At 45.6% G+C, this 57,780-nt stretch overlaps 1 protein-coding gene and 1 long non-coding RNA gene across 22 annotated transcripts; both read left to right on the forward strand.

Annotated features, from left to right (window-relative positions):
* Window positions 1–5,430: 5,430 nt before the first annotated feature.
* LOC147007370 (uncharacterized) lies at window positions 5,431–19,793 on the forward strand. Of its 21 annotated transcripts, none has more exons than XM_085867238.1 (14): window positions 6,850–8,210; window positions 9,540–9,631; window positions 10,087–10,177; window positions 10,273–10,325; window positions 10,593–10,637; window positions 12,768–12,893; window positions 13,041–13,133; window positions 13,534–13,629; window positions 14,321–14,739; window positions 15,528–15,636; window positions 15,841–15,973; window positions 16,377–16,443; window positions 16,768–16,836; window positions 19,509–19,793. In XM_085867238.1, the coding sequence occupies exons 1-8, from the start codon at window positions 7,949–7,951 to the stop codon at window positions 13,543–13,545; spliced, it is 774 nt and encodes a 257-aa protein (XP_085723364.1). In that variant the 5' UTR covers window positions 6,850–7,948; the 3' UTR covers window positions 13,546–13,629; window positions 14,321–14,739; window positions 15,528–15,636; window positions 15,841–15,973; window positions 16,377–16,443; window positions 16,768–16,836; window positions 19,509–19,793. The 21 variants fall into 21 exon arrangements, with proteins under 21 accessions (XP_085723377.1, XP_085723371.1, XP_085723366.1 ...); XM_085867235.1 differs by having other exon boundaries at window positions 14,321–14,426; window positions 15,040–15,636; XM_085867237.1 differs by having other exon boundaries at window positions 14,321–14,426; window positions 15,094–15,636.
* A 6,726-nt stretch (window positions 19,794–26,519) lies between these two features.
* On the forward strand, window positions 26,520–56,014 carry LOC147007371 (uncharacterized). Its single transcript, XR_015054226.1, has 3 exons — window positions 26,520–27,033; window positions 55,144–55,336; window positions 55,895–56,014. It is a non-coding gene; the product is annotated as an uncharacterized LOC147007371 (long non-coding RNA).
* The last annotated feature ends 1,766 nt before the right edge of the window (window positions 56,015–57,780 follow it).

The following is a 57,780-nucleotide window of genomic DNA, read 5'->3' on the forward strand; positions in this document are numbered from 1 at the left end:
TTTCATGATGCCATCCACTTTGACGAGATTGCCGGGCCCACTGGCTGAGAAACATCCCCAAAGCATTATGCTCCCGCCTCCATGCTTGACGGTCGGGACTGTGTTCTTAGGGTTGTATGCTTCACCTTTCTTTCGCCAAACGAAAGCAACATCTCTGTGCCCGAAAATCTCCATTTTCGTCTCATCCTACCGCAGAACTGAGGACCAAAAGCTTGGATTTTTGTCCAGGTGAGCTTTTGCAAAGGTGAGACGAGCCTTTCTGTGCCTGAGGTGGAGGAGTGAAGTCTTTCTTGGTCGGCGTCCATGGAGAACCCCCTTGTGCAATGTCCGCTGGAGTGTCTGCCTTGATATCTTGGTCCCAAACTCGCCAAGGTTGTTCAGGAGATCCTTAATAGTGATCCGTGGATTGTTGTTGGCCTCTCGCCACACTTTTCTTGCGAGACGAGGCGACACCTTTGGCTTCCGATCACATCCTTCAATGTATTTTATAGTGTGGAACTCCTTGTACTTCCTAATTATGCTTTGTATGGTGGCAAATGGCACTCGAACTGCTTCGAAATAGCATTGTTGCCTTTCCCCTCCTTGTGAGCATTCACAATGCACAACCGAAGGTCCTCACTGACTTTTTTCTTCTTCGCCATGCTGACAATGACCTGAGAATGATTGCATCAGCTCCCCTTAATTTGTAGTCTCAAAGGAGAGTGTTGTTCCTTAACATTCCTCACTGAACATTCAATCGACCACATTTTTATTGCATTCAGATTGTATGCACACATCTTGGAATAATTGCATAACATTATAAAGAATCTTAGGAATATCAAAAGCATATGCATTATCACAAACATTGGCCTCAATTCTGAGACTTGGTGAGGGTATGAATAATTTTGGACAGGCATAAAAACAGAAATCTAAACATTTCCATTGTTATGCTAATCATGTTGAGCCAAAATAGATGTGGATTTGTACATGCCAACTAAATGTCCTTGGGTGAAGTCAAAGTTCCACCACTCCAGCTTGTAGGTACGAGATAAATACAAAACTCTCAGATTTTTCAGAGGGTATGAATAATTTTGGCCTTAACTGTATGTGATTGTTGAGATCTTCCACAATCAACTGGGATTTCATGTCTATCTCCTCCTTTGACTAATTGCTTGACAAACATGATAATGTCCTTTGACAAGCATGACAATGATAATGTATAATCACAATGATAGACAACAAAATACAAGAAATACCTTGTATCCACGAACATGACACAGAGGACGAAAAAGTGTTGTTTCTTCATCAATGAAGAATTTAACAAACTTGTATTCAACAATTAATTATTAATGAACAAAATAGGGGATAACAAGTATTCAAGTAACAACGATGAAATAACAAGTAAATCAGTAATCAAGCAAATACTAAATTAGTTAATGAAATATTTTTGTGTTCAATGACATGCTTGATAACTTGAATTAAACAGCAGTTAACACTGTCGAGAGACGTTCACCAGCAACACTGTACGTCCATACTCATCGTATCCCCAAGGAATTTAAGGCAAATTTCACATCACTGGCAAAGACCCCATTTGAACGAACGGGTTAATTCCCCCTTGTGTACGATGTCTATGGGTACTGGTTTGCACCCGGTGACACGAGACAACACACTTGTTATCAACAGTATCGAAGGAGCTGTTACACTCAAACAAATACACGAGAAACAATGCAGGGCTGTGAGATGAGAGAAACACAGCAACTGAGCTTGGACGAGGTGTCGTCACTTCCCAGGGTACTCTGGCAACGTCATAACGAGGGCAACGCCTTCATCACTCAAGGTGGTTTTTCCTGAGGAGGAATTTCATGCCAACCGATGGGGATTGTCTGTGCTCTTGTCCTTTTCAATGCTGAATGTCAAGCAAGGAAGCAGCACAAACCATTTTTAAAGTCTTTGCGATGACTCCTCATGTTCAAGAGACTTGCAAAATGGCGAATGCAATTCCCTGCTTTGAAGGAGCGTCAACGTCGGGACTCACCAGTCTGTTCGTGAAAGACTTGGGCCAAATATTACCCCCGGCCAACCCAGGATATCTGTGAGAATAAATTTGGCCGTTAAAGAAAAAGAATGAGGACGACAGGTAAAAATTTGTTGGAAAGGAAGACAACAGTGAAAAGGTGAAACGAGAAGAATAAAGGAAAGATAAAATAAAAATATCCACCAATCATCCAAAAAATATGAATTCTGAATCCCAATCAATTAACAACCAAATGTGTGATGTAAACAATCTGAAATCACAGAAAGCAGATGATTCGGGATGTTTCATCATTCAATGATTCCTCTCATCTGTGAGATTATGAACGAAGTGGAAAACTCACCTCACATGACAGAACGTCTCGCTCCTCAAACCCATCTTAGCTGTCCAGTTCACCTTACGCACACCCCTCCTTCACCCTCATCACCTTGATCTCACGTGTGTCTGAAGAGATTAGACAGAGGTTAGGAAAGAGAAAAATCAGGAATAACAGTGAGATCGACGGAGGTTTGTGGTTGCACAACTCGATGAAGTGAAATCTTGTTTGAAAACCCAATAATATCCTCTCAGTCATAAAAAAACAAACAAACTGAACACGTGATTATTGTTGATGTGATTTATTTATGTGAAGTTATGGGACACAGATGAGGTGCAAACTTTTGACAGAGATAAGTTCTGATTAATTATGTCCATTTCATTGTGACCTAATCACACCACGCCACGTTTTGGCGAATGCTTTCCTCTGAGGATCCAACGTGGAAGTGACAATTTCAATAACGGGTCCATCCACTTCTGGCAGCAATCGCTGCATTGAGATCCAGTGAGTGTGTTTACAGTGTGTACTGTACTCTGGGTAGTTTGAAACCGATTGGACCGATGGGTCAAGTGAATGCATCAGTGCTGAGCGGTAGCCATTGTCCAGGGACATCAATTTCTTTACACATCTCTTCTTCATTTAATGGTTTGATAACATCTCCTGACCAGACGTCATAAACATTTCCTCTTCTCATGTTGAAGAGCCATGTGAAATAAATCATGGAACACTCTGTTTTGAAGGTGTTAATGATGTGATTCTTCTCGTTTTCTGACAGATGTGGCATTGGAATGAATTGTTAAAGAATGTAATGAGTGTGTTTTTTGGATGATCCACACGCTGGTGTCTTGGAAATACTTTCAAATTTGCTCAGAATGTGTCATCTCACCTCCAAAAACTTGAGGGTGCATGAGATGCACGTGCTGAATGATCATTGCCTGAGGCAATTACGTCACGTAGAAATTTCACAAAGGTGTTCTGCACATCCCTCGTGTCAAAAAGGCCCTTGGAATGAATGCTGGAACAATCCTTCAACAAGTACGTCATCAGTTCTACACGTGCGGGTTTTTTTTATTGTGGAGAAGAAATCGACAAAATGTCATCATAATCACTCTCTCTCCCTCGGAGCAAACAGGTAAACATAAAATCCTCAAATAACTCTCTTCCCGGCTCTGTGGGCAGAGTTCATGTTATACTTTCTTCATCTTTTCAATAAAGTCCAAAACGGGAGACACGTCCCATCACCACCATGAGTTTTGTGAATGTTCTCCATCGAGTCTTCACTTCTCAACTCAAGGACCATTATTGGAATAATTTGATGATCGGTGGACATTGTAGTTTCTGGCTGGCAAACTGGAAGAGAAGAGACTTCATCTCCAGTCACCAAAATAAATTTTCCTGGCTTTGCTTTTTGATGAAACAAGGTGCATCGCCCACGTGCAGCGTGAGGTTCCCTCCGCCGACCGTGAGCTCTTCCAATTGACGGCGGCCGGCCCGACAGCCGACCCGAGATCGCCCCACCCCGCTACAAGGGTGGATGGAGAATAGGGTGCTCCCCTGTTGTTCCATCTGGGTTCTCAGACATGGGAAATGTATGAAAAAATGTCACACTCATGGATCCGAAGGTAAAATGGACTCGGTGAAAACTTACACATGCTGGTCACATGAAAATTTGACGACTCGGGACGAGTCTGCAAAAAGGGAGGGGGTGGTGTTACGAATATGGAAGCCTTGTGCACACAGACAGACAGCAGTCCCTTCGCTGAGTTATTTTGATAAGTGTGTGTTTATCGTTAGAGCTCCCTGCCTGTCTCTCATGGGAATTAGATGTGTGCTGCAAATTACTTTTTTAGTCAGGGTTTTCTTTTATTTTTACATCGACGATAAATACACGCCTTTACCTCGCTTCCTCGACCCAGCGCCATTGCGCACGTGGCCAGAGATGAGGAGGTGGGCGGAGCCACGAACGCCTCTGCTCGGGACTCCACCCAGAAGAGTGGGAGTTGCCCCGCCTACCGTGGGCCTGTCCAATGGAGGACGGCCAGGGAATCGCGCGATGAGTCCGACCAATGAGGAGGCGAGTATCCAGAGAGAAGAGGCCACTCCCTCCTGCGAAGAAAGTGTGGTGGTCTGGACCAGCGAGAAGAGATAGACGGGACGGCGCGTCGTCCGCAGCTGCTGGTCTCCTGTCGCTGCTTCTGATCGCAGCTCTCGCGCGCGGTGTGGACCTCTGATCGCTGCTCGAGTGCGTGGTCTGTTTCTCTGGTCTGCTCGATGCTGGTCTGGTCTCATCTCGTCGCTGGTCTGCGCCTGGCTGCCCTGGTCCGTTCTTTGCCGGCTGGTGCTCTGGGAAGGTGTGGACGTCCAGTCACGCGCTCGCGGCCAGGTAGCCAGCCGTCCTGACTCCCAGCCGAACTATCCTCCGTGGCTGGAGAGCCGAATAAAGACCATTGAGGTCCATTTATTTTGGTGTGCGTGCGTGTGTCCCATGGGCCCGTCTTTAAGTTGAAACTGGTTAAGTGCTTTCGCTGTATATTATTTGCATCCTTTGGAGTCAGTTTCACTCTGCCCTGAATGTGTTCCTTCCCCACCTCTTGTAAATAAATACCCCTATTGTTGAATGTTTCAGTTCGTCTTTGTCCTTTCCTTCATTGGTTTTGCACGGTGCATGTTGGGTGATTAAAAGGCCGTTGCTGCTGCAGTTGTACATTTGGACCAAAGGACCTTGGTAACCATCCCCTCGGGTTTCGCACGGTTCGAGCACGCTCACGGCTCGTTCCACTCGAGCTCCGTCGAGGGTGTGGATTCCTCGGAAGCTCGCCACGTGGGTTTGTCGGTATTTTGAAGATTGGCAAATAACCCTGTCCCATGTGGCTGAATTATTGACGATTCACGGTCCTGCAAGGGAACCGTACCTTCGGAGTTATCCAAGGGTAACGATCTGAATTCCGATTGTTCGTTGGAGTCCACTCTGCTGCTCCATCTCGTGGCCGTACTCGCAGCCAAGACCCGGCCCACAACAATATCACTTGATGTCTTTTTACGTCTTCACACACTATCCCAAGCAACTGTGGATTGGATTTTATTTTTATTTTTCTGCTTCCAGGTGCACTTACCTGCACAGCACGAGAAACACCCGCTCACTTCGGGAGCATTGGAAATTTTAAGGAAGGTGGTGGGAGTTCGATGTGGTATGGCCTGAAGCAGGGTACCACCAGTACAGGTGTGAAACACACACACACACACACACACACACACACACACACACACACATACAAACACAAACATACACAGATATATATATATATATATATACATATATATATATATATATATATATATATATATATACACACACACACACACACATACATACATACATACATACATACATACATACATACATACATACAAACACATATACACACACATACATACACACACACACACACACACACACACACACATATACATATTCATACACACACGTCATTCATACACACATACACACACATACGTCATACACACACACACACACAAATATATCTACACACCCACACACATACGTACACAAACACACACACACACACACAATTTCTATTTCAGAATAAATTTACATTCTCCCTTAACACAACAATTTCCGTTTTCCAACGAAATACCCAATGAACGAATGAATGACAGAAAGATTATCTTCAGATATTATAACTCAGATGAAGCTCCATGATCCACCGAAATGAAGTTACACGGCCGACACCTTACCTCGGGTTACAATTAACTGTTAACATAAAGTTGAACATCCCATTACCTGTGAAATCCCCCCCACACAAAACCTGTTTGTTGTTGATTCCATTCACACGTCGGGATCACGTGTCCCGCCTTGTGGGTGATGGGGAGTACCAAGATGGCGGCCGGCGACCAGGTTTTTTCATCAGATCAGTGATCCAGTTATTTTTTGATCAGTGGTTGTAATTATTCCTCCGATTATACGATCACATGGCGATATTGAAACGTCCATTTCATTATTTCAACATTTCGTCCGAATTCTTCACAATCTTCAAACATGTAAAACCCCTTCCCAAAATGTACAGTGGAAGTATCATGTGTAAGCTTGGCCGGGGTTCCTCCTCCTGACTCCCAATTCGTTTATCTTTCATTATTCAATTATTCATACACAACTCGTTCTCTCTCTCTCTCTCTCTCTCTCTCTCTCTCTCTCTCTCTCTCTCTCTCTCTCTCTCTCTCTCTCTCTCTCTCTCTCTCTCTCTCTCTCTCTCTCTCTCTCTCTCTCTCTCTCTCTCTCTCTCTCTCTCTCTCTCTCTCTCTCTCTCTCTCTCTCTCTCTCTCTCTCTCTCTCTCTCTCTCTCTCTCTCTCTCTCTCTCTCTCTCTCTCTCTCTCTCTCCCTCTCCCTCTCCCTCTCCCTCTCCCTCTCCCTCTCCCTCTCCCTCTCCCTCTCCCTCTCCCTCTCCCTCTCCCTCTCCCTCTCCCTCTCTCTCCCTCTCTCTCCCCAATCCGTATGGGGAAGTTCTTGTCACAAGATGTTGGAATAAAACTCAAAATGAAGGCCCAGAGACCATTTGTTCGAGTCCCACACTGTCAACACCGAGATCGCCATGTTGTTAAGCGGCGACGATCACTCCGTTCCGTTGGAGTGGTTGCTTGAGTGCTTTGTATGAATCAAGCCGCTTGGTAAGCGGTTATCAAGCTGCTCGCTTACGGAACATACCCGAGGAATCGATTTCCTTCACAACAATTCGTGAATTTGATCCTTTGGAACTGAACTTTGATCCTGACGTTCTGATCACAGGCTCAACAAACGGATCGAACCTTCCAGAACACGTGGGGTTTGTTTGGGTCTGGGAGACACGAAATTAAGACCCTATAGGACTGGGAGACACGAAATGAAGACCCTGAAGGTCTGGGAGACACGAAATGAAGACCCTGAAGGTCTGGGAGACACGAAATGAAGACCCTGTAGGACTGGGAGACACGAAATAAAGACCCTATAGGACTGGGAGACACGAAATGAAGACCCTGTAGGACTGGGAGACACGAAATGAAGACCCTGAAGGACTGGAAGACACGAAATGAAGACCCTGTAGGACTGGGAGACACAAAATGAAGACCCTGTAGATCTGGGAGACACAAAATGAAGACCCTGTAGGACTGGGAGACACGAAATCAAGACCCTGTAGATCTGGGAGACACAAAGTAAAACACCGAGATGACTGAAACAAGTTCTGCCGTTGTTCGGTCACTTTCTCCTCAACTCAGCCAAGTTCCACCAACTTATTGACAAATTAACAAATCCCGACCAACGGATTTTCATTGTACGAAATCACATTCGTCAGATTATCAAAAACCTGGAGAATTCTCCTCATTTTCCTGTTTCCACCCGTCCGTGTGGGCGTGGCCATCTTGTCTGTATCTGATCACGTGCAGCGAATCACGACCTCTGATTGGTCGAAATTCAAATGAAAATTCGTTTATTTTTGTTGTTCTGCTTCCTTTCAGTTATTTATGACGTCATAAAGCTAAAACCGTTAACCCCATTTTTCCTGACCGCCGGACCCGAGCAGACGCGCTGTGAGTGTCTCCGTGTGTCCCTGAGGGAAAAATACCCACAATGCCTTTGTTTCGGTCGAGACGCGATCGTGAGGAGAGGAGGAGGAACCGAAGGACCAATGGGACCGTGATGTCCCGGTTTGGGGGGTTTTTCAGGTCCATGTTCTCCTGTACATCGTCCTCCGGTTCTCGGGACAATGTTTCCTCTGAGGTCGAATGGAGTCCTCAGGTTCAGGAGGAACACGACGGACGAAGCCCGCAGTCCTGCGATGGTGGGAAGACCACTGAAGGTGTTCCGTGGAGTTCAAGGTTCCCAGGTGAAGGTAAGTTTTGAACTCGAACTTGTACACCTGTTGTTACCTGCGTCCACTCGACCTTGTGTTTTCATCCCTGTTCGTGTGTGATCTCGATCTCTCAAATCGTTGTGGACGAGTTATGAGGAAACGTGGTGGATGGTTGTGTGTGTGACGAGGAAGGATTGGTTCGGTTCGGGTTTCGGTTGGGATCCAGATCCACCCTGTCGGTGGATACATCAGGTGAACTGTTCAGCCAGGTGGAGGTGTGTTCTCTCCCGAGTTCCGTTCTCCTTCTCGATGTTGAATCGTCGATCGAGTCGAAAATTTTTTTCGAAAAAAGTTTTTTCGATTAAAAAAAATTTGATTCTATTATAATAATTTTCCCCTTATTTGTTGGTCGTGGTGTCGGTCTGTCCGTGTGTGTGTTTGTCGGGGTTTTGACCCCCTTGCAGTTGTTCGATTTTGATGAAATTTGGGTGGTGGGACCAGTTTATGACCTCGTTGTGGCGCGTCGGTTCTGGTTGCTGACGCCCCTTTGGTTGCCTAGCAACGGGACTTTGAAATATCTGAAAAATCATAAAAAATTTATTTTTTCGAAAATCAAGAATCGGGCCACGACCGACTGTGGGCAGAACATTCAGTCATATTGTCAAACATTCCCAGCCGGATCCTATGAAAACTGTCGGAGAAGATCGACTTTGAATGAACCCTGGTCGAAAACAATAAAAAAACGAAGTTCGTGATATCTCAGAGACGATGAGTCAGATATACATGAAACTGGAATGGAAGGTGTTTTCAAAATGATTTTCATTTGTGAAAAGTCAGATATACAAGTCAGATCTGCAAAAAATCTCCATAGAAATGATGACTCCAGGTGGTTTGCCTTTGTCTTCCCCATGATGTCAGAATATTAATTAATAACTTGTTTCGGATGTCGGTGAAAACGTTACAACAGATGCTGTGGGCTCTTTAGTAACCACAAACTAATACTAGCAGATAGGACACCCAGCTTAACATCCATCCGAGGGACGACACACATTGAAGCCTCGCCCTGCCTGCGATACACCAAGATGACTGTTTATATCTGGGTCAAGATTCAAACCCAGGTGAGATGTCCAACAGGTGAGTGTGCGTACTTCTCACCCATCCTGCCAGCCCCATCAGAGGCTTCATTTCTGACAAAGGAAACCATTTGTTTTGATATTTTTATAAACACCGTCTGGTAAAGCAAACATTGGTTCCAGAAATTGATGTTGAAATTACTAACTTATTGATGGTGAACTAACAGTGGTTACATCTTGAATTGTTACTCGATAACTTTAAGGATATTTGATGATCCCTGTTTGTACATTGCAGGTTCCTCTGTGCCGAACGCTGTCACAAAGATGGTCCCAAATCAAGAACAAGTTTGTGAGGAGGGGACATCATGTAAAAGCTGTTCCAAACTGGTGAGGGAAAACAACTCTTCCTTGAGGCCTTGTTCATACATGGTGGTTGGAGGAGGGTGGAGGTGGAGGAGGTTAATTTAATGTAATGTCTGTTTTATCAATTCTGTTCTTCATAATTGGAGATGACCTGTGGAAGATGGAGATGTCCGTTTTGTGTTGTGTCGTGTTGTGTAAACCGGCAATGTGGAGTCTTCAACACCAGGAAGAACACGTGATAAAAACCTCCTCTGTGTCAGTTTGAAGAGAACACACAACTCTTTACTGGACTCCACTACTCTCTCGTGGTGATGTTGAACACTGAGGTTCAAGGGAACCATCCGTGCTCTGTTTGACCTCCTGAGAACTTATTGACCCAAAGCTGCCTTGGGCTCAGAAATACAGGCTTGACCTTGATCTCTGCACCTTTTGTTTCTGTTTGAATCTTGTTACATTTGTGACGTGTTGACCTCCTGCAGGAAGAATACATTTTACAAAATGTCAAACTCCAAGGGGAAATCGATTCACTGAAGTCCTCAATGGAAGCATGGAGAAGGTGTGCACGAGAAGGTAATTTGTTTTGAGAATTATTTATTTTATTTCTTTGATTTCTGTCACAGAAAGTTTCATCATCAACTTGTCTTGTAATTACTTTATCTCTTTAGAACTGAGGGCTGAGCTGCAACACGATGCAGAGTTGCGAAAGCTTCCTTTTCAGGTACGAGTTTCACTCACATCAAAGAAGATAAAAACACTCTCAGCAAACAAGAGTGTGCTCGTTTTTTATGGATGTATATTTTAGCTCTTTATATGAGCCTCGACAAAGTTACTAAAAAAGGAATCTTTTTAACACCATTCTGCTGATTTTGTTTGTGATTACGATTGATATTCGATGCAAAATGGACCTGGTGACCTGTTTTTATGTTAATTTTACATGAGAACACCTGTACCTGCCTTTTGATCTCAGACAGTTCATGTTTTTTAGTTTTCTACTTTCAAGAACCTTCTCCAGCCTGGCTCCCCTGATGAGGTTTCCTTCTTTCTTTCTTTCTTTCATCCCATTCACCTGGTTTCCCCCTTTTCTCATGATTACCTCATCTCTGTTTCCACCTTGTGATGTGCTAATTCACCTTTTCTCTGATCCTTCTCTTGCTTTCTGTTCTCCTCACTCTCCATCAGTGTAGATTACAATGTACTAACTTACAGCCATTTCTGAGTTCTCTTTATTTGAATGTTTGTTTCATTGAATGAAACCATTACTATGAACAAAACTATGACTACTACTACTACTACTACTACTACTACTACTACTACTACTACTACTACTACTACTACTACTACTACTACTACTACTACTACTATGACGACGTTGTTGCGGTCTGTTGGATCTATGCGGTCTAAAATGGACGAAAAAGAATGTCATCCCCCCCCTCCTCCTTTATTGAATGTTCTTCAAAGCAAGAGGGTATTCCTGACATTGAGGTTAAAATTTAATCAACAGATGAAATTAAATTTTGATTAAGATCAAATTTCATTATTAGGTTAAATTGAATGATGAAAAATCCTTTTTGATGCCAGACGAAGTCGTTTCGGATTTATCCCAAAGTGTTTTCGGTTTATTTTCATGTTTTCAGGTTGTCCGTCCGTCAGTGATAAGTTTTTATTTCCACAATAACTTCTGAACAGCTGAAGGGATCAAAGTCAAACTTGGTACAAGTATTATAATGATGTAATAATGTGGGTGGAGGCATTTCGGTGGAAGAGTGTCGTTCTAGTTTGTTGATTATTATCTCACCTGGAACGTAGTCCTGGGAGCTTGTGGGATGGCACGTCGTCCATCTGTCCGTCTCAAGTAAACACTTGCAATGTCTTCTCTGTAACTGCAAACACAATTTCGGTGAAACTTCACCACAAACTTCATCACCCGAGGTGTACCAAAGTTTGTCCACAACATTTTAAAAAGGGGGCTGATGGGGGTGGGGGGGTTACCCCCAAAATAGTTATTTGCTTTTTATTAGAAACTACACACAATTCCAAAGAAACTTGACCGGAACTTTCATCACCCATGATGAACGAAAGCTTGTTGATGACATCAAAAAAATCTGAGTCTGAGGGTGTTCACGGAGGGGAGGGAGGGGGGCGTGAACGCCCAGGGGTATCTTCCCAATTTCGTTTTTGCCTTATCTGGAATTTACGTTCCATATAAGGTGTTATAATCATGCTCCGTTTGTCCGACCTCCTTTTTGACTTCTCCAGCCAATCCGCAAGTCCGATCCGGCTTCAATTTGGCAGCAACGTTCCTCTCGTAACTGGCAATGGGAATTGCAAAGCTTGTTCTGGTCACATGTCACATTCTGGTCACAAAATGTCCGACTTCGTAAATTTCTTCAAAAATCTTCTTCTCCAGATGCACCAATCAGAATGTTACCAGATTTGGGTTGAAACATTCGGCCAAGGTGGGGATGTTGCATTGCAGAAGTCATGCTGATCACGTGACCGGAAGTGTGTTAAAAATGGCTGGCTTAGTCAACTTTGTGAAAATCACGTGAAATCCTTCAAAAATCTTCTCCAGATGCACCATTCAGAATGCTACCAGATTTTGGTTGCAACATTAGGCCAGGGACCAGATTAGTAACAGGTCCAGTGGTCCTATTTTTCATTCACAATCCGTGAGATGAAGGAATCTGGGTCACGTGATAGTCATGTGATGGACATTCAAACATAGACTATATTTTGAGTTAATTAATTATCTCACCTCCTTGATGGAAAATCAGGGCTGTGTTATTTTTCCTTATCGGTGTCATTAACCATCATGCCGAGTTTCAAAATGATCTGTTGAGCCACCTCAGAGTATCTGGTGGAGGGAGGGGGGGGGATGAATGAAGAATTGTTTATGGACCCTTCACCTGACTGCCTGAAGGACATCATGATTGCCTTAACAGCTCATCTTCACTCTGTTGTCGATGAGCTAAATACACAAATATCAAATAAGAGTTTTTTCATTCAAGGATAGAAATACACCAATTTCAGGAATTGAGAGGTGTATGAACGAAGGTTGCTGTGATACCCATTTAACGAGGACATAATGCTTATAATTGGTCCAATCTTGATCACTGCCTCAACTTATTTTGTTTTCCACCGACTTCATCCTCTTTTACAGACAAATTCCCCTTCATCTCACATGAAATATCTAGAAAATGAAGTGAACAGCCTTCAGGTGGTCGTAGAAATGCGAACCGCTCAAATGCGTAATGCTGAGAAGATGGTGCAGGACCTGCAGAAAGAGGTAAATGATGTGATCATCATCCTTTTTCCTTTATGGAGGAGAATCATGTAATTTGGGAGGACGTGTGATTGAGGTTTAATGTGTGTATTATTGAGGTTTCACTCAATATATTTTTATAATTTGTAATAAACTGCGTGCTGTTTGCAGCTGGAAAACAAACATCTTATTGAAGTAAAAATGCAGGTGTTGCAGCAGAACTATGAGGATGCTCGGGCTCGCTTGGTCAGGAGCGAGACGAAGGTACAAAGAACTTTCCTGTCAATTTCTTTCACGAATATTTCTGAACAACAATCATATTTTCAATCATCACATTGATATTTATGTTCCTGATAAAGCGTCATACTTGAGTTGAAGAATGCTATCACAACCAATATTGTTGAAATGTTGCATTTTATGTTTTGTCAACCATTTAAAATTACTTTTCTGGGAAACTAAAATGTTATGAAAGTTTTATTTTGCCATGGGACTGGTACACAATGGACATCTCTTTTAAGAAGGGAAACAGGAATCTCTCACATCTACCAGCAACTTCAAGCAAATGGAACACCCTGCTTAATGCCCTCCAAAGGATGACACACTCTTTGGTGCAAAGCCTCAGGATGAAAGTTTATTGGTCGTGTTTGTTTTTTCTTGTTTGCAGCCATTCTCATAAGTATTTTAAGGAGGAACAGGGCATGCACAAGTCATGCACCTGTTCCAAGGTTCACCACCATCGCAGGACAAAACATTCATCAGTGTAAGTATTCATTAATTTTTTATTTTTCTATAATGCTTGGCATACGACTTAACTTATCATCTCCCTGCCCCACATTAAAGTGCAGGGGTGGGGGTGAGGAGCGGGTGTGCGGGGAGGTGGGAAGATTGACTCTGAGTCACTCCAAATGATACCTGTGCCCTTATTCTTCCCTTTTCAAAATTAATCTTGTCTCTTTGGATAACTTTGTTCGTGATTCCCAATCTCTTTAAAGCACCCCTGAACTCCACCACCTTTCGATGGGAACATGCAAATGGAAATAAAGATTCGATGTGAAACAAATTAACATTTTATTGGAAGACGAGCAAATACAACCCGTCGCTTCACTGATGGGTTTATTATGAGGGGTGTGAGAGAGCGAAGAGGTGTAGGGGAGAGTGAACTAGTTTGACGTCCATCCGAGAGACGGCACACACATTTATGAATCACCCTGCCTGTGAAACGTTGGGATGACAGTTTATCGCCAAGTCGGAATTTGAACCCAGGCCAAACAGCTTCAAGAGAGTGTGTGTACCTCTCGGACCATCCTGCCGTGGTGTGGAGATTCATTGCTTTGTCACCACTAAAAACATTTTTCAATTCTCTCTTACTCGCAGTTCACTTGTCCTATTGCTTGACTCACTCGAATTCTCTGATTTGTTTTGCCTTCTGAACCCTGGGGATGTTCCGACAGAGAACCGAGCCACGGTATCGCCATGGAGAGAATGAAGCTTGTGGAGCATTCTCCAAGTGGCTCAAGCACTCAAGCAAGCACTCCAACAAAAGGGATGGTTGAAAAGGTACAGCTGGATTGGCAAGCGACAGCAAAGTGATCGATGATGGAACAAACCCACAAAAACCCCAAACATCACTTCTGTTGTTACATTTTGAGATTTCACTCCAAATTTAGACAGTTATTTAGTCCACGTGATCCAATCCTCAAACCTAAAATCATATCATTTCATTCATCATGAAAATCACGTTTCGATTATCCACTCCAATTAGTCCGTGAGAGTAGATCATGGATAATATCATTTTATGCATAACATCGATCCAAGATCCAAACTTTCAAACCACGGCATTTACAAAAGTGGTGAAGACAGCGATTCGAAGGTGTGATGATCAGATATTTGATGATATGAATGAGGAAACTGAAAAACAATTGAGCGCTTTATCGTTGAGAAACCAGCAGTTATAAAGTGCCAGTTCTCAATCTGTCTCCAATTAATTAAATAACACACCAGTACACAAACACCACATTATACTTCTGGTAACGGTCTACAATCTCTGATTGCTCTTTCCAGTCTATAATGGCATCACAAAGGAGATATTTGTGTGTTTTTTATATCTTCAATTGTTTGTCTTCCATCATTATACATTTGCCTTTGATTTAGCTGTTGTTGGTGTGATCAGGTTGCGTGGTTCAGGCAAAAGTCCACAGAGGAGAAATTGTTCTCTCATTTGTAGTTCCTTTCCAAGGTCATACATTGTGCTACCAACGCTGTCATTCAAGCGTCACTTCTGCATCAGCACCCTGCAGCAGCCAACAACACTTCTCAAGTGGTTAAGGTTCTGTCAAGTAGGTTATGAATGTTCACCACCAAGGGGAGTTTCTCATCTCCTTCGATGTTTACTCGGTGATATATTGCGTGTAAGTCGGCTTTCCACTTCGCAACTCTGTTCTCGCGTATAAGTGTAGCAACTCGTGTGTAAGTCGGCTTGATGTTGGGGTCAAGGGGTGAGGTGGAGTGCAAGAAGCTGTGAGATGGTTTCCGTCGATGATGTCCAGGTGGATGCTGGAACATTGGATGACGATTACGTGTGACGTGCTTATTTATTTATTTATTTATGTTCAACTCTGCTCATGAGTGCTCTTCCTCTATCTTGAAGTGCTTTTCCAGCAGGTAGAAACACAACCCCTTGAGGAAGGAGTGAATAGTGAACATCAACAAGTCAGATTCACTCGTTATTTGGATTGGTCTACCTTCAAAAAGGAGCGCACAGGTGGAGGTGATTATTCCAGTGATGTATTTTCACCACTCCCTGGAGAGCATTTGTCATCAGACACCATCTGGTGAAATTGACATCCTTACTTCATTTAATTCATGGACCAGTGTTTGTTTATCTGCAGTGCAACTGCAGTGGGTACATCTTGAATTATTTATTATTCAGTTACATTAAGGATGTTTCATTAACCCTGTTGATATGTTGCAGGTTCCTGTGTGGCGCAGCCTATGATTTCAACACTAAATGGACAAAATACAGGAATAGTTTCTGATGAAGACCCATCATATGACACTTGTTCCAAACTGAAAAGGGAAAACAACTCTTCCTCGAGGAATTATTGGTACGTGGATGTGGTAAGAGGGGAGAGGTGGAACAAGTTAATTGTCTGTCATGTCAAGTTGTTGACTTTTTTCAATTCTGTTGTTTATCGTTGGAGATGAGCTGTGGAAAATGGAGATGTCCATTTTGTATTTGTATCGTGCAACTGGGAATGTGTAGTTATTCATCACCAGTAACCAGATGTGAGGAGAACTGCTCATCACCCACAGCTCTCCACTCCACTCCACTCACTCCGAAGGCGATGTTGAGTGCTGAGGTCTGAGGAAACTTGGTGGAAACTTTTGTCGTGCCAAAAATGTTCATAGATAGTCAATGGTTCCAGTGCTCCAAAGAGAAATGCCAAATTGTTTATAGAGTTCCACAACCTTGATTCTGTGATTCGACGTTATCCTGGTTTTTCACAGAATGGCCGAGGACATCAACAGGGAGACAAAGACATGTTGCATGAACCTGCGAGACTGGAGAGCAGAGGTGCTTTGGGACACAACATGAACACACGAATTGATGTGATTTTGGTGAAGATCTGGATCTGAGGACTTTTTTTAACTTTTAAAAATTGATTCTTCATCAATGAGAGATTGGGACAAAAACGATACATTGTGCAATGTTTCATAACATTGTGGATGGTTGTCGGAGTTTTTCTTGTGTAATCAATGACACGACCAATTACAGAAGATAAACTTTCCCATCTGGAAGATTGGATCTGGAATTTTATTGGACATTTATGCCATTTACTTAATGTATTTTAATTGAATATATTTTAACCTTTTGTGATAAACTGTATGCTGCTTGTAGATGGAGAGAAATCAAGACGCTGGTTTTTCAGTCGAAGTATGAGAATGCGTTAACTTGCTTGGACAAGAGGTGAGAGTCAGAGGTGAAAAACAAATTAAGCTTAAACATCTTCCACATTTATTTGAAGCAACAATCGTAATATTTTGAATTGTTTATTATCGGTCGCTTGGCTCTGACTCGAACACACCGATTCCAACTCATAGCTTTGCCGATTGGAGGGAAACCAGCCAATCAGTGGTCTGGAACTAAAGCCGGAAACCATCCTGATTTTATCATCCTGGACAGGGCAGGTCAGGTCAGGTGTGGGAGCATGCGCCAGAGCAGCGCGTCGCTGCGTCCACTTTCTGCCGGTACTCCAGGGGCCTCCGTCTGGCCATCCCCCAGGCAGATGCCTGACCAATCCCCATCTCCTTGATATGCCGATCAACCTGCTGCAACCACGAGGCACGTGGTCGGCCCGTTGGCCTCCTCCACTCATGAGACTCCCTCGCTGAGAGAATCTGGTGAGCAGGATCAGTGTCAGCAAAACAAGCCACATGTCCATACAGCCGCAGCTGATGCTCACAGACGATGCAGGAAACAAATCTCATTTGAGTCTCTCTCAGTAACCGCTCGTTGGACACAAAGTCCGGCCAGCAATAGCCAAGGATTCTCCGAAGATACCTGGTACCAATGGAATTAAGTCTCAGTCCGTCCGTCCGTCTCAGATATTCTTGGCAGTGATATTCATGTCCCTGCTGGCTGTAAGTCAGAGGTCAATAGACCAAATAGGTCAAACTCATGGATTCACTGGATAATGGGGTGTGGCGCTGCCGGTACCCTCACGGGAGGACAAAATTCCGATCCTGGACCATTGTATTTAATCTGCACTTTAATTCGTTTTATTTTTAAGAAGTGGACATTAATTGATGGATTATATTGCAGCCTTTTAATCAGAACCAAACCTGTGTGAATGTGGTATTAGACACCAGACAAGTTCACATGGGCCCATGAATACACAAATATATTGTTGAGCAAACACCCAAGTCGGGTGAAACATTCCTTACCAGAACTCCAGGTTTTTCCTTGTATATGTGAGCATCAGCATCATGCACCGTGCTTGGATTGATATGCGTGACGGAGGTAATAGATGGATGCGTCTCCCAACCCACTTCATTTGTCCTCCCACTATTCTGGTGTGATCTTCGGTCAATGTTCTTTTCCACAAATCCGTCCACTGTTTTTTCTGGGGATCCAAACAGCGTTTGAAGATGGTTTCTGTTTCGTATAAACCAAAGGGTATCATGTCATTTGTGGTTCGAAATAAATGAAAAACCAAAGTTGTCTGGGTCATTTTGGAACACCCTGTGTGTCCATGACTGTTGAATGTCTGAGGGAACAACGTTAGATATTTGAGGACTTTCCGTTTGTTCGCTTGGTCTGTTTCGGGTTTTGCAGGGGTAAGGTGAGATTATTGTTGATTTCTGTCCTTTTTAAATACACAACTTCAAAACAAATGTCCTCACCTGGTCACTTTTAGTTGTTTAGTTGTGTCCATGGTTCCTCATGGTCGTGTGCCGGTGAGAGGAACAATCGGCAAAGGCGGGTCACGCTTTTCAAATTGCAAAGTACCACACGCCAGATGTCGCTCGGCATGAACCAATCAGATTGGGAGGTTGTCACAAAGCACGACTCTTGATTGGCTTTGGCTTCCCACTGCAAAGGTAACATGGTACGTTGGACAGAGACCCTTTCTTGGAACATCAAACTCGGTTGGCAGTCGTGTCCGTTGTTTAGCGGCTCACGAGACTCAGTCATCAATTGTCCGGTCGTGTGGCCTCAACCCTGTCAACCAGAATGGGACTTGAACTTCGGTTCAGGACCAAGGCCGATGACAACCACAACAATATTAAATGACATAGACTTTGGGATGTAATGTGGGGACTTTTATTGTCATGAAAATTAGAATGGCACTCGGTGGAGTGCATCCCTCTGTCAGGTAAAATAGTTTACATTTTGTATTCCACCGATTTTGAATCCTTCATCTGGATCCGGTCCTCCAAAATGTAATAGTCTTCTTCTTTCACCGATCCCACTCATCCCCCAAAGTTCGTCCAAGTCCGTCCGGAAATTTTTGAGATATCATGCGATATATCGGTTTAGATCGATCAGTCAACGATGAAAAATCACTGAGAATTCAAAAATTGTCGGATTCGGATCTTCACCGAAAATGTAATCGCTTCATTCAAATTCGTCCACAACCTTCTGGGACATCCTGTTCACAGGCAAACAAACAGCCAAACAGACAGATCGGGGTGAACACATCACCTCGCCTACCTTTGGTGGCAGAGGTAACAATTATATTTGGAAACCTTCCTGATGGTTTATCAGCGAATCAAATGGTTGGTAAGCGATGAAAGCATGGAAAATGTGGGCAGAACATTGCAGAAACTTGCTCCTGATATCCTTCGCTGATTGGAAGGCCAACTTCGGGTCCAAGTATCATTGTGGTTCAAACGCCATCTTGGTATCAAGGTATACTGGTGAGTCAGCATGAACTCATTTCCACAATTGGCGATTAAAGCCAAATGGATCAATCGGGAAAGTGTTTTGATTGTGAAGTTTTGTCAAACTTGATTTCAATGGATGTGGTATGAAATGAGGTTTTGAAATGAAAATGTATCAAGTTATTATTTTTCATTTACATTCTTTGATTGAAACAGTAATAGACTTGCACTCATTCGACATTGTTAATCCTGCAGGAAACCGTCTTCTTCGAGAGATTGTTCTCAGTCCCTTTCAAGAGACAAAATGGAACAAAGACTGTTCAGGAGATTCTCCAGCATACACCTTTCCACCAAAGGTCCTGAATGAAGACAAAGCTTGAGTTCATGTTTTACTTTTCCCTGAAAGCTCGTTACAATAATTTCCTTTCTGCTTGGTTGATGGACATTCAATATTCTGCATTTGTTTTTAATAAAACTTTTGATGTCAGGTCAACCCCTGTAAAAAATAAAATAAATAAAATCTCTTATCATAAATGTCAATGTCTGTATGTGTCCGTCTGTGCGTCTCCTCCATCACTCCAAAATCATGAAACTGAGCAGCCACAAACTTCGCATGCATACTGAAGGCGCTCCAAGGTGGTGTATGAATGAAAACTGGGTGTTTGGGTTCATTTAAACACTCCTTGTGAAGATAATTTAGGGGGTGCTGATCAGGAAAAACCAAAATGAGTCTTACCAAGATGGCGGCATGCCATCTTGTTCAGCCCTCTGTCAGCTCACCAGAGCTCAGTCTGAAGCCACTATTTTTGTTTGGCCTCCTCAACAATTCCTTGACTTAAAACAGGCCACAACGGTTTCTCAACGATAAAGTTTATTTTTTTATTTATTTATGTTTTTATTTATTTGTTTCCACTTTCCCAACTTCTCTCATTGATTGCCTGATCATCACACCTACGAATCACTGGAGACATTGCAATGCTTGTGGACGCCAGCATTCATGGCATTATTTAATTTCTACACATTCCATAACCTCGAGAATCTCTTCATCTCAGCCGAATTTCAAAATTTAAACTTCTTTGTTGACGTTCGGAGTAGTTCAGACTGATAAAAAGTGTTAACATGTCCAATTTGGACATCACTTGACATTCCGGTCATCAACGGTTGCATGGTGTTTATATAACCGATCGGCAATCCCTTGCCAAGCCATTCCTTATCAACCACACTCATGGAGTCCTTCCTTGAGTGCTTAAGCCATTTGGTGAGTGCTCTTCAAGACTCGCACTGTCACTGAATATATCGATCGACTTAAACAAAATTCAGCATCATGCGATATATCGTGCGGTGAGTGGTGTGGTGGTTCGCTCAATGAAAATGTGCAATCTTATTTTACACCACGATTCCCCTTTTTTGTGATCTTCTTTCATTGCACGAGAAGTCACTTTGGCAAAGACATTTACTTGTCGAAAATTTCATGTTTTGTTTTTAAAAGTTTCTTCAACCGTTTTGTTGGAATGCTTGCTTGAGTGGAGTGCTCTGAACATCTTCGAAGTTAGGAAGGTAAAATATATGAGACGATTACAATGAGTAAAAAATGTTTTCTGTTGTTGCAATAACAAAGCAATGAATTGGCACATCAGGGCAGGATAGCCGAGACGTATGCAGGCTCGCTCTCACTCTGGCAAGCTGTTTAGCCTGGGTTTGAATCCTGACCCAGCTATAAACCGTCATCCAGGAGTTTCACAGGCAGGGTGATTCATCAACGTGTGTGCCTCTTTCAGATGGACATTCAATTGGATGTCACATCTGCCAGAATACGTCCTCTCCCATCCCCCTCCTCTCTCATTTCTCTCTCTCTCGCCCCCCTGCTGCCCAATAATATGTTGTGTGCATTGTCACGGTGGCTCCTTGCTTCGAGTCGTGAGTACCTGTCCTCTGCCGTGCTGGTTTGTGTTTCCACATTCCCTATTTCGTCCCCCTGTGTTTGTGTTTGTGCTTGTGAACTTCTCCCCATCTTTCCCTTTTGTGTGTGTGCGTGTATGTGTGTGTTTGTGAGGCGGGGGTGGGTGAAAGAACGAGCCAGAGAGAGAGCCCATGGCCTAAAATCGTAAGCCGATGACCTGGTATGGCCGCCGGGGGAGGTTTTTTTCTCTCTCACTGCGACCATGTCCTTTACCTTTTTCGACTTTTAATCGATTGATATCTTGGTGTTTGTGAAACGCGTTACTCTCTCGGTCAAGTTTACTGACTTGTTTTCCTGAGTTAGCATGGAGGGTGAATGTTTCCACATTGAGACGTTTGAGTCATTAACTCGTAAACACGATGTAAAGTGCGTCCCTCCCAGCTTGGTGGAACTGAACGATGTATTTTCCACCATTGGTAACATCGTTGGATCACATAACATTTTTGCTGCTTCTCGCGTGAATACGAAGTTCGAAGTTCGTCATGTTTATGTCGGAGGAACACATGGTGGCAACGGTAGTTGCGCATGACCTGTTCATCGAACCGAACACTTACCTTTCTGTGTTCACTTTGTCGGCCCCAATAATTTAAATGTATATTAGTAATATTCCACCATTCATGAAGAACCAGGACTTGTGTAACCAGTTAATCTAGTTCTGTAATGTTGTGTCGAGGATCTCAAGGCACTGATGGGATTGACCTTGACGTTATAAATCCCCCCTCCCCCACCCCCAACAAAGGAGGAAGGGAAAGTGGTTGAATCCTTCTTGTAAATTATTATTTTTGTATACCTTGTCGATGCTCGTATGAGAGCTAACACACAACGCACAGCAAGGGGGGCATGAGACAAGAGGGGCGGGAGTGCGAAGGACAAAACAGTGGGGGACAGAGACACAAGGGGATCTGTGGAAGGGAGAGGGATGGGGTGAGGAACATGGGGTATACAAGATGGACATCACAGGGACTGTCAGGAAGGATAGCAGGAATTTGAAGGAGGTGGGTTTGGGGTGGATTAACGGGGGTAGAAAAGATTGAGGATTTGGATTGGGGACGATAAAAGGTGCTGGGGAACAGCTGTTTTGAAGGCCTGGAGGGAAGAATGGGATTGAACAGAGTGAGGGAGTTTATTCCAAAGGTGTGGAAAAAGAGGAATGAAAGAGTGAAGGTGAGCAGTGATTCGCGAGTTTGGTAGTTTTAGCAGAAGGGGGTTGTTGGCAGACCTTGAGCGCCCTGCTGAAATATTTTTGGGACAGATCGCAGACAGAGCATGGGGGGGGGGGCGAGACCAGAGAGGAAACGGTAGAAGACAGAAAGACCAACAACCTGCCTGCAGTGAGAGATTGAGAGGCCTTAAGACTTAGCCTCATCGCGGGCGATGCCAATTATCTGAAATGCCTTGGTTTCTGCAGCGTGAAGCCGAGAAAGGTGGAAGTCAGGAGCACCAGCGGAGAGCAGGACTGCATCAGGCTGGTGACAAAAGCTTTGTATGTGGTCAGGAGCTCAGGTGGGCCGAGGAAGGACTTTGCACGACGAAGGATTCCGTTTGGAGGCCAGCTTGGAAATGTGGCTTTCTCAGGAAAGATCGTGGCAGATAGTGAGACTCAGAACCTTGAAAGAAATGACTTCTTCTGGAGGATTATTGATAAAATGGATGGGGGTGTTTTCCAAATGGTCCTTTCGGAAAGGCATCGTGAGAGTGTGAGATTTGTCCGGATTGAAAGACATGTTCCACGTGTTGGACCAGTTTGTGATTTTACCCAGATCTGCCGTGAGCTGAGAAGCTGCTCCTTGCCATTCTGAGGGATAACAGATTGTACGGCAGAGGGTGGAGTCACCAGCAAAGGCAGAAAGAGGATTTTCCAGAGAGTCGGAAAGATCAATGATGAAAACCAGAGAAGGAACAGAGCCCAGAACGCTGCCTTGAGGAACTCCAGCCGAGAGAGGGAGAGGGGATGAAAGAACTCCATTTAGGGCCACACGTTGACTGTGACAGGAGAGGAAGTCTGCAAGCCATGAGTGGAGATGGTCTTGGATACCATAGGAAGAGAGTTTGGTGAGCAGGGCACGGTGCCACTCCATGTCAAAAGCACGTGATATGTCTTGGGATGTGACTGATTTCATGTCCAGCATTGAGGACCTCCATCCATTGTTGGGAGAGCAGAAGCAGCATATCCAGGGTTGAGTGACCTGGTCTGAATCCAAATTTATGATCGGAAATCAAGCCATTGGAGAAGAGGAAGCATTTAATGCCTGTAGTGATGATTGATTCCATAACCTTGCTGATCATTGGGAGAAGGCCGATTGGTCTGTCGTTGCAGGGATCTGTTTTTGCACCTTTTATGCAGGGCAGTAATGTTTGCTGATTTCCAAGCAGATGGCAGTTGCCCTTGAGCAAATGAGAGGGTGAATAGAACAGAGAGAGGGTGAGCAAGAGCAGAGGAGTAGGTTTTAAGGACACGTGGGCTGAATCCGTCTGGACCGGTTGCAGAATCTGAGTCGAGGTTTGACAGCAAGTTCTCCACCTTGTCAGGAGCAAACGACACAGAGTCCAGGGACAGTTGGGTGCGACTGGGTCAGGTGGGTACAGAATGAGATGGGTTTGGACACAAGATTTCGATGCAAACACCGAGTTTTGGCATTTCGCCTTTTCACGTGCGGTATCAGCAGTGTGGCCATTTGACGTCAGGGAGGGGGACCATACACCAGAAACAGATTTGATTAGACGCCAGGAGGAGTTGGAGAAGGGAGAGAGGTTTCAGAGTTCAGACTTGAGCTGAGAAAGATGTTGTTTTCTGGCTCTCCTGAGAGTAGAAACACACTTCTTCTGAGCTTTCTGGAAGGATCTGAGATTACCCTCAGTTGGGTTTGCTTTCCATGAGGCAAAGGTAAGTTGTTTCAGGACAACTGCCTCGCCGCCAGCTTCAGTGAACCAAGGGCGGGAGGAAGGGTAGAACAGCTGACGACGACAGGGGATAAATCTGTGCATGAGGCAGAGCAAGTTTCTTTGAAAGAATTCCCAGGATGAGTTGATGTTGGAGAAAGTAGTGATGGGAGACCAGTCTATAAGTTTGATGGCTGCTTGGAGACCCTTCCAGTCTCTTGACGGTAGGGTCTTGCTTGAGTGACATGCCACACTTGACGACGGTGAGATGGTTCTCTGATAATTGCCAGAGAGATGTCCGCTTTGACAAGCACGTGGTCAGAAGAACCGATTGGAGCGGAGGAACAACAGATATTTTCAGGGAAATTTGTCAAAATCAGATCCAGAAGACATAGAGTATCATTGGTGGAGATCCGGGTCGGGAAGTTGACCGATTGAGTCAGTCCTAATGAGTCGCAGAAAGCTTTTGCTGAAGTTCCATGACAGGTGCGAGAGGTACCCTCACCTCACCAATTGGCATGATGACAATTGAAGTCGCCACATCAGAGGAAGAGAGAGTTTGGATGAGAAGATCGAAGTTGGTCCATGTTTTCGGATCGTGAGGTGTAAATGGAGTCATCAGTGTTTGGGGGATGGTTCAGTACACATATAAACATGAGGTGGGAGTGGAGGGGAAGCCGCAGCCAGAGGTATTCCTGGGGGTGTGGGGAGTGAGGGCAGTGCATGGAGAGTGAGCAATGGAGTCTTTGAAGAGAGCTGCATCTCCACCAGGACGAGGCTGAGGTCTGTCATCCCGGAGGAGGGAGTAACCAGGGAGAGATACTTGGGAGTCAGAGACGTCTTGAGGGAGGAAAGTTTCTGTTGGGCAAATTATGTCTGGTTTGTCAGTGGCAACCTGTGTGGAAAGATCTGAAAGGTTTATGTGAATGCCCTGGATATTTCAGGTCAACAGTGTTCATGAAGAGTGAGGAGGCTTTGGGTGCAGGAGAGGGTGGGACAAGGGAGGGGGTGGAGAGGTTCGGAGAGTTGTTGAGAGAGGGTCGGGGATTGCAGAATAGCTTGGGGTGGGGGCCGGATGAGGAGGAGAAAAAGCTCTGTGGTGCTGAGGGAGAGAGGGGGGCAAGAGAGGGGAAAAAGGCAGTTGAGGATTTGAGGGAGGTGGAGTGATGAGATGGAGATGAGAGGGCAGGGGAGTCAGGTAGCTTTGTGGATGAGAGGGTCGGGGGGGAAACTTTGAGAGGGTGAGTAAGGGAGGTGAATGGTGGGAGAAGGGTGAGTGGGAAGCTTGGAGGGAGAAGTGTGTGATGGTTGCTTTGAGAAGGAGGAGTGAGAGTGGTGAGAGGGGTGAGAGGGGTGAGAGGGGTGAGAGGGGTGAGAGGGGTGAGAGGGGTGAGGGGGGTGAGAGGGGTGAGAGGGGTGAGAGGGGTGAGGGGGGTGAGTTGGCACTGAAGTTGGAAAAAAAGAATGGTTGATGGAAAGTGAACCCTCATGGGAAACTCTGGTTTATTTTTTAGTTGAGAAATGTGATTAAAGACATTTCTTCATTGATGTAATAAAGAGGAATCAAGAGAATGAAGAGAAGAAACGATGTAACAGTTGGATTTTTTTCGTCAAGGAGTGAAGGAAAGGTCGAGTTGAGAGTTGTTTGGTGAAATAGAAGAAGAGGAGTGAATTGTGATCCAGCAATGAGAACAAGTGTGGAAGAGGAAGATTTATCATTATAAGAGATCGTTATTATGATTATTATTATTATTATTATTATTGTTATTATTATTATTGTTATTATTGTTTGAGAGAGTTTTCATCAGATTCGATCATGGAAAGGATGCAGAAAAAATCATGAGGTGAATTTGGATCGGTAAACGAAGGGGGTGGAAACAGATCACGTGGTTCCGGGAGAATCACGTGACTGTGGGAGGTGTATAATTTAAAGTGAATGTATTTATTTAAATAAGGATTGTGTAACATTCGGAAAAGGGAAGGTTGAAGTAAAATCCTGGAGGTGTTTGGTGAATTTGGAAATGTGAGCACAGAGTGAAGCTCCTGGGTCGATGAAACGTGTCAGGAAGAGGGTGGAGAGTATTGTGTCGTGTAGAAGATGCTTCGCAGGCAGACACGAGTGGAAGGACAGTCGAGCCGAGCCGTGTTGCACAAGTGCGGAAGCACGGGCGTACGTTGCCCACCACCGTCCTTTTATTACGTACTCAGCACACTTCTAAGCCAGACGACTCCAGCATTACAACGGCGCCTCAGACGGCGCGCACCCCTTATATCCCTTGCGGACCCGACGACCATGACGACCCCTCCTCCCATCATCATGCCCCGCCCTGCATGCCCGCAGGCTCCACCACAGAGAGAGAGTCACGTGGTTACAGGAGGTGTATAGATAGAAACGTTTTGAGGAAAATTATTAATTTTGAAGAACAGGTAAGATTCGGGAATGGAGGATTGTAGGAAGAAATCCTGAATGTAATTGTGAGAGTGGATCAGTTCAAGTGGAATAAAGATGTTGTGCCGGCGGAAGGAAGAGGAAGAAGAAGAAGAGGTATGATGAAGAGGAAGATCCTTCCCTCCTCCATCCCCTGTCCCGTCCAGTGCGGACGACATGGAGATGTCTGTGACTGATTCCAGGAAAAAGGTCAAGAACGGACAAACGTTGATACATTTGATGTTAACGATCAGAATAAGGTTCAGATGGTGTGAGGATCACGTGACCTCCAAGGTCCGTCCCACGTGGGAATCCCCTTGGTGGTCCCGGAGTTTTGTTCCTCTGTGGAAGCTTCGTTTTCTCCACTTGCCGAGTCCGAGCGGGACAGAACCTGGTGAAGTGTGTTTTTTAGTGTTTGATGTTCTCAAGAGGATGAAGGGGGAAACGACACAACCTTGGTGTGTCACGGAAATGTAATTACATTCCAGGACGATCCGTTCAGGTAAACACAGGTAAACATGAAACATTCCTTCCCGAATCTACACGATTTCATCCAAACTACAAGGACTATGATTCATGAACCTTATCAGGTTAACATGTCAGATCACCAATTCCAAAGGTTAAGGAAACGTGTTACTCGGGCTGGTAAAGAGGTTCAAGGATAACTAACAGGATGGAGATGAAAGTAACATCCCGAACATCAATGGAGGCCACAGGTGTGTGCGTCGTCTCCAGGTGTTTCAGCTCTTTCGAAATGAAAAAATTGATGTGTTCATGTTACAGGAGACGCATGAAAATCAGTCTTCTGAGGATGAGTGGAGTAGAATGTACAAAGGTTGTGTCTCTGTCTCTGTCTCTGTCTCTGTCTCTGTCTCTGTCTCTGTCTCTGTCTCTCTCTGTCTCTCTCTCTCTCTCTGTCTCTCTCTCTCTCTCTGTCTCTCTCTCTCTGTCTCTCTCTCTCTCTCTCTGTCTCTCTGTCTCTGTCTCTCTCTCACTCTCTGTCTCTGTCTCTGTCTCTCTCTCTCTGTCTCTCTCTCTCTGTGTGTCTCTCTCTCTCTCTCTCTCTCTCTCTCTCTCTCTCTCTCTCTCTCTCTCTCTCTCTCTGTGTCTCTCTCTCTCTCTCTCTCTCTCTCTCTCTCTCTCTCTCTCTCTCTCTCTCTCTCTGTCTGTCTGTCTCTCTCTCTCTCTCTCTCTGTCTCTCTCTCTCTCTGTCTCTCTCTCTCTCTCTCTCTGTCTCTCTCTGTCTCTCTCTCTCTCTGTCTCTCTCTCTCTGTCTCTCTGTCTCTCTCTCTCTCTCTCTCTCTGTCTCTCTCCCTGTCTCTCTGTCTCTCTCTCTGTCTCTCTCTGTCTCTCTCTCTGTCTCTCTCTGTCTCTCTCTCTCTCTGTCTCTCTCTCTGTCTCTCTCTCTGTCTCTCTCTGTCTCTCTCTGTCTCTCTCTGTCTCTCTGTCTCTCTGTCTCTCTGTCTCTCTGTCTCTCTGTCTCTCTCTCTCTCTCTTATCTGGTGTGCTTGTTGAGGCCAAGGCTGGTGTGGCAATAGTGTAACATCCTGGACTCCAGTTTTCGGAGAAAACTTGTAAGGAAATTTGTAAAAGTTACTTACTGTGTGTGCAATTTGTCAGTGGTAACCAAAAGATTTGCCTGACTAATGTGTACTGTCCCAGTGCTAACTCTGAAAGAGGTGCCTTTCTGTACAAGTTAACAGAGTTTGTAATCACCATTGATTTGACCATGTTGTGTCTGGGGATGACCACAACTTCACCCTCAACCCACAACTTGGTAGAAACACTTGTGAGCTTCATCCACCCAGCACAAGACGTTTGGCACAGCGAGTTAAAAGTTTAAACTGGTGGATGTGTGACGGGTACAAAACCATAACATCTATCAGTGTACCCGGGTTTGTGTGTAAAGAAATGTTCTAACGATGGCTCGCCGAGACAGATTTTATGTTAATCATGAAATCTCTTCGACGGTTCGTTGTTGTCCTCCCAGAGTGATATGAAGCACGAACTGCAGGATTATTATTCTAAATTATTTGCAATAAGAACTGTGAATGAGGAGAACAGGAATGTAATGTTTGAACTGCTGGGGCGTTCCATGTCAGGTGTACACATTTTTCAGCGAAATTTTGACTCATCGTCTCAGATTTCACTCTTTTTTTTGTGCAAGTGTTTGTATCCACGGTAAAACATTATGTGTCAATTTTCAGACCTGGGGGCCCATAGGGGCCCATTTTCGCCCCCCCCAAATTTGGGTGCCCCAGTTGACCCACAATCTTCCAGTGGCCATATCACAGGTTGTAATGGTCTGATTTGGATGATCTTGGTATCAAAATGCTCGTAAAAGCGAGATCTTTCGAATCATGTGAAGTAAAATCACTCCGAAACAGTAATTCAAAAAGTTATAGTTTGGGGTGCCCTTTGACCTTGGGCCCCCGCCCCCCAGCCAAACCGATGATCCTGATTTTTTTCGTGTGTGAAGAAATCTTCTAAAGGGGCTGTCACACCTTGACGTTTTAGCCAGCGTTTGGCAACGTATCAAAATGTTTATAAAACGCTGGTGTCCACTGAACTATTGATGTTTTTTTTAAGTTTTTGGCGTATTCATAACGAGTTAGACGTATACATAACGTATCGTAACGTACACAGAACGTTTCGATAACATACCAACGAATGCTTAGCATGTTGTCAGCGTTCACAACGTATGCCCAACGACAGTCTAACGTATGCATAGCGCGCTGCAGCGTATCGCCGACGATCACATGGCGTAGCCTATTAAAAGGCTGCCGCTCGACGATTCAAATCATAACCGCACCAGACATCGAAGTGTCAAGGCCCTGTCACACCTTGACGTTTTAGCCAGCGTTTGCCGACGTATGAAAAATTTGCCGAATACGCTGGCACACGTCAAATACGTTATGGGTAAGTTTTGTATACGTTAAGAGCACGCTGGCATACGTCGTGGTACGCCGAGCACGTCGACAGATTTTAAGTATGCTCAAAATTTTTCCACGTATGACTCACACTTTCCGCATACGCTGGCCATAAGTTGTAGGCATGTTATGCGATCGTTGACACACGTCAACACACGTTACTTGAAAGTTACTCATAAGTCGAAACACGTTGAGGTAATGTTTAGCGTACCCGAAACACGGGTAAACATGGAGCAGGCTTATCTCTTGAGCTCGGACATTGTGGGTGATCGGTGGTTCACTGACGAGGTTTTGAGCTTCTTCTTGTGATGTAATCTGGTTTTTTAAAAGTGTCAAGTCCTCACTCATGTTTGTGCACATGTGTATCATTCTGTGGTGTATTTGACATGAACATACATCCTTGCTTGTATTGCGGTGGTTGAATTTATTTTTGCTGTGAAAAGTTTTTTGTTTGGATTTGTTTTTGTGGAGTGTGCTTATCTCAGTCGATGTCTCTCATGCTGTCAGGTTCTCATCATCCTGATATGGGAGAGAGGAGGGGAGGATGGCTCATCCTGATGGCTTAAGGACCATATCTCAACAGCTGCATGTGTATTTGGCTTCACAGTTCTGTTTATTTCTGACTTTTATTTCATAAATTACACATATTTACCTTGCAATCCACAGCAAACTTTACGACAGATTACAGCAGAGAATATTCCGACAGAGTTTCGCAGTCTGCCCATGCGGAAATGTCGAGAAACGGCTTGTGGTGCTTTCTGGTTGTTTTGGGTTTTATCTTACACCGCGTGGCGGAAGGGGGATATTATTGTCACCCGTGTCGTCCGTCCGGCTGTCCGTCCGTCCGTCCGGGCGTCAACATTTATAGCTGTGAGTGCGATAACTCGTAAACTGTTCGCCATTTCGATTTAAATTTGGGTCAGACATGCACCACCTGAAAAGGAAGAACCCTATTGATTTTGGGCGTGGCCGGTTCCAAGATGGCCGACTGGGGCGGCCATCTTGAAAAAAATGTTTTTTGTCATAAATGGAAAACCGCTTATCTGATTTCAATTATTTTTGGTTGTTACGTTCCTCACCCCTGGGGAACTTTATCGAGATGATGACCAAATGGTGTCTTGTTTCCAATTCACCTCCCTCATTATCTGGAATATGTATGACCTTTTACATTCAATGGCGGGGATTCCCCATCTCTGATGGTATATTTTGTTTTTGTTTTTATTTGGTCATCTCCTCGAGCATGACCTCATAATTTGGGTGTCGATGTCCGTCCGTCTGTCCGTTCACAATGAAGCTGAAGCGGGAGATCTGGTCATTAGTGATCCTGATAGAGGTCGATGAGACGTACACGATGGTATGACTTTCAAGGTCAAGGTCACCGAGGCCTTTGAAGTTGCGAAAATGACGATTTTCAAATTTTATCTCCTCCGCCATTTCTCAAGCGATCTTGAATTTGCTTGTGGCATATGAATCTATGGGACAATATCTAAATTTGGTCGGGACGGATTTTCGAATTTCGCTTTCGTTTTCACGTCACGTGACTTCAAAGTTTGCAAAAACTGCCCTACCTTCAGGAGGCTACATATTCATATCACTACTGGGCAAGGTAAAAGTTAGTGAATGGTGTCATTGCATAGCAGCTGACCTTGTATATTTATACATTTTCCACCGAAGGCTCCAAAAGTTTCAAAACCCGAAATGTCAACGTCGGCATTTATTTTCAAAATATAATTCCGTGCGTGCGCGCCAAAATGCCGAGTCATCTTTAACCAAACTGCGCAGTCGAGATGCGCAGTAGTCTTCGGTCATAACTGAACATTGAGAACTTGTGGTATGATAGAGATGACCGTCACCCCCACACGGGGGTAATTTTTTTTGTTTTGGTTTGTATGTACAATACCCTCGAGACAATGTCACTTCCTTACATTCGAATCATTGTGATTGTCTGTCTGAAGAAAGAACAAGTACAATTTGGTATTTTAGTGATGTCCTGGATCAGTCTTGTTGGTTCTGAAAACACTCGAAAATATAAGGTTTGGCTTTGAAAGGCTTTTGATTTCACTCTCTTGTAGCTTTTCAGAGTTCATCATTTTGTGTACATTTGATGGGGCAGACATTCTTCTTTCTGTGTCATCCCTCCTTACGGAATCTGACAATACTCTGATTTGAGGAAAGCTCATAACATTCCAGGGATGGCGCACTCACAAAAGTCAAAGAACCTTCAAGGTTTTTATTTCATTTTTCTCCATTGTTCTGGTGCTCTTGTATCGTTGACTGATCGGGTGGCCTTCATCTATTTTTTTTTGCGTCTCTCCTCTGGTTTAGCTGATTGTGTTCTCTCGACCCTCCGACCCTCCCCAGCTCCTCCATGATTTACGTGTTTTTCCAACTGAAACTCCCAAAATAGTGGGGCAACGTAGCATAACAATTGTGCATTTTGTGAGGAAAGCACCAAATTTGGCACACTAGTTGCCTATCATATTGTTGCAGTTGTGGAAATTAACAAACCACCATTCAGGTTCCGTAGGTGAGATATCTCTGTAAGTACCTGTGTCGTTCGCCCCAAACCCGTTGTTTAGAGGGAATAAATGTGATTCATTCGGGCTGCGACGCTTTGAGATAGCCGTTTTTTCTGTTCTATCTTTATTTTGAACCAACCACGCTCCAACCATCACACAACAACAACAACGCCAACAGCCACGATCTTTACCTTCACAACTCGCTCCCGCAAACATCGCATCACCGCCATTCCGAACGGCACCATGGCCATAAACCACCACCATAAATGCTCCACCACCTTCACCTCTCTCCTTCTGCGGCCATTCCCGCACCACCTGTGAGCACCGAGCGTCGGGCTATCCTGGGCTCGTACAAGATACGCGCCGAGCCACGAGTGCAAAATGCGGCCTTTCCGAGGAGAATTCGGATCAGGAATGCTACACGCCCACTTCTGATCCGTCCAATCAGCAAGCGCGGGGCGGTTTGGCCCCGCCTCCAGGCACGTCTGTGTGGAATCGAGATATGCAAATTCTAGGATCAGGGGAGATTCACGCCCCTTTTTCTCCATCCAATGGGCGAGCGTGGCTCCACCCCCGAGCTCGTTCTGATCCGGAAATATGCATATGGGTTCTCCTGTCGGCCTATAAAGCGTCGAGCGCAAGGTGAATCTGGGCAGAGTCAGTTTTGGAACAGCGGAGAGTGGCAGAAAGGCAGAGTCAGTTTGGAAGAGCGGAGAGTGGCAGAAAAGCGAAGAGTTTTGGGGCAGAGAGAAAGAACAGTTGTTGCAGAGAGTCAGTTTGGAAGAGCGGAGTGGAGTCGGGAGGCGAGGGCGTCCCGGTGGTTTTCGGCAGTCGGCTGAGGCGAATTAGGGGAAGAGTCCGAGGAGCTCGGGTCTGAGGCAAGGAAGACGGCGGTCGGCGACGAGGTCGCAGTGGAATCGCTCGTCACGGGACCCAAGCAAGCCAGCTATACTCTTTCCCCAGAGCATCAACAATTCCCCCCCCCCTTTTTCCCCCGCGCTGAGATAGTGCGAAAAGGGGGCCCCGTTCCCACCCCACTCCAAGCAGTGCCAACGAAACCCGCGAAGGAGCACGAAGTCGGGGCACCGCTGCGCTGCCACATTTGTGGCTCATCACAAAGACGCGGGTTGGACCCACCCGGTCTCGCGGACCTGACCGCTCTTTCAGGTCCCGCGCAAATATTGGCCCACAGGCCCCGTCTGCCCCCTTGTCTTTGAGGGTGGCCTTTTCTTTTGCTTTTGAGTAAATGTGTGTCGGCGCCGTCTGTGAAGTAAAACTGTTAAGTGTTGCCGTGTGTCGGTCTTATTCGGTAGTATCTCTGCGTCATTGTTTCTTTTGTTACATTTGCTTTTTGTGCATAATTGTTTTAATTGCTATATGTGTGCTCTCTGTGTGTCGTGTAAATAAAGTGCTTGCATGTTGAATTGTTCCCCGTTTCGCTGCGTCCTTTCCTTCGTTTGAATCTCTATCTTGCTTCACGTAAAGGGTTGGTAGTGGGCTTAATACGCCCGATAATTAATCGGAACCGTCGAGGCCGACGATAACACCGCTCGGTTATCCCGATAGCACAGAACGGATCGCTTAAGCGGCCCGTGTCCGGAGTCGACCTGCGGCGAGGTGCGATCGCCCGGTCTACCAGCCGCGTGGGTACTGAGGTAGGTCGAGTTTGGCGAACAACCCTATCCCACGCGGGTGGCCGATTGGCACGATCGTGGTGAGGCCGAAAGACCCACCCGTGACTAGCTCCCGGCGTTAGTCCGAGAGGGTCACGACAGAATTGTCCGTCCGGTGGGCGACGTGCCGCGATTAGAGTCACGTGGCCGTTCGCGCGCCGGCGGGCGCGAATTCGCAACAATATTGTGAACAGATTTGGATATTGGACCATCTCAAATTTTTGATGGCAGTGGAAAATGGCTGCCACAGCTATCAGCGGCTGAATTTGAGATGGCCCAATATCCAAATCTATTCATAATATGATTGGCTACGAGTCTGCCAAATTTGGTGCTTTCCTCACAAAATGCATAATTGTTATGCTATATTTAGCGAAGTTGCCCCACTAAAATTCAGGCTCACTTCGCACTTCCACTCTTTAGTTCCTCTTTTCTCCCGTCTGTAGAATTACCTTCCGGAAGAGGTTCATTGCTTTCTTCTATTATGATTTCATGTCATCCCCCTTCCTTTCACCCATGATCTTTTCTGTCCCCATTAACCTTCCCGAACACAACCGTTTTTCTTGCACGTTAGCTTTTCCTCCAGTCTTCTCTCTCCTCTTTTTAGGTCATCTCTTGGAGCATGACCGAACAATATTGCTGTTGAGAGGAGAGGTGACGATCCGTCCATCCGTCCTTCCACAATGAAGTTGAAGTGGGAGATCTGGTCATTAGTGATCCTGATAGAGGTCGATGAGACATACACGATGGTATGACTTTCAAGGTCACCGAAGGTCAAGGTCAAGGTCGCGAGGCCTTTGAAGTTGTGAAAATGACGATTTTCAAATTCTATCTCCTCCGCCATTTCTTAAGCGATCTTGAATTTGATTGCAGCATATGAATCTATGGGACAATATCTAAATTTTGATCAGGCCGGATTTTCGATATTCGCTTTGGTTTTCGTGTCACGTGACTTCAAAGTTGGCAAAAAATGCGAAAATGACGATTTTCAAAATCTATCTCCGCCTACATTTCTTAAGCGATCTTGAATTTGATTGTACCATCTAAATCTATCAGACAATATCGAAATTTGTTCGGGCCGGATTTTCGATATTCGCTTTCGTTTTCGTGTCACGTGACTTCAAAGTTTGCAAAAACTGCCCTACCTTCAGGAGGCTATATATTTTCTCGCGGAGATGACCGTCACTCTCGCACGGGGGTAATTTTTATGTTCATTCATTCCTTTACTTGTTGTCTAACTGTGTGTGTCACCACTGTCCGCTTGTTGGCCGATCCCCCTCGCTCTTCCAAGGGCCTCAATCTTGAATTTAAAGTTTATTCTCCATTTTAAACTCTCTGATCACTGATAAACACAACTTCATGGAAGACTTGCCTGACTGACTAAATTGTGCAGATCGTGTTCTGTGGATTTTAATTGCTTTTATCTTATTCTTTGGAAGGAAAATAAACCAACGATGGAGGGAAACTAATGATGGAGACACCTCCGTTCCACAGGACATGTGCTTATCTTGATTGCCATCTCGGTTTTACCCAGAATGCTTTGACCAGCAGTGGTTATTTCATACTTTTCTCAGGTTGGCCAATAATATTGAAGTTTCATGAGCCTGCGCTAACAAAGTGAAAAACGGGGTTAATTGATTCGTCCTGTCTGTGCGTGTCTGCATTTTTAATTCCATTTTCTGTGTAATCGCTTGTCAGATTGAGACGAAATTTTCACCCAAGGTGCAACTTCTCATGTCAATGTTATAATGATAATTCTGACGTCATCGGTCACGTGGTTCGGCAGCCATTTTTTTAAAATATAAAGCCTTTCATATATTTCAAACGGCTTAACAGATCAAAGAGAAACTTTACAGGTATGACCTCTTGTCCATTAGGAACAAAAAGTTCTCCACCTATGATGTCATAGGTCACATGGTTTGGCCACTACATTTGATTTACCATCAAACATTTAAAGTCGTCTTCCCCAGAACAGCTGTGTCAGTCTGGGAAACTTCACACAAACTGCATCTCTGACCTAAAACTTTTAAAAACCACAGTTTGCCATGGATGCTCGCTTTCCATCAACCATTCTTTTTTTCCAACTTCAGTGCCAACTCACCCCCCTCACCCCTCACTCTCACTCTCAAAGCAACCATCCCACTCTTCTCCCTCCAAGCCTTCCTCTCACCTCTCTCAAAAATTCCCCCCTCACCTTTGTCCCACCTTTCATCCCCTCGCTCTTCCTTCTCTAAGTTGCCCCCCTCTCATCCACCAACCTGCCTCCGTCCACTGCCCTCTCACCTCCATCTCTTCACTCCACCTCCTCAAATCCTCAACTGCCTTCTTCCTTGTCTCTTGTCCCCCCTCTCCCCCAGCACCACAGAGCCTTTTCTCCTCCTCATTCGGCCCCTCCCCTCCATATTCTGCAATACCCCACACTCTTTCAGCAACCCTCCTTCCCTCCCGCCCTCTTCCCTTGTCCTACCCTCCCCCTCCCCCTCCACCTCCTGCACCCAAAGCCTCCTCCCCTACCTCTTCATTAAAAGTGTGGACCTCAAATATCCGGGGCCTTCGCTCCAACCTTTCAGATCTTTCCATACAGGTTGCCACTGACAAACCAGACATTATCTGCCTAACAGAAACTTTCCTCTCCCAAGACGTGTCTGACTCCCAAGTATCTCTCCCTGGTTACTCCCTCTTACGGTATGACAGACCTGAGCCTCGTCCTGGTGGAGGTGTTGCTCTCTTCATCAAAGACTCTATTCCTCACTCTCCATGCACTGCTCTCACTCCCCCACACCCCCAGGAATACCTCTGGCTTCGGCTTCCCCTCCACTCCCACCTCATGTTTATATGTGTACTGTACCGTCCACCGAACAGTGATGACTCCATCTACACCTCATTATCCGAAAACATGGACCATCTTCTATATTCTCATCCAAACTCTCTCTTCCTCTTATGTGGTGACTTCAATTGTCATCACGCCAGTTGGCTAGGTGTGGGTAACTCTCTCACCTGCCATGGCACCTCAGCAAAAGCTTTCTGCGACTCATTGGGACTGACTCAATCGGTCAATTTCCTGAATCGGATCTTAACCAATGGTACTCCATCTCTTCTGGATCTGATTTTGACAAATTTCCCTGACAATATCTGCTGCTCTTCCTTCGCTCCAATTGGTTCTTCTGACCACGTCCTTGTTAAAGTGGACATCTCTCTGGCTGTTATCAGAGAACCACCTCACCGCCGTCGAGTCTGGCATTTCACTCAAGCCGACTGGCAGGGTCTCCGAGCAGCCATCAAACTTACAGACTTGTCTCCTATCACTACTTTCTCAAACATCAACTCATCCTGGGAATTCTTTCAAAGAAACTTGCTCTCCCTCATGCACAGATTTATCCCCTCTCGTGTTCAGTTCTCTTACCCTTCCTCCCGCCCTTGGTTTACTGAAGCTTGTGGCGAGGCAGTTGTCCTGAAACAACTTGCCTTTGCCTCATGGAAAGCAAACCCAACTGAGGGCAATCACAGTTCTTTCCACAAAGCTCGGAACAAGTGTGTATCTACCCTCAGGAGAGCCAGAAAACAACATCTTTCTCATCTCAAGTCTGAATTCTCAAACCTCTCTCCCTCCTCAAAATCCTGGTGGCGTTTAATCAAATCTGTTTCTGGTGTATGTTCCCCCTCGATCCCCTCCCTTACCTTAAATGGCCGCACTGCTGATTCCACACGTGATAAAGCTGAATGTCTGAACTCGGTGTTTGCAGCTAAATCTTGTGTCCTAAACCCATCACTATCTCTACCCACTTTACCCAGTCGGACCCAACTGTCCCTGGACTCTGTATCCTTTTCTCCTGACAAGGTGAAGAGCTTGCTTTCAAACCTCGAGTCAGATTCTGCAACCGGTCCAGATGGCATCAGCCCACGTGTCCTCAAAGCCTGCTCTTCTGCTCTTGCTCACCCTCTCTCTGTTCTATTCACCCTCTCATTTGCCCAAGGTCATCTGCCATCTGCTTGGAAATCTGCTAACATCACTGCCCTGCATAAAAAAGGTGCAAAAACAGATCCCTGTAACTACAGACCAATCGGCCTTCTCCCAATCATCAGCAAGGTTATGGAATCCATCATCGCTTCAGATATGAAATCCTTCCTCTTCTCCAATGGCTTGATTTCCAATCATCAATTTGGTTTCAGACAAGGTCACTCTACCCTGGATATGCTGCTTCTGCTCTCCCATCAATGGATGGAGGTCCTCAATGCCAGACAGGAAATCCGAGCCGTATCCCTGGACATATCACGTGCTTTTGACACAGCCTGCACTACTCACCAAACTCTCTTCCCATGGTATTCAAGGCCATCTCCACTCATCGCTCGCAGACTTCCTCTCCTGTCGCAGTCAACTTGTGGCCCTAAATGGAGTTCTTTCATCCCCTCTTCCTGTGCAGGCTGGAGTTCCTCAAGGTAGCGTTCTGGGCCTTGTTCTTTTTCTGGTTTTCATCAATGATCTCTCAGACTCTGGAAAATCCTCTATTTCTCTTTGCCGACGACTCCACCCTCTGCCGTACCATCTGTCATCCCTCAGACCGGCAAGCAGCAGCTTCTTCGCTCACTGCAGATCTGGATAAAATCACAAACTGGTCCAACACGTGGAACATGTCTTTCAATCCAGACAAATCTCACACTCTCACGATGTCTCTTCGAAAGGACCATTTAGAAAACCCCCCCATCCACTTTCTCAACAATCCTCTGGAAGAAGTCTTTTCTTTCAAGCTTCTGGGTCTCACTATCTGCCATGACCTTTCCTGGGAAAGTCACATTTCCAACCTCGCCTCAAAAGCCAGTCGCCGACTGGGAATCCTCCGTCGTGCAAAGTCCTTCCTCGGCCCTCTTGAGCTCCTGACCACTTACAAAGCTTTTGTCCGTAGCCTGATGGAGTACTGCTCTCCCCTCTGGGCTGGTGCTCCTGCCTCCCACCTTTCTCGGCTTCACGCTGTCGAAACCAGGGCATTTAAGATCCTCGGCATCTCCCGCAATGAAGCTGAGTCTTTGGGCCTCTCACTCAATCACCGCAGGTTGGTCGGTGGTCTTTCTGTCTTCTACCGACTCCTCTCCAGCCTTGCCCCCTGCTCTCTCTGCGATTTGTCCCCACCACATTTCCACAGGGCGCTCAAGGTCTGCCAACAACCCCCTTCTGGTAAAACTACCAAAATCACGAATCACTGCTCATCTTCACTCTTTCATTCCTCTTTTTCCCGCCTTTGGAATAAACTTCCTCACTCCCATTCTTAAACCATTCTTCTTAAAATAAACCCATTCTTCCCTCCAGGCTTTCAAAACAGCTGTTCACCACCACCTCTTATCTTCCCCCATCCAAATCCTCGATCTTTTGTACCCCGATAATCCACCCAAGCCCACTTCCTTCAATTCCCCTGCTTTCCTTCCTGAAAGTCCCTGTAATGTCCATCTTCTCTTCGCCATGTTCCCCGTCCCATCCCCATCCCTCTCCCTTCCACAGTTCACCTAATGTCTGTTCCCCACTGTTTTGTCCCTTCCACTCCCGCCCCTCTTGTCTCATGCCTCCTTGCTGTGAGTTGTGTGTTAGCTCTCATACGAGCCTCGACCAAGGTATACAAAAAAAAAAAAAAAACCTGTTCCCCAATCTTTGGGGATATCATCATGTTCATGCATCACTTGATTTGGCAGCCATATTTGATTGAAGGAAAATATATAATGAAGTCTCTCTCTTGAACTGCTGCATCAATCGATGTGAAACTTCAAAATTATGATCTCATCACGATGTGGAAAACATGTTTTAAATTTCAACCTGATTGGACGCATGGTCTGGCAGCCAGACATTTAATTTCTTGAATCTTGGTTCTTTGTTTTTTTTCTGAAAAAGGTTCACTTGGCTGTACCTGGATGGGTTTGATGGTGGAGCCGTTGCAGTTAAATCCCAAATCCTATTCAAGTTCCTCCTGACGATTTCATCTTTGCTTTTTGCTTGTTCAGGTTCCTTCTGATGACTCCAATGCAGTACCTATTTTATTTGGTCTTCCATTTGATTTTAATTTAATTTTTGTTAATTACAAATTTGCCACCATAAATGATGACACATCAAGTCCTCAAGATTCTGTGGGGGAAGTATTGTCTGAATACAATCTTGTTTTTCATTTTTACATGTTTTCCGATATAAAGTTCACAGAAACCTTGAACGATCATCAAATTAACCTCATCTATGTGATAATATTGTTGAGACCACGTTGCACCGCTGATTGAGATCGAGCGCTGTCCACACGTATGGTCTTGGTCGAGAAGAGCTTTAATTCACACCAAACATGTATACATGGAGAGATATAGAGAGACACAGAATACTCACAGTAGTCCAGCTCAATCTAACTCTGCTAGCTTGGCACTCTGGCTTGCCTTATATACAATTTGTCCTGCCCCTTGTGGGACCATCTGGTTTCAAGATTGGCCCAGCTCCCATCACTGCTTTCTATTGAGACTTTGTTTCTCAAAGATCAATTTCCTCCAAGGGGTAAAAGCCAGGTGCTGATTTCCTCCCTTTGGGCTCTAAAAGCCATCTGGTTTGGTCATCATCCGGCCAGGGAGTCAGGAAGACGGATTACTTTTTAAGAGCCTTTACCTTCCTTTCCTTATTCCACTCCTTGGAAAGTGGACGCAGCTGTTGTGCTGTGTCAAATGGCACTGATTTACGATCGAGTTTCCTTCGGCTCGAGGCTTGTTTCTGACCAAGCTTCCTTGGCTCAAGGTTGATTTACGATCGGGCTTCTCTTGGCTCAAGGTTTTTACAAGGGTAATAAAAGCCAGTTGCTCAGCCGTGTCACAAAGAAAGAGACTACATGCTTTGGCTGTTAACACAGCCAAGAACTGCAGCTGTTAAGAGTGCTCTATAATGAATGCCTTTGACTCTTTCTTTTACTTTTGATTGTTAAAAAGTAATTCTGCTAACAAATGGCTATTCTCAGCTTGGGAGAGATACAATCTCTCAACAATCGCTCCTCTTGTTACTTTGGAACATTTGTGCAAAAGAAACAAACAGTTACATAATACATTTGAGAGATGGAGCATCCATAGACCGGTAGGACGGCAGGCAGGATTCTTTTCTACAGGTGGTCCACTCTTATGGTCAGCTCCAAGTGGCCCATGACGTCACGGAGGCTCTTCCTGCACCTTCTAGCCTTATAGAAAAGCCCCCTCTCTACCCCCCTAACCGGCCCACCAACATCCCACCCCTCTGTAGAACAGTGGATACGTTTCAACAATTATGACTTCGGCATAGGTCCTGAGGAAGCAAAGTTTCCTTCCAAAAGTGGATCTCACAAAGTTACTTTATGCACAAAAGGATATATATGTATATATTTAACTAACATGGATTCGTTACGAACAAGTAAGAATATTTTGGCTTACTATTGTTCTTTACGAACATGTTTGGTTAACTGCAAGCCAGAATACGAAGTTCCAGAGTAAAATAAAAAAGTACAAAATTCCAGAGTAAAATAAGAAAGTACAAAATTCCAGAGTATTTGCCAACACGGCAGTGGTTATATAGTATTTCTTCCCATGTCCTCCATTGGCGCAAGCAATTCGAGGCACTCATCCAATGTGAGATTGAGCAGTGGGTCAACAGTCCCATTAAGTTCACAGTATATTTCAGGTTCTATGGGTTGGGGAAAGAAAGAGAAGTGAATTATAGGGGAGGGTAAAGACGGTGGAGGTGCTGGCAGCGGCTCGACCACGGCAATCACAGCAGGCCTTCCCAGGTCGTCTTCGTTTTTGTTGTCTTCTTTGCTGTGGAGGAACATCGTCTCACGCACTCCCTGATTAGACCTTTAATACAAGTGATGACAACGATCACGGCTATGAAGATCATGAGCCCGATGAACAAAGATTTTTGTCCGTAGCCTGATGGAGTACTGTTCTCCCCTCTGGGCTGGTGCTCCTGCCTCCCACCTTTCTCGGCTTCACGCTGTCGAAACCAGGGCATTTAAGATCATCGGCATCTCCCGCAATGAAGCTGAGTCTTTGGGCCTCTCACTCAATCACCGCAGGTTGGTCGGTGGTCTTTCTGTCTTCTACCGACTCCTCTCCAGCCTTGCCCCCCCTACTCTCTCTGCGATTTGTCCCCACCACATTTCCACAGGGCGCTCAAGGTCCGCCAACAACCCCCTTCTGGTAAAACTAGCAAAATCACGAATCACTGCTCATCTTCACTCTTTCATTCCTCTTTTTTCCCGCCTTTGGAATAAACTTCCTCACTCTATTCTTTCCCATTCTTCCCTCCAGGCTTTCAAAACAGCTGTTCACCACCACCTCTTATCTTCCCCCATCCAAATCCTCGATCTTTTCTACCCCCGATAATCCACCCAAGCCCACTTCCTTCATTTCTCCTGCTTTCCTTCCTGAAAGTCCCTGAAATGTCCATCTTCTCTTCGCCATGTTCCCCATCCCATCCCCATCCCTCTCCCTTCCACAGTTCACCTAATGTGTCTGTTCCCCACTGTTTTGTCCCTTCCACTCCCGCCCCTCTTGTCTCATGCCTCCTTGCTGTGAGTTGTGTGTTTGCTCTCATACGAGCCTCGACCAAGGTATACAAAAAAAAAAAAAAAAAAAAAAAAAAACAACCAATGGATTATCCAAGCTCCCCAACTGCCAAATATTCCCATCAACCAAGATCCCATTGACCATCCCTTGTTAAAATTATGATATTTTGCACCTTCGGCCTTTATTTTGTTGGCCAAATTGTCGATTTCTTCTGAATTATCTGGGATGTATGTGCAGCACTCTGCCCCGATGACCGAACAAGTCCCTCCCTTTTCTGCCAGCAGCATATCCAGGGCAATACGGTTTTGCATAACGGTTGTCCGTATAGCTACCAGCTCGGCACTTGTTTTGTGGAATCCTTCGCTGGTGGTGTTTGCCAGTTTCTCCAATGATGCTGCCAAATTAATAATTTCCCTTGCACTTTTGCCAGCTCCATAAAAGGGAAATGCAATCATAAAAAACCTCTCAACTTCTGAAAAGGCTCTTTTCGATCTGGCCTGTGGCATAAATGGCGATTGGTCAGTGATCCGAATCCGGGGTAGTACAAATCCCAAATAGCACGACCCTGTCCATCCCACCGGTAGCCATGAGTACGCCTTATATCCACACACAAAATATGTACCATTCAGGGGTGCCTGTGGTTCGACGAGGTTATTTTCTTCTATATTTACAGGTATGGTTGTCCCATTTATTCATCCTTCAATGGTGACCGCCTCATTACCATGTCTAGCATAATGTTGGCATGTTGATTCTCCTAAGTAGGGTCCGCTGCCCTATCTTCTAACGAGGCAAATTAGTCCAATTTGTTTGTGCATGAGTTGAAAATGTGGAGGGTACTTTTCTAATCCTTCCCCCTTCTTCAATCCGTCAAGGTTTGTTATTTTTATTGCTCTCACCGGGCCCTGTATCACGACTCTCCGTTCAATAGTTCTGTACTTAGGGTAATGCCTATGCTCAAAGCTCGTACAATTGTATCCCCCCTCTTCCCAGTTACTCCTTATTTCCGCTATTCTTTCTTTCACTGGTGCTGGTGTCTTCTCTACTTTAGTTAAAATTGGCCTATCTTGCCTACGGACTAAGTACCCACACATGTCCTCCCCCTGGAGTGGAACTGCATACAAGGGTAATCCGTGTTTTGAGGAGTGTGGGAGGTGGGAGCATACCCAACATTCCCTTTTGTTCATTGTCCTAGCGTACTGTAGGGATAGTGCCAAGTAGGTGTTCAGTGGATGGTCGGTCAATTCTTTATGTAGGGTTATTCCTCGTCTCTTTCTTTTACCACCCCTTAAGTCTCCCTGATCTAATCCCTTACCCCCTTTTCCCATTATTGTAGTTCTCACATTATTAGTGATTTCTTCATCATCACGTTTACAGTCGGCATTGCGAATTACCCATATGCAAACTAGTGCACAAAGAATCGCAGTCATGTTAAGATAGGTGTTGTTCATGTTGTCCCTGTCTCTGCTGGTATTGCAAGCTTACAATGTGTGGCGTGTATCCAAGCTGTCTTACCTTCGCACTTTACTGCAGTCGGAGTAGTCAGCAGTACCTGAAATGGTCCTTTCCACCGAGGTTCCAAGGCTGTTTTCCTTGTGAAGTGTTTTATCAGTACGTAGTCTCCTGGCTGGAAGGCGTGGTACGGCTCGTCCACTGGTTCGGGTAGGGCCTCTTTTACTCTTGTGTGTATCGCCCTTGCGATCCTGCAGAGCTGTTTACAAAATGTCAGCAAGTTCTCGGCCATCATTGTAATATGCAGCTTATCCATGTTTGTGGGGGCAGTCACGGGCAGCCGCATCGGCCTTCCCATGAGTATTTCATGAGGGGATAATCCTGTTTTCCGGTTTACTGTAGATCGCATGCTCATTAGTGCCAAGGGTAATGCATCTGGCCATTTTAACCCCGTTTCCGTTATTATTTTTGCCAATTTGTTCTTTAAGATTCCGTTCTGCCGTTCTACAGCACCTGCTGACTGTGGGTGGTAAACACAATGAAATTCTTGTTTAATTCCCAGTGCTTTACATGCTGCCTGTGTCACTTCCCCCGTGAAGTGTCCCCCCTGATCGTGGGACACCTTATAAGGGATGCCAAATCGGCAGAAAAAGTTTTTTAGCAGGTGCTTTACCACGGTAGCGGCATCAGCCTTTGCACATGGGTATGCCTCTACCCACTTGGTGAACATGTCTACCACTACCAAAACATTGCTGAACCCGCATGATGGAGGCATTTTTATGAAATATATTTGTAGGTACACGAACGGCCCCCAAGGGGCTGGGTGAGCTCCCAGTTCCCCTGTTTTTCCCTCTTTCTGTTGGTTATGCTGTTGACATACCTGGCAGCTTTTACAAACCCCTTCTGCTATTTTCCCAATCCCTGGTGCATACCAGGATTCTTGTACCTGTCTCACAGTGCCCCTCTTGCACACATGTCCATTCAGATGGGCCATGCGTGCAAGCCATGGTAGGATTTCAGTAGGCGCTATGACCTTCCCTTTGTTTGACCATAGTCCGTCTTCATCCACTGTTCCTCCTGCAACTTGCCATTTGTTTCGATCATTTAGCGATGCTGCAGTTTGAATTGCAATAATATCTGACAAGCTATACTGATGCAGCTTAATTTGTTCCGTTGGTAGTCGCGCTGGCATTACCGATGGGATAGGCAGGCCAGCCGCCTCCTTTGCAGCTTTATCCGCCTTGTCATTTCCTTTGTCTATATCCGTAGTCAGTTTCTGGTGTGCGCGGCATTTGATAACCGCAACTTCCGCTGGCGCCGAAATACTTTTTAACAGCTCAGAAACTAACTCACCATTTTTTATGGGTGTTCCAGCAGAGGTGAGAAACCCTCGCATTTTCCATATCGCACCTTTGTCATGTACTACACCAAAAGCATAATTAGAGTCAGTGTATATATTTACCGAGATATCGGCAGATAATTCACATGCCCTTATAAGGGCACACAACTCCGCCTGCTGGGCAGAAAAATGTGAAGGCAGGCGTATCGCTTCAATAACTTCACTGTCGGTGCACACGGCGTATCCTGCATGCCCCGAGCCGTCTTGGCCTCGATAGGCCGAACCATCGACAAACAAGGTGAGGTCCGGGTGTTCGAAGGGTTGATCCTTTAGATCCAGGCGCACGGTGGATTCTTCTTGTATTTCCTCTGTGCAATCGTGAGGATCGCCGTCTTCTTCCGTTGGCAGCAAAGAAGCAGGAGTAAGAACATTGCATCTCTCAACCTGCAGGTTCGGCTGGTGTTGGAGAGTCGTCTCAGACTGCATCAGGCGCGTGTTGGTTAAATGTTCTGTTTGCTTTTGGGTTAATAAAGCCGCAACGCAGTGAGGTACCTTGAGAGTAAGAAGGTGGCCCATTACGATCTCTGCCGTGCGCTTAACTGCGTAGCTGGCTGCGGCCACTGCTTGCAAACAAAGGGGTAGGCCGCATTCGACTGGGTCCAGCCTTCGGCTGAAATATGCAATTGGTCGCTGGCGGTCGCCGTGGGATTGTGTCAGCACAGCCTGCGCAAATCCTTTCATTTCCTGAGAATAAAGAAAAAATGGTTTCTCATAGTCTGGTAGGCCCAAGGCTGGCGCCGTCGAGAGTGCTGTTTTTAGTTTGGTAAAACATTCCCCCATCTTCTCAGTCCACTCGATTACATTGGGCTGGTTTTTGCCCACGACAACATACAGTTCCTTAGTCAGGATTGCATAATCGACGACCCACTGTCTACAGTAGGTTGCCATACCTAGGAATCGCATCATCTCTTTCTTTGTGCGAGGGCGGGGCTCTTCTGCAATTGAAGTTTTCCTTCCCTTGTCCAATTCCCTCTTTCCATGTGAAATGTGGTGTCCCAGATACTTAACCCTTTCCTGCACTAATTGCAGCTTGTCCTTATTTACCTTGTGGCCTTTCCTTGCCAATGCCTGTAGCAACTGCAGCGTATCTGTTTCACACGCTGCTTTGTTTGGGGAGCAAATTAGCAAGTCATCCACATACTGTAGCAGCACTGATTTACCCTCGAGGATAATATCTTCCAAATCTTTATGCAAAGCACGTGAAAATAAAGTGGGACTATCAGCGAACCCCTGTGGCAACACCGTCCATGTATATTGACGGCCCTTGTATGTGAAGGCAAACAAAAACTGCGATTCCTTATCAATGGGTACGGAGAAAAACGCAGAACATAAATCAATGACAGTAAAATGGGTGGAGCTTGCAGGTATAGACGTTATCAACCCCTCTGCACTTGGTACCACGGGGTGGATACTTTGAATCACCTCATTTACTTCCCGTAATCCTGGACAAATCTCCACTTATTCTTCTGTGGCTTTTTCACTGGCAGTATAGGTGTGTTACATGGGCTTGAAACTTCTACAATTATACCTTGTTCCTTCAAGAATTCAATTACTGGTGCTATCCCGGCCTCAGCCTCTTTTCGGAGAGGGTATTGACGCACATTCGGCCAAGGCATTCCAGATTTGAGTTTAACCACTAGGGGCGTTGCCCCAATGATACGGCCCACATCATTGTCATCTCGGGTCCACAGTTCTTGCGGGACTTTTTCTATCAAACTTTCTTTGTTTCCTGTTTCATTTGCCATTTCCATCATCATCTTATGCTTAGGTGGTAGATTAACCTCCTCCACCAATCCTCGTAACATCTGTTCCTGAAAATCACAAATCCACCCTTCATCATTCGCTAGCTTATGCACTTGCCAATGCAACACTGTTGTCGTGCTGCCCCCTGCAGGCGATGAACCATAAAACCCAAATCCTTCGGGTGATACCCCCTTGCCGTAGTTATTGTCACATGCGAGGTCACTCCCGGCGGGTATTTTATCAATTGCCTTTGGGTTTCCGTGAGCTTAACCTCCATTGCAACACCTTCCTTACCAATCAACAAACGGAAAATCAGCAAATCATTGTGTGTTTCCAGATGCGTAGCAATTTTCTCTGCAAATTCAACATCATTTCCATTCGCATCATAATAGATTGTACAATGTGGGGGATCATCATAGGTGTGTGTCATTACTTGTGCATTGTCTAGCCACATTTGCATTTCCTTACTTTCAGCTAAGATTGCATTTAAACATATCAAAACATCACTAATCGGCTGTCTTGGCAGCCTTCACCAATAGACAACTGGGTGCGGTGTCATCAAAATCATCATTGCTGAATGCGTTTTATCCCGGGGAATATCGACAAAACCCCCTTTGTTTGTGCATGCTATCGTACATCCCAACTTACACAATAAGTCCCTGCCTAACAGATTCACCGGTGTAATGGTTGTGAGAAGGAAAGCGTGTTTTTCCTGCAAAGGTCCACATCTTACTGGTAATTGTGTCGTTGCACTTAATGCCTGTATCTTGTCCCCTAACCCTACTACTTGTACATTAGCATTGGATTTTTCAACCCCTGGCAGCTCTTTGGCTGCAATAGTAGAGTGAGTTGCTCCCGTGTCAACTAAAAAGGAAAGTTTCTTACCTGAGACATCCAGAATGTAGGTTGGCTCTTCTGTTGGTGTTATTGTCAGCATCGCTCCTTGCACCACGAGGCCACCCGCGGTCTGTCAATATGACCTACCATCCTGCGGTTGGTTTGATCCTCCTTCCTGCTGGAACCCCGATTGTCGTCTTTGGGGGCAATCCCTTTTCCAATGTCCTGGTTGTTCGCACTGGAAACATACTTGCGGCGCTGTTGGTTGTACCTGCTGCAGTTCTTGAGCGGGTCTGTGGTGGCGCTTGTGTCCAATTTTTGTTTCTTCCATTCCCTCTCTTGGGCCGTTCGTCCTGTGCTGCTGGTGGGGGTCTTTGCAGAACTCTCCTTAGTCGTCCCCATTGTCTGGCCGCTTCCTCTTCCGAGTCTGTGTCATCTTCCTCCAGTTCCCACTATCTCCAATCCTTATCATTTCTTTTTTCTACTGCTTTGTCTAACAATACCATCTGCAACACTTCGTCTTTAATTTTTGCCTTTGCGTTCTCCCTTTCTTCCGCTCGGTCCATACATTGATCAGCCGCTATACAAATCTGACTTGCCTCTTTGCCCTGCCAACCTAACAGTGCATACTTTAATTGCTTCCTAATTTGAGGTCTGAGCCCTTCCATTACGAAGTTTGTCAATGTTCGCTGCGGTATGTCTCCCTCAACTTGAAAACCCCCATATTGTAAGAGTGTTTGTATTAATCTATCCATGAATTCGGATGCCCGTTCCCCTTGACGTTGCTTTGTTTCATAAATCTTATCGCAATCTAGTGCTGGCGGTCACAACGCTGTTTCAGTCTCATCATACAGGCGCCGTCACTTACTTTGCCGATCTGCGTTGGTGCATTCTGCTGGTTCGTTCGCTGTCCACTCAGCACCTTCCCGAGCTTTCTTCCACACATATGGAGACAACACGGCTTGACATAACACCCCAATGTCGTTATGCGTGCAGCGGTGTGCCTCAACCCACTGCGATATTAATTCCTTTATTGCTCCTGCATTTCTTCCCTGATCTAACACTCTTTCCTTCATTGATCTTAATTCGCTTTCTTTAAACGGTCGGTACACTGACTGAGCTGGCTGGGGCTGTAATCCTGACACCTCCGGAGTTACCTCTTGAACCGGGAAGGCAGAGGCTGTGGCCATCAACCCCGTACCTTCCAGGTTCGGATACAAACTTGGTATGTTATTAACATATGCAGATGGATTACTTGCATTACTTCCCTGAGCTTCCCGCCCTTGTACCACCATTTCGGAGGCAGTTACAGGGGCGGGAGTAATCTCAATCCCTTGTTGTGGCAATTCTTTAACCTGTGTTTCTAATTCCAACAGTTTCCGCTTTACCAAATTTCTAGCCACTTCACTTACTTGGAGGACCTCTTCCTCCCATAATTTGCAAGCTTCAAGGTCTGGCTCTGGTTCTAACTTATCACTTGTCCGTTGTTCTAATCGGCATGACAAGTTATCTATAATTTCTGCTCTTAAGGAACCCCATCTCGGGAATGGGTGTGCGTCCTGTTTTGTCCACTTATACCACATTGCCAATTGAGTACATGACTTAACGCCATATTTTTCATACATCATTCCCGCCACGGTATTCGTGGGCGGTGCATTTTTATCCGACTTTGGTTTCACAAGCTTATTCCCCATTTTCTCTTGGTCCTTCCTAGGGTATTTCTTGGGTCGGGACAGTGTTTCCCGCCTGGGGGTGATCTCGGGCTGGGTCGGGCATCTTTCACTTTTCCACGGACCCTCACACTCCCTGGCACACCTCCCGCACACTCAATCTCTCAACGGAATCTCCCATTTGGACCCTGTCCCGAGATGTTCTTGGGTTGCCCCTTCCTGGGTTTCCCTCAACCTCGCAATGGACCCTTAACCCTTCCAGGGGTACCCCCTTTTGATGTGTAAAAAAGCTCCTTCTCCCCCTTGTTCTTTTAAGATAAGGACAGATCACAAAGAGCAGCGAACTTGTATGCCCTGGTGCGAGAAAAGAGGCAGTTCTTCTTACCTTATCTTTAAGCCGGCCGGCTTCTGTCCTCCTTTGTCTCACCAGGGCAGTCTCGCTTTCCTCCTTGGTCCGTCTTATCCTGCCGACTACGCCAAATGTTGAGACCACGTTGCACCGCTGATTGAGATCGAGCGCTGTCCACACGTATGGTCTTGGTAGAGAAGAGCTTTAATTCACACCAAACATGTATACATGGAGAGAGAAAGAGAGACAGAATACCCACAGTAGTCCAGCTCAATCTAACTCTGCTGGCTTGGCACTCTGGCTTGCCTTATATACAATTTGTCCTGCCCCTTGTGGGACCATCTGGTTTCAAGATTGGCCCAGCTCCCATCACTGCTTTCTATTGAGACTTTGTTTCCCAAAGATCAATTTCCTCCAAGGGGTAAAAGCCAGGTGCTGATTTCCTCCCTTTGGGCTCTAAAAGTCATCTGGTTTGATCATCATCCGGCCAGGGAGTCAGGAAGACTGATTACTTTTTAAGAGCCTTTACCTTCCTTTCCTTATTACACTCCTTGGAAAGTGGACGCAGCTGTTGTGCTGTGTCAAATGGCACTGATTTACGATCGAGTTTCCTTCGGCTCGAGGCTTGTTTCTGACCAAGCTTCCTTGGCTCAAGGTTGATTTACGATCGGGCTTCTCTTGGCTCAAGGTTTTTACAAGGGTAATAAAAGCCAGTTGCTCAGCCATGTCACAAAGAAAGAGACTACATGCTTTGGCTGTTAACACAGCCAAGAACTGCAGCTGTTAAGAGTGCTCTATAATGAATGCCTTTGGCTCTTTCTTTTACTTTTGATTGTTAAAAAGTAATTCTGCTAACAAATGGCTATTCTCAGCTTGGGAGAGATACAATCTCTCAACAATATTACCTTTGTGTGTGTCTCGGTGTGCTTCCGTCAGATATCCTGAGATTCTGTCATCTCGCGAGATTATGAAATTAAACATTGTTTCTGTTTTTTAATTTCACCTCTGAATTTAGTTCTATCTCTTGATTAAATTTAAACCTCTTCATAATGTTATTATTGTCCTCTTGCTTTGAAGAATAGGAAGAAAGGAGGAGAGGGGACAGAGGTGGGGTGAGGGGTTCGAAGCCTTGCCGTTGGGAGGGAGTGACGCTGAAGACTTGGTGTGGTGGTGTGGGTGATTTAAGTGAGACATTATTCTTTGCATAATATTGTTGAAGTTACATTTTACATGACACAGAATTTCCACAGGTACGCTTCCTGCAAGTTTACAATACTGCTTCAACAACATGACTTCATTCTCATTCAACAGTACAGGAGTGAAATCCACTTTATGTTACATCAGGTTAGGTCAGGTATGGGAGCATGTGCCAGAACAGCGCGTCGCTGCGTCCACTTTCCACCGGTACTCCAGGGGCCTCCGTCTGGCCATCGCCCAGGCAGATGCCTGGCCCATCCCCATCTCCTTGAGATGCCGGTCAACCTGCTGCAACCACGAGGCATGTGTTCGGCCCATTGGCCTCCTCCACTCACGAGACTCCCTCGCTGAGAGAATCTGGTGAGCAGGATCAGCGTCAGGAAAACGAGCCAAATGTCCACACAGCCGCAACTGACGCTCACGGACTATGCAAGTATCAAATCTCATCCGGGTTTCTCTTACATACCGCTCGTTGGACACAAAATCTGACCAGCGATCGCCAAGGATTCTCCGAAGAGACCTGGTATCAAAGGAATTAAGTCTCCGTATCAGATCCTTGGTCAGAGTCCAAGTCTCGCATCCATAGAGCAAGACTGGAAGCACCAAGGACCTGAAGACTCAGACTTTCGGCCTCCCCCACAGGTACTGGCAGTGCCACACCCCATGATCCAGTGAATCCATGACTCCCCAGGCCCAACCCAGGCGTCTATTGACCTCTGACTCACAGCCAGCAGAGACATGCATATCACTGCCAAGGTAAGTGAATCTCTCCATGACCTCAACATCCTCACCACAAACAGACACAGACAGGACAGCAGCATCCAAGATGTCATTGAAACCTTGGTTCTTAGTTTTGACCCAACTAACCCGTAATCGCAGTGGCGTTGACTCCTCATTCAGCACCTCGAGGGCCCCCAAAAGGATATCTAAAGTCTCCGCAAACATGACTGCATCATCTGCGAAATCAAGATCCGAAATCTTGACATTCCTTAAAGGATGCACCGCAGCTTGATCTCTCAGACATCCTCCCTCAAATCCAGTCCATACAAGTGCTGAAAAGTGTGGGGGCCAGAACACACCCCTGACGAACTCCAGGAACAACTGGAAATAAGTCAGGGATGGTGCCACCACATTTCAAAGCACTCTCAGTACAAGAGTCGATCTCAGATATCACATTGATCAGTTTTGGTGGTACCCCACGAAGACCAAGAATCCTCCAGAGGGCATCCCGATTCACTGAATCTAACGCTTTACCGAGTTCAACATTGGCTGCAAGCAGCCCCTGTCGAAACTCTCGTCTGCGTTCGGTGAGGACCGGAAGAGCAAGGATACGGTCAATCGTTGACCTCTTTGGTGTAAAGCCTGACTGCTCTGGACACTGGTGCTCAAGCAGATGGTGGCGAACCCAATCAAGAATTATCCGAGCAAAGACCTTGCCCGGCACTGAGAGCAGCGTCACCCCTCGGTAGTTGTTGCAGTCTTGGCGATCACCCTTCCCTTTCCAGAGAGGGACAACAAGGCCCCTCCTCCAATCAGTTGGGATGATGCCTCTTTTTCCAGGCAGAGTACAAAACTGCATGCAACGACACGAGTGCAACATTTCCACCAGCCTTGAGAGGTTCAGCATGGATGCCATAGATCCCTGGAGCTTTACCTCGTTTCAACTGGTTCACCGTAGCCCGTGTTTCCACAAGCGAAGGTGGACCACAGTTGATTGGATGGTCAGCAACAGGGATTGTAACACCCTTGACGTCCAAGTCGACAGCTGGTGGATCAGCCTGGTACAACCGCGAAAAGTAACCGGCCCAGCGGGCCTTCAATTTAGACTCCTCTGTCAAGAGCCAACCAGTCTTTGCTCCAACTGCAGTGCTCCGAGGGATGGGCTTGGATGAACGCAATGCGCGAATTCCCCTGAAAGCGGGACGGGAATCACCTGTCCACAGGTGATGCTCTACCCCCTCACAGATTCCTCGCACATCGGCCTCCTTGTCCACCCTCATTGCACGTACAGTTTTACGCCTCAGCTCCCCGAACAGCTCAGCTCTGCCATTCAGCCTGGCCCTGCGACTCTGGTCAATGGTATCCAGTGTCCCTTGAGAGACAAAATTCTTCTTTGCCCTTCAGTGAGTTCCAAGACATCCACCAGAAACATCAAGGACGGTGGTCTTGAAGGCACTCCACAACTCTTCAGGACCCCCCAAAGCACCCAGACCCCCCCAAATGTCCACTCAGCCTGTTCGCAAACTCCTCAGCAACCCTCTCATCCTTGAGATTGCCAACATCCAGCCTCCGCTGGGATGGTACAATTCTCCCGGATTTAAGGTGCAGCTTTAGAGTTGCTACAACAATCTGGTGGTCAGTATTGAGGAACTGAGCACTCCGGTGGACCCTGCAGTTCTGGATCATCCTCCAGCAACCATCAACGAGGACATGGTCAATCTCCTTTGCCACACCGCCAGTGTTGGAATACCATGTCCAGCGATGAGCTTGAGGGCGCTGAAACCATGAACCGGTCACCCAAAGTCAATGACTTCTTGCCAAGTCAAGGAACTTAGTGCTCTTCAGGTTCACAGTTCCAGACCCATGGGGACCAACACACGTCTCATAACCATTCCTATCAGTTCCAGTCGATGCATTGAAAACCCCCCAAGACGAGAGGAGTATCTCACCAAGGGCACTGATGAACCACAGACTCAAGCGTGGCATATAATGCGTCCTTCATGGTGAGATCACTCACCTCAGTCTGAGCACAAACAGAGACCAGGGAAATGACACCGAAGGAGTGACGAATCCTTAATCTCATAATACGCTCGTTGACCGATGTTATCTCAATTTTCATTGGAGTCAGATTATTGGACACAGCTGCAGCAACTCCTTGGGCATGGTAATCATCAGTGACCAGAACAATAGTAGGTATAACCACCCGCCATGATTCGTCGCCACAATCAGTCTCCAAACCTCAGAGAGTGCTGCGATACCGATATCCAAACGCTTGAGCTCAGATGATAACAGAGACAGGTGATCATCCTCTCTTCGAGGTAGGACATTCCAGGCACCCAACAAAGGGACCGCTTCAGGTTCACCCAAGGAGACTGCAGTCTGGTGGACGAGACCACAGCACCACTCCGACACACTCTCCCGCAATCCGACCTGGGAATGTTACCCCGTGGTTTCCCTTCTATCATCAAAGATTGGGGGTCCCGAAGGCTTTGGCCCAAACCTGGTATCCGGTGAGCTTTTCGTATGTTTTGTGGAATGAAGGGTTTTACGGTGGCCGGAGTGCAAATCCTGGCACCAACCTCCTAATTAAAAGTAACCCAACTGCAGGAGGACGTCCGAAGACTCAGTTGGGCACGAGAGATGATGGCGGATGGCTCACAAGGAGCTCCGCCGCCCTTTCACAGGTTTTGTATTTAATCCTGCTGGATGTCCATATCATACACCCTCCTCACCAGAAAACCTGGTTGGGCAGCTGGTTTAGTCACCGACAACCCGACCATGGAACAGGTTAGTGCAGGTTTAGATGGTACTTGCAGCAAGTCACAGATCTAGTCTGACCTGACCTGACAATAACAACATCGACTGACCTATATACTTGAAAAATCATCGATTTTGCAAGTAACAAATGCACCCAAATGCAAGACTCTCTCCTCTGGTGAGGGTAAAAAAACTACTGAACCAAATCCAACCAAATATTGCATGCTGCCTCAGGGTACCCAAAGTATGGTTTCTGCCTGGGGAGCATAATTGGTGAGGAAGGTCAAGGTGTGGGAGGGGGTGACACCTGGTGATTGCCGGCACAAATCATCTTCTTGAAAAAGAAAGTTGAAACAAGCTGATAATATGTATTATGGTGATGTTGAAATCTGAATGAGAATAATTCTCAATTTTCAAAATGTTTCATTTTACTCGTTTTAAGCAGAGGTTCAAACGAAAGCAAAACACTGAACTTTGCAGTGAAGTGCAGGTGATTTTTACTCCTGTCACATATAAGTAATGATGAAGGTTGATGATGGTGATGTTGGCTGACTTCCAAGCAGATGTAAGATTACTTCAGTGAAATGGGAGGGTGAATTGAGCAGAATGTTTGTGAAGTATGATGTGCTGTCTTTTGATCAAACCCATCAGAGAAGGGACGAGTAAAAATGTCTGGGATGTTATAAATGTAAAATAGTGTCCCTCCTCACTGGGATAATGACCGTGGAGCTTTGTCTCACTCCAGGGACTGGCTGGTTCCCAAAGTCATTGGTTGTTCATGCGTTCTCTCCGAGCCTGCTGTGGTTCATAAAATAAATCACCAAGCATGCCATGTTCACAGGAGGCACTTCCACAAGGTTCAAAGTCCGGTCACTGGGAGTGACCTGCCAGGGGTTTGTGTATCACACGTCTGTCCACTCAAGCTTCGCACCGGTCCACATGGTCGGGAGTTTGCAGTACCAACAGGTGCCCACTCGGCAAGATGAGAATGTTCTTCAAGTCTTGTTTTTCAGAGGCACAGCCCTTTCTCTCAGGTACTTTTACAAATCTTTCCACCTTGTATCAGGAGCTTGGTGAGCTATTCCAAGTAACAATCCTTTTCTCTCACACATAATGTACTTTATGGTTCCCCGAACACCATCATTTCTCAGGGTTTCTGAACATGTGCACCGAGCATTCTGGGTCAATCACATCATTTTGAACGTCATCCATTGAATATTATTTTCTTGTTTGTGTGAAATACCATTGTGATGTTGCTGAAAGATGTTGTATTGATTAATTTTTTTCAATTTAACGTTTATCCTTTTAATCCCATTTCCAACACTTTGTCATGAGCATTTCAGATTATTTAGCTTCTGACATAAAGTTACGTCCGTTGTCTGTCATGAAATTGGGTAAAAATAAATGCCAGTTTTCAACACCACAAATAGTACCACATGATCGATTAAATCCCTGATCAATTCAGCCACAGTTTTAATGCACAGGTGGGTCTCACCGAACAACAGGTGGAACTAATATGAGCGATAATGACTGATAGTGTCTGATATTAGTGACGGATTAGTAATTTGAACCATTTCCATTTGTTCTTGCAGACCGAGCTTGGTTTGACACGCCGCCCGATCTGCCCATCCATATTGCACAGGATCGGTACCGGAGGATTGGAGAGTAGCAAATGTAACACGATTATGAAAGAAAGTATCCAGAGAAGAATTTTTTTTTTTTTTGTATACCTTGGTCGAGGCTCGTATGAGAACTAACACACCACTCACAGCAAGGAGGCATGAGACAAGAGGGGCGGGAGTGGAAGGGACAAAACAGTGGGGAACAGACACATTAAGTGAACTGTGGAAGGGAGAGGGATGGGGATGGGACGGGGAACATGGCAAAGAGAAGATGGACATTTCAGGGACTTTCAGGGAGGAAAGCAGGAGAAATGAAGGAAGTGGGCTTGGGTGGATTATCGGGGATAGAAAAGATCGAGGATTTGGATGGGGGAAGATAAGAGGTGGTGGTGAACAGCTGTTTTGAAAGCCTGGAGGGAAGAATGGGAAAGAATAGAGTGAGGAAGTTTATTCCAAAGGCGGGAAAAAAGAGGAATGAAAGAGTGAAGATGAGCAGTGATTCGTGATTTTGGTAGTTTTACCAGAAGGGGGTTGTTGGCAGACCTTGATCGCCCTGTGGAAATGTGGTGGGGACAAATCGCAGAGAGAGCAGGGGGGGCAAGGCTGGAGAGGAGTCGGTAGAAGACAGAAAGACCACCGACCAATTGGGGAACTTTAGACTTGTTAGTTTGACTTCAGTTGTGGAGAAGGTGTGTGAGACATGAATTAAATCTTTTAGAGTTCTATGAAGCAGTTTCTGATCGGGTGGATGATGGAAAGGCAATGGACATGGGATATCTCGACTTGAAGAAGGCATTTGATAAGGTACCACATCGGGGGTTGCTCGGCAGAGTGAGAGCTTGTGGAGTGGCTGGTCAGTTCGCTATTTTGATTACAAACTGACTTCATGATCAGAAGTATAGAGTGGGAGGATGTCAGTAGAGGGGTATCTTGGAGATCAGTACTCGGACCATTACTATTCGTTATTTACATCAACGATTTGGATAATGGGGTAAAGAGTAAGCTTTCCAAATTTGCAGATGACACAAAGCTTGGAGGTACGGTGGATAGCAGAGGGGGTGGTGATCAGATTCACGAAGTATTGATACTTGCATCGATTTGGCAAAAGATGGAATTTGACTTGGGTAGTTGGGGGATGGAGTTCAGTGTTGGGATGGGAAGAACAATGAAAGTAAAGATTACAGGATGCAAGAGGTAATTTTGGAGCATGTCACACAGGAGAAGGATCTGGGGGTGGTAATAGATATGGGAGGTGAGCAAGGCAGCACAATGCCAGGCAGCTACAGGTAAAGTAGATCGGGTTTTAGGTTGTAGTTGGAGGGGGATTATTTCCAAATCAAAAGAGGTGTTTTTAACATTGTACAGGAATTTGGTGAGGGCCACATGTGGAATCTTGTGTGCAGTTCTGGTCACCACGACAGTGGATAAGTTTTAAATTAGAATTACATAAGTCGCTGAAAGTTATGGAGATAGAGGGGTAGAGGGATGTTGACAGGACTTTTAGGAATTTTGAGCACTGATGGGTGATTGTGTGCATGTGTACGGAGTGCTGTTGGTGGGGGTCTCATTAAGGGGTGTTGTCTGGTTGATGGTGTGTATTTGTTTTTTTTAACCAAGCCCATGCCCCCTCCCCTGAGGGAAAAAAACACAAAAAATCACAAAAACACTTTATTTAAAAACAATTTTTAAAAACTTTGCATTTTCTTATTAACATCCGCCATCGAAGATCAGAGGTTACTGTTTTCACCCCTTTCTGTTTGTTTGTTTGTCAGAACAGTATGACGGAAAAACTCCTCGACGGATTTCGACGAAACCTGGTGGGGGGATAAGGCATGGTCCAAGGATCATGCCATGAG

Source organism: Eptatretus burgeri, unplaced genomic scaffold (assembly GCF_056783735.1).
Source record: "Eptatretus burgeri isolate ZD-2024b unplaced genomic scaffold, Ebu_testis_v1 Ebu_testis_scaffold_244, whole genome shotgun sequence".
Lineage (NCBI taxonomy): Eukaryota > Metazoa > Chordata > Myxini > Myxiniformes > Myxinidae > Eptatretus > Eptatretus burgeri.

What these genes read in the sequence shown, in the direction of transcription:
- LOC147007370 (XM_085867231.1), top strand. Translation starts at nt 13,093, where the DNA reads ATGAGGATGCTCGGGCTCGCTTGGTCAGGAGCGAGACGAAG. An exon ending in CAAAAGGGATGGTTGAAAAG is followed by an intron (nt 14,427 to 15,093) that starts GTACAGCTGGAT and finishes TCTCATTTGTAG; the next exon opens with TTCCTTTCCAAGGTCATACA. An exon ending in AGTGGTTAAGGTTCTGTCAA is followed by an intron (nt 15,206 to 15,516) that starts GTAGGTTATGAA and finishes TCTATCTTGAAG; the next exon opens with TGCTTTTCCAGCAGGTAGAA.